Raw genomic sequence first — 60,948 nt, 5'->3', positions numbered from 1 at the left:
GTCCTTCAATACACTTATATATATATATACACACAGTATATATATATATATATATATATATATATATATATATATATGCTATTATTCATTAGCTACTACTACTGTTTACATGCGTTCACACACTTCAGTTCTCACATTTAAGAACTTAATATGAGAGATACAATCTTTGTACAACAGCATGCATATCTAGGCAGAGTAAGCTACACTACATCTTCACAATGTAGGCTACTCGGATTATAGTCCAATGATATTATTTCACTATCAGATGGGGAACCTCCCATTTATCACATAAGTCAAATAATAATACAAATCTAATTAACGTACACAGCTATTAATAATCATTCGCATTCCCCTCTATAATAATATGTGTGTTTTTCAACTGGACTGGAACACCCATCCCCCACGTCGGTCTCTGCATTCCTCTCTGCAACGCAGCCATCATCACTGGGCATGCGGAAACAGAGACCGACAGGGGGGGCGCTAGAGACTGCAGCCGAGGAACAAGAGGGGGGAGGCGGACACAAAAAACCAGGGCAGGTCGCTCTTTGTTTCTGGGCAGAAGGAGGAAAACCGAGATACATTGCACCCGGCGAGGCATCATTTATTCACCCAGAAACTCGGTGCTCGAGTAAGTCCAGCGATATTTGTTTTGTATTTGTTTGAAACGGCCAGCGTCTTACAGTGTTATTATGTAACTACGTGGTTTTATTGGGCTGGTTTTGATGGCGGAACAATGAGAGAGACAGACAGACAGTACAGTACACAGTGGCGCGGCAGTAGAGTGAGCGATGAATGAGCCTGAGATGTGTTTGTTGGAAATGTTTTTATTGTAGAGCGGAGGTACGGGAGGCGCGTGGGATCAATCAGCCACGGTGAATGAATGAATGACCGATGCGCTCACCTTTTAGGTTTAATCGACCGCATTTGGACCCAAGCGGCCGCTGAACAGCGCAGTTTGCGCACACATTAATTGGTCGCGAGAGCATGGCTGGCCGGCTAGGCTAGCACAACTAGACCCGTTAGCAGGCTAGCAGCGTTAGCATTCCCATCATAGCCAGTCAATGTTGTGGCTGCGTATAGTAGCTCTGGTCCTCAACGCTATGTCACCGATGAGCCCTTGCACCGCAGGAAAGGCTGCGCATCCTCCTGTAGTAAAACATAAACAAAGAATACAGTTTCACTACTCACAACAAAGTCGGCGTTAGGAAGTTGAACGACTACTTTACTTGGTGGGATCACTCTGAGCCCCCCACCTCACGTCTAAAATACACTTTAGACCGAAAAGAAAATATTTTACCAGAAGACAAAATCTGGCCAGTGGACATTTCTATTGACAAGATCTGTAGAGGGCGCTGTGGAGTAGCTAAAACCTCCGGCGAAATGTTTTCTTTTCTGTCTAAAAAGTGTATTTTTGACCTAAGATGGGGGGGCTCCGAATGTTCCCACCAAGGAAAGTAGGCGTTCAACATCTTAGAACAGTCTTTGTTTTGGTGATTAGCGAAAGTGTATTTTTTATTTTGTACTAAAAACGAGAGGCTGAGCAGCGGCTGTGAGCGCAAGGGCTCATCTGTGACATAGAACAGAGCTAGCTAGGTCGTTAGCAACCGGCTTCCCCGAGCCCAACAATGATAAGCAAGGTTTTCTTTGTGTATCGTCGTATTGTAACGGTTTTTTAGGGACTGGCCACGGTGTCCGACGAGTGATTTTCAAGTTGTGGGGCCTTTTAAAGTGGGGTTTAAATGAAGTACAACAAGAAAAGTAATACGTTGACAACAAACAAAAGCTGTGTACAGTGTGTAGGCCTGGCTAGTCATAGCTTAGCCAGTTGTCTGTTTTAAAGTAAACAAACCACTGTGTTGTTGGTAATCACTAATCATAAACGTTCGGTGAACTGAGCAGCAAACGGCAAGTCTAGTTGAAAATGTTTGTTTTCACATGAATGTTCGCAACTATCGCAAGGTATTATTATTAGAAGCAACCAGCCCGGTGTCCAGCTCTGACTGTGGTGTTTTGTTCAGCGCTGTCTTCTAAGGCAGTGTTTCTCAAACCTTTAAATTTCAACTTCAAGGTCTCCTGTTAACTCTGACCGTATAGAATGGCACCAAATGGACCCTAACAGTTGGTTCCATTTCCATCCATCAGAGTTACATACGTGTAAGGGTCAATTTAGAATCCTTAGGGTCTAAATTGAGACCTAAAGGGTCTAAATTGACCAGAGGGGTCCCTGGGATCCACTTTGAGAACCACTGTTCTGAGGCGAGCCATTCATTCTTTATTTGTTTTCCTAAAGGGAGATGCAAATTGTTATGAAATGAATCAATTATAAACAATAAATGTATGTAAAAGTAATGTTACATGATTGATTATATAAATACTTATAGAAAATGTGCATAAAACTGGACAATAGTGAATAGTAATTCTATATTTCTATATTATCTAAAAAGAAACGAAAGTCTTTTAGTATCTTTTAGGGACCTATTACATTTTGATGTCCCTAGTCAGTGTAGCCTCTCTGTTCCATTAACGTGTATTGGCTACTTATTTTACTTTTTGTATTCATTATAATTATAATCACTGCAATCTTTAGGAGCCTTTCACTTACACTTCTAAAAGTGTTATATAAATACATAGTTAAATTATTACATGTATTGTTTATTATTGATGATGATGGCTGATGGGAAGAAACTTGATCCCTCAGCTTCCTCTGTCAGTGTTTGAAGCTGCAATTAGATATAATGGACTTTTTAAATGTATGGTTGTCATTCTTCATGTGCCTCGCATTAATCAAGAGGTGGAAGAGCTACAAATAATTGTTTTAATCGTGTAAATGTAACTTGTGTCTACCAATGTTGTTTGACTGAAAATGAAGTCAATATGACCTGGTTTGGAAGAATCTTCAATGCTGTCTGTCTAGCATAGTTCTTGAGTGATGATAAACTTCTCGCCTTTTACAGAGGAGTACTTGCTGCTGTCACACATTCCCGTTCCCAATCTCCGCTGAGAGATGTCCACCCCGGACCCACCGATGGGAGGGACACCTCGGCCAGGGCCTTCCCCGGGCCCTGGGCCCTCTCCGGGAGGCATGATGGGCCCGAGCCCTGGTCCTTCTCCAGGCTCTGCCCACAGCATGATGGGCCCCAGCCCAGGGCCCCCTGGGTCCGGACACCCTCACCCTCCACAGGGACCCGCGGGATACCCTCAGGACAACATGCATCAAATGCACAAAGTATGAAATCAGTTTACACTAGTGGTTCTCAAACATTTTCACGTCCAGGGGTGTCGCAATAAATTCTGGGCCCTGGGTACAAGGATTCACTGCGGCCCCCCCATGAATGTTCTTCATAGGGGAGGAGGGGGTTTAACCCGTTTAGACTGGGAACGTATTATTACGCATTATTTTGTACGTTAACTATTGAAAAATAGCAGATATACAGGCTCACAGTGCGGCACCGAGTGCAATTGAAAAATTGTGAAAAGTCTGAATATATCAAATCCTTCTAAGGTTTTTTGAAAAACCTATGTTTCTATGTCAGTGGTGCTCAAACCTTTTCATATCAAGGACCTGCAAAATTATATGTATTTGGCCACGGACAAAATATTAAGTTCCAGGGACCCCCCAGAAGCAAAATTTGAGTTACAAATGTTCGCTTAAATACATATATTCAAAGATTTGCACAAATCTTCTCAACTTTAAAAAAATGGCAGATCTACAAGCTCGCAGCGTGGCACTCGGTGCCATGCTGTGAGCTTGTATATCTGCTATTTTCAATTGTTAAAGCATGAAATAATTAAGGCACCTCCACCTTGGGCCCTAGTAACTCAGTCCCACTTTTCCCCCATGTGACGCCCCTGTTCACGTCAAATACCCCAATTGTACAGATTTTGTGCCAGGAACCCCGGCAATCCTCACAAGAGACGATTTGTCAACAATGTTTGTTTGGAAATGAGTAGATTTCTTATGAAATTTGGAGAATTATGATGAACTTAATTTATAATTAACTTCAACAACATATAAAGTTGCTCCTCCTGAAAGCTTGTTTTGAAGAAAAGATATTAACATTATCCTTATGGATGGATAATATTTTAGCAGAAAGTATTGGGACAAATCTCCCTACCCCTTTGGATTGCACAGCCACAGGCTATAGAGATTTCAGGGGACACTTTGCCCCTTAACATTTGTTTTTGTGGCTACAGTTGCATATTTTAGCCTGAGTTATACATGAGTGCCTGTGTTGCACATCGAAAATTGTAGATCTGGTCTACAAGCTTGTATATCGGCTGTTTTCGGTGCACAACATGCAGAAGTAACTAACTTTAACAGGCTTAACAGATCTTGAGAGTCTAGATGATTGACTCTGTACCACTTGCTTGCCGTTGCTCGCTTCTGCCACAAAACAAACAATAATGACAACCAATGATTGTTTGATATCAACAAATGAGGGGCGGCAGCGGCTCAGGATCCCGTCTGATCGGTCGTCTGGCGATCCCGGTTCGATCCCAGCTCCTTCTGGCATCGCGTTGAGGTGTCCTTGAGCAAGACACTGAACCCCTAACTGCTCCTGACAAACAGGTTGGCGCCTTGCATGGCTGCTCACCGTTGTCAGTGAATTAGGGATGGCCAACTCTTAACTGTTACCATTTAACCGTTAAGAAATTGGTTACCGGTAGAGATGTTACCGATGAATCGGCAATGGATCGGATCGGGCCGATCAAAGCGTGATCGGCGATAATCGGTGGTTTAGATCAAAAGGTAAATTCACCGATCCGATCCGATTGGTGCATTCGATCAACCAGCCGTTCAGTATGCCCACTTGAGGCCATTTTGGGGTATTGATTTCCACAGTGCTGAAGGAATAATTAATTACTGCTATGATAATAAATACATAGTAATGCTGGTAAATGGTAAATAACTATAAGGCAAATATATAAATGAATTCATGAGTGAATTAATTAATTAAAGTTAAAACATTAACATTTAGAAAATATAAATAATAACTTGATCGGTGAATGATCGGTATCGGGTGATCAAACCTTTGTGATCGGTGCTCGGTGATCGGTTCCAAAAAACCTGATCGGACCATCCCTAGTTACCGGTAAACACTAACGGTTAATGGTGACCGATAAAAATTAAAATATTGAAAATCAACCCGCGTGTCACACCAAACGCCAAAGCCCTGGACACCGATGTCTGTGTAACATCACCCATGCAACACTGGTCACACATTTCTGTGGCGCTGCTGCCAACGACACCAATGTGTGTGTAACATCCATGCATGCTGACAGAGACAAGCTTGTTCATCAGCAAACAACAGCGAAACACAGTTTTAAAGCGAAAAGAAAAGCTTAAAACAACTCTCTACTTTGACACTGTTGATCGCGTAGGTTTATTGCCGATCTGCAAGCTTGAAATCTGTCGCGTCCGGGACGAGTTGTTTGACTCAATTGACTGTGAGCTTACTGTTGCAAAAAACACATTTCTTATAGAAAGCATTCGTATTATTCTTCATCCTCCTCGTATTGTTGTTTTTAATGTGTAAATAGGGAACTTTATTATGGGGAAAAACGGCGACCGGTTAAGAAAATGTCTCCATTTGGCCATCCTACGGTGAATGAATGTGAGGCATACGTTGTAAAGCACTGTGTGTTGCTGGAAAGCTAAGAAAACTGCAGTATAATGCCATGATTATTATTTTAATTCTTTAATATAAGCTTTGTGGAACATAAAATGTTCTGCTTTCACCTCAGTAATTGGTTCATCTGCTATTATTTTGGCTACATTGTCATATGCATTTTGTCTTTACTCTGTAGCCCATGGAAGGCATGCATGAGAAGGGAATGCCTGATGATTCCCGATACGGCCAGATGAAGGGGATTGGTATGAGACCTGGTGGTCTCAGTGGCATGGGACCCCCGCCTAGCCCCATGGACCAGCATTCCCAAGGTATTAGACAGACTCCTGTATTGTATTGTATATATTGTCCCCTGCATTGGTTGTGCAATCAAATATAAAACACATTAATGTCTTCTTGATCACATCCCTGATGTTAAATATTTGCAAAGAAGTTGCCAGGGAAGCTTTTAGTTGAAGATATCATCCTAATTATGCGACATTGCTTCAGATTCAGTACCAATAATAGAACCTTTGTGTTTATCCTTCATACTCATGCCACATTAGACAAGGGGGCTATGATGAAGTGAGATATTATTACCACATTTCAGATTGGTTAAACCTCAAAAATAGAATGTTGTACTGTGTGTATTATGTTATAAAAACATGGTGATTTTTGTAGAGTAGATACAAGAATCAATAGACTGTAAGCCATCACAACACAAAGTGAAATATAACACGAGATGTATTCGAGTGATCCTCTTGGTTCTATGGTTGCCCCCTCTGTCATCAAAGGAGGTGTAAATAACATTGTTTTAATTAAATTAAGTGTTAAATAGTTATTCCCATAATCAGGGGTTGACACTAAGGTCTCAGAGGCACTTGCCCGTCGGGCAAGTACAGGTCATGTTCTACTTGCCCAAAGGTCATGCCCGCTTGCCCGAAAAGTAAACTGTCTATTATAAAATGATAGGTAAGATTTTAATTAACGCTCAATTTAACACTTATTTCTGGGGCTGTGCCGTTGAAAAATGTCATACCTCAATATCTGCAAATACCAAATACCTACATACCGGTAACTATGATTGAATATGGCTATGGTTTCACACTTGTTATTTTATATTTTTAAGTATAGCAAAAGTAAAAACAGCACATTATAGGTAAACAGTGCTATTATTTTACATTTAACAGACCAGAAAAAAAGAGCGCTCTGGCCATGTTCAGGTGTTTAGACAGATATCTGGCGACCGGAGCACTTGTCCGGTCGGGCAACCAGAAAGCAAACTTACCTGCCCGAAAGCTTTATTTACCTGCTGGGGGCAGGTGGGCAAGCCTTAGTGTCAATGCCTGCATAATCATTGCTATATTGTTTGTTTAGTAACTTATCTTCAGCTTTTTAGTAAACAGGAAATAGATTTTCATGTTGGCATAACGATTTCATCCAATCATGAGTGCAGGATAACCAAATGAAACTGGAAGTGATGAAACACTAAATTGAGCAGACAAAATCTGGAATCGATTGAATTGGCTGTAACTGGAAAAGGAGCAGGTGCATGAAATCCTCACGCATTATGTTGACAGGTTTTCCAAAATATAATTTTGTTAAATGCTTGCCAGTATTTATGTTTTGAATTACAATAATTATAACAACCCCTGTTATTTCCTTACCGCTAACATAAGAGCAACAATGTGTGCATGTGTTGTGAACCCATCCAGCCAGTTTGTCCTCTTTTGTTTGCCATAGGTTTTCTCAGTTAACAGGTTCAGCAGACAGCCGAGGGGGTGGGCGGGGCCTGAGGGGGCATCCCCTTTCACACAACAGTCACATATGGTACCATAATACCCACTCTGTCACCTAGGAAGGGAAAAGAAAACCCAGAGGGAGGGGGATAATAGAGAAATAGATGAGGAGGGAACCACCACCTGTTATTATGGGCATCCAGTCTGGTGCTGTTTGTATGTGTCTGCTTATAGGTATTGGAATGGTTTGTTGAGGCTTCTGAGGGTACTCTTGCTGGAGGTTTGACAAAATGGATAATTTTGAATTGTCCACTTGGCATACTGTAGTCTGTTCCTTCATCAGATCAAAATCACTTAATAAAAAATGTGAGGTGCATGTGAAACTGTCTGGAAGCCTTTGACAAGTTACTGAGTGTTACATTGAACACAATTGACAAAGTCCATACAGGGTAGGACTTTCACATTGAAGCAACATTACATTGTGGAATATATATATTCCACAATGTAATGTGTGTACCGTCTATATATTTAGACGGTACACTACTTTTTTTTTTTGTCATATATATATATATATATATATATATATATATATATATATATATATATATATATATATATATATATATATTGTACAGTGTACTCATACACTGACCATATTTCCGCTCTTGTTCTTCCCAGGTTATCCCTCTCCGTTGGGGGGCTCGGAGCATGCCCCAAGCCCTGTCCCAGCCAATGGTCCTCCCTCTGGCCCCATGATGCCCGTAGGCCCCCCTGGCCCCGGAAGTGGCCCGATGGAGGGCAGCGGGGACCCTGGCCAGGGCATGGGCCAGCCGAACCGCAGTGGTCCCCAGGGCCCAGGTGGGCCTGGTGGTGCTGGAGGGGGACCAGGTGGTTCAGGTGGACCCACTCCTTTCAACCAGAACCAGCTGCACCAACTCAGGGCCCAGATCATGGCCTACAAGATGTTGGCACGCAGTCAGCCTCTACCAGAGCACCTGCAGATGGCTGTGCAAGGCAAGAGGCCCATGCCAGGCATGCAGCAGCAACCCATGCCCAACATGCCACCTTCCACTGGGCCTGGAGCTGTACCAGGAGCTGGTCCAGGTCCAGCTCAAGCCAACTTTAACCAAGCTAACTATAGCAGACAACATGGTGAGTTCTTCTTTTACATAATATGTATTTCTACTGATTTAAAGTCAAAAGAAAACACAATTGTTTCAAACAAACAAGTTATAAAACTATGAAGGCTGAACAGAGACCCCTGGTGGCAAGATGTGATTATGTTGGGTGTGCTGCCTCCCCATTTTCAAACCATTCTGTTCTCATGTATAACATTTTATGTCTGCAGGCATGGTAGGTCCAAATATGCCTCCTCCTGGACCTGCAGGTGTTCCTCCAGGCATGCCAGGTCAGCCTACTAACGGACCGCCCAAATCATGGCCTGAAGGTAAGGACTAGTCTTGACCAATTGACAAGCGTAAACAATGTTTTCACGGTGTCGTCCAAGGCCAAGTCTTCTAGAAGTGGGTTTATCTGTATGTCCCAACAAAAGTAAACCAATCACAGTTCATAGCATGACGTATATGATGTCAGTTAAGCCATGTGTCCACAGACAGTGCTTTTTTGACCATGCATTTGTATGGTAAAGAGTAAGACCCACTGCAGCACTCCTTCTGAACATTATATTTTAGCACTATTGGCATCCAGCTTGAGGCGGAGTGCCTCAAGCTGAACATACGGTAATACAACTTTTGGAGTCCAATGTCAGGTTTAATCCTCGTGGCTGTGTCTGACAACCTGGTCATTTACAACCTGACTTTGAATGGTTACAACAGCCGTGAGAAGTCCATATTTACAGTTGTTTCAGCTATTTGTACTAATAACGCAGATGTTCTAGCACAGCACCGGTTGATGTGCCGATAAGCGATCTGTGTGATCGTTCTGTACATGCTACCTCTCGTAAACCGCTTTCTGTGGACGCAGACCCTAATGGCACCAATGCTGCCATCAGCAGAGAACAGGCATGCTCACCACAAACGGCACTAGAGCTAAACATTCTTCCACAAACTGCATGCGCAGAAACTAGAAACAGCACTGAAGCTAACAAGTCATCCACAAACTGCATACGTTGAAACTTGCTTTCGATGGCAACATTTTCAGAGATGCCATGCTTTTGTACTCTTTTCTCGTTTAAAAACACAGTTACACACACAGTAACGCTGATGTCCCATTGTGAATCATGTGCTTTAGGGCCCATGGTGAATGCTGCTGCACCTTCCAGTGCCCCCCAGAAGCTGATTCCACCCCAGCCCACCGGGAGACCCTCTCCGGCTCCCCCCTCTGTGCCCCCTGCTGCCTCCCCAGTCATGCCTCCACAGACGCAGTCTCCAGGGCAGCCTGCCCAGCCTCCACCCATGATGCTTCACCAGAAACAGAACCGTATCACCCCCATCCAGAAGCCCCGCGGGCTGGACCCAGTAGAGATCCTCCAGGAGAGAGAGTACAGGTCAGCTCCATTAACCACTTAAATCCTACTCTAAGTTGACCGGAGTCCCCCAGGGATTTCACTCAATATCTTAGCCGAAACTAGACGATCTACAAGATGACACGTAGTTATGAGTTTTGAGCTTGTAGATTGGCTATTTTTGCAGACAGACTGAGAGTTACATTTTAAAGGACCATACCGCTGGTCTGGCATCTCATGCCATTCTTGACATTATTGCGTCAACCATGTTCTAAAGCAGGGGTTTTCAAAGTGGGTGAAGAAAGTGGTAAATTGGACCCTGGGGTGCTTTGATGGCAGTCCAGGGGTGCCGCGAGATAATTTGATAATATTTGGAATTTATTTGGAAACTTGAAAAAATATTATTTAGTATCATTTTAAACTTGAAGTACAAAGTTATTTTCATTCAGTTCTAACCAAAATGGCAATTATCTAAATGTTTTCCTAAACATAATCACTAAAATATCGTCACTGTCGGGCAGAAACCTCGTATCTCCAAGTTTCAAATGTGTACTTGTTTTGCCTTGCTTCATCATACAAGACTGTTGTTCTGGGAAACGGCAACTGGACAGCATGTTGACATAGAAGACTGGCTGGCTGAATCCACCCAGTTGACCTATCGTGTTTGATCGCCTTATGTGAATTTGGAATGTTTTTTTTAATATAAAATTTGTACTGTTGTGCATCAGGCTTCAGGCTCGTATTGCGCACCGCATCCAAGATCTGGAGCATCTTCCAGGCTCCCTGGCCGGAGACCTGCGCACCAAGGCCAACATCGAGCTCAAGGCCCTGCGGTTACTTAACTTCCAGAGACAGGTAGGCAGGAATGCGCTTCAAATATTATAAAATCTATATATGGATAACTTATAGTTTTTTGTGGGGTTTGTTTTCATTGAAGACTGAACTTTGTTTCTTTTCGTACCCACAGCTGCGTCAGGAGGTGGTGGTATGCATGCGTCGTGACACAGCTCTGGAGACGGCTCTCAACGCTAAGGCCTACAAGCGCAGCAAGCGCCAGTCACTACGAGAAGCCCGCATCACAGAGAAACTGGAGAAACAGCAGAAGATTGAACAGGAGCGCAAACGTCGCCAGAAACACCAGGTACACGGAGAGCGGGGTCTGTTGCAGATACATTGGGCCTCATTCACTAAGCTCGGGTCCACACATATTTGTACTTATGAGCATTTCCAACGTTCCTTTTTTGGTCTGAAAACTCATGTCTGCTCGGGAGCAGACTGCCCCAAACCTTGCGTATATGTTAATTAAAGGCAACTATCCAATATCCAATGTTTGTAACGGGTGGTCTTGTGTGTCCCTCCTGTGTGTCACTAGGAATACCTCAATAGCATCTTGCAGCACGCCAAGGACTTCAAGGAGTACCACCGCTCCATCACAGGAAAGATCCAGAAGGCCACCAAAGCCGTGGCCACATACCACGCTAACACTGAGCGTGAGCAGAAGAAAGAGAATGAGCGGATTGAGAAGGAGAGAATGCGGAGGCTTATGGTGAGAGCTACATGCCGTCAAAATTGATTCATATTGCACAGTTAATGTGAAAAGCCTGTGCAATGCATTTAACCACACTATTGCTGTCAAAAGAAAAGAGAAGTATTTAGGAAAGTTCACATCCTGACAAAACAGACATTACATTTAAAAATGCACAGTTTAACTCACTCTGCCACCCGTCCTCAAAATCGTCTTTTTAACTATGGCGATCCCTGCCGATTGTCTTTTGAATCATCTTTTTTATAAAAAGTAATTTTTTAGATTTTTTGCGGAATAAACGTCATTCCTACCATATTCCAGCCTGGCAGACGAGTGTGCAGAGAAGAACAGGATGATGACTTATACCGGAAATGCAGGATCTCTTACTTGTTAGCAAGGCCTAGTTAGCCATAGCCTACAAGAGAAAACCAAAACCATTTCTCCGCTTCAGTAGGTCGGATTTTGATTCGGGAAAAATAGCTGTGGCGTGGCGTGTGCATCCGTTCTGTGCGCAGTCGATAGGTTAGTTGCATGATCCGACGCACGTGGGCCGCGCACGCACCCTCGTTTATTTTGCCGCTTCCATCTGCTTCCATTACAAGCCTAAGAGGCTGGCAGAGGCTCCACGTTATCATAGCAGACATATCAGAGCTATGATAGACTAATAGATGGCGCTCTCTAGTGGTGGTCTAGTCGTGGTGTATAATCAGTGCAGTGAATTCTCTGTACATATGATATAATAATATATTTCTGGCGTTATGAGCGCACATCCATTTTTTGGCTTAGCAGGGAACGTGTTAAAATGTTTGCATAAGCAGCGATAGAAAACAAAGTTTCACTGAAAAATCAAGATAAAAAAGGCTAATCTTCATTCGTCATTTAAGAACAGACATAGCATGCGTTAAAATGTAACTCTCATTCACTAAACGGTAATGTTCATTACCTGCATACAACACACACATAATAGAGATGTCTTGTGTGTTGTAATCCAGGCAGAGGATGAAGAAGGCTACCGTAAACTCATTGACCAGAAGAAAGACAAGCGTCTGGCCTATCTACTGCAACAGACAGACGAGTACGTGGCCAACCTCACCGACCTGGTGCGGGCGCACAAGGCTGAACAGGCTCTCAAAGAGAAGAAGAAGAAGAAAAAGAAGAAGGTGAAACCGAGTTTAAATTGAAGTGCAACGATTTAAACGTCTCTCTATACATTCTTTTAATGCATGTCTTTTCGATCTTTCTGAACTTCTCCTCAGAAGCCAGAGAATGTTGAAGGTGGGTCTTCTGCAATGGGCCCCGACGGAGAGGTGAGTTTGGAGGAAGATTTGTGTAAAGTTACCTTCCTGTTAAACATTAACCCTTTCCAAGCCACGGGGACCCCCTTAATATTAAAACCGGAATATACCGGACATCTGAGCAAGGGTGAGGCAGCCACGCCGTCTTTTACCGTACTGTGTCATTAAAACCGAAATAAATGATTTTTATCCAAAAATCGGCGATCGTCTAACCTTCCCTAGTCACCACTCGTCCATCGATAGCACATGGCTGCTCTCACATGAAGCAGAGGTGACGTCATTGCCTTTCCTTCTTCATGCTTCCTTGCTGCCGTCCCTTTACTGTTTGGAGGATAACATTAGCATAGCTGGAGTGCTAAGGGCTAAGCCAGCCAAAATGGTCAAACGACTTTTCAGTCAACAACGGCGCGGTTCAAGAAGGAGTGGTGGTGGGCTCATGTTTATAAACATAATATTATGTCTCAGATCACAATACAATAATAGAAATTTCACGGCTAATCTATCAACAGCCATTCTATTTTGGCTAGGAAAGTGTTAACATTAACACAACGCCTGCCACCATAGCCTGTCGTTTTATTTTGACGAGCCCCGGAAGCCATGTGTGTGTGATCTGGCGAATACAGGAAGGAGATCAGTTTGTTTACAAACGGTCGTGAAAATAAAATCCTAACCGGGGCCGACCATCACGATTAACTGTAGCCGTGAAAAAGAGCGGGTCTTGGCTCCCTTTTCGGTGTTATTTGCACCTTATTCAGAGATACAGACGGTTTTATGTTAAAGAATAGAATAGGCTTTAATGGAGCATAATGAGAAAGAAGTAGTCGCCAGCACTCAAGGAATATCCTTTGTACATGATTTTATTTACCTCAATGGACAATGTACGGACGCGTTTCAGCCCTTAGGCCTTCCTCAGCGTTGCAATTGCGTTGTCAATGGAGCATAGACACTCCGCTTTGCTTCTGGGCGCGTTGCGTCATGACGTATGCACCAGCGTCTTTCACAAGCACCCGCAGCAAGCGTCTGTTTACCTGAGTACCATGGCAACGTTAACCCGACTCCAGCCGGGTTATGCGGCGGAAGTGTTAAACAAATTGTCTATTTTCACAATTTGTCGTGATGAAATATATGGGGCATAAGTGGTTGACATTGTTTATATACTTGTATATAAACAATGAGTATACTTGTACTCATTGTTTTATCACCATGTTCCTTCACACTGTTCACCCTCTCCCCCCGCTCCCTTGCCTCCCAGCCTTTGGACGAGACCAGTCAGATGAGTGACCTTCCGGTCAAGGTCATCCACACTGACACCGGGAACATCCTGACCGGGGTGGAGGCGCCCAGGGCAGGTCAGCTGGAGGCCTGGCTGGAAATGAACCCTGGGTATGTCAGCCGTCTGCGTCATCCAGAACACTGGTGCTCACCCGCCACCCCCAAAATAATCATTAGAACAGTGGTTCTCACCCGCCACCCCCAAAATAATCGTTAGAACAGTGGTTCTCACCCGCCACCCCCAAAATAATCATTAGAACAGTGGTTCTCACCCGCCACCCCCAAAATAATCAAACTGGGGACAATGTTTAATTTGCCATTTTAGAGTTATTAAAAAGTCCTCAAATTGTCACTTGTGCAAATGTGCAGATACCCTCTATACACTTCAACTTTATGTTCGTTTGTTTACTGTTGAGAGAGAGAGAACAATGTTGCACATTAAGATAATCATCTAGGGACCCCCCAAAAACATTTGGGGACCCCCCTGGGGGTCCTGATCCACAGGTTGAGATCCAGAAGGAGACTATTGGTCTTTATTCTATTTTTGTAATTGAATGATTTTGGTCAGTTTGTTTTTTATTTGGACTACAGTGTATTTTATTCCGGCCAGTGTTAATTTTGTCAGACTAGACTAAGACTAAAAGACTACAATATTTTGATATTTTGTCGATAGACTAAAACTAGACTAAAACCGTTCCAAAATACTAAGACTAAGACTATTATTTGTGTTTTTCAAAAGACTAAGACTAAATCTAAGTCTAAGACTAGTGGCTACACAAATTAACACTGTATGTAACTGCAATGAAATTAAAGCCAAATACATGTTTTATGTATGGTTAATTTTGACCAAGTAACAGGCAGAAGAAGACAATGACTTGTTCATAATTGTGTGGTTATATTAGGCTAAAAAAACCTATCCTAAAAGACAAAGACTAAAAGTCTAAGACTAATCCCAAAAGACTAAGACTAAAATGTTTTGATATTTAGTCGACTAAGACTAGACTAGACAAGACAAAAACAATTTCAGAAGACTAAGACAGGACTAAGACTAAATGGTGTGTTATTCAAAAGACTAAGACTAAGACTAAATCAAAATTTGCTGAAAAAATTAACACTGTTCCGGCACACCCCTCCTCACTTGAATGTTTAGAACCTGACACACCAAACTGTTAAAACGTATTCAGTCAATCAAACCAAGTTGACATTGCCTGAAAAGCCAATGGTTTTGACGGTGTGTCTCTGGCTCTGCCATACTCTGCCATTAGCGGTGGCCATTCACCCGACTGAGCATGTCGAACAGTTGGCGAACGCTATGTTTGGCTGTTTTAGCCTCAGCAAATCGGGGCTCAAGAAGAGAAACGGAAGTCGGCACAAAGCCAACAAAGAGGCCACACAGACGTGAAATTGACCTAAATTAAATGGCGTTTCCCTGTAAAATCCTAACCGCCTTTTCTTTCCCTGTAAAATCCTAACCGCCTTTTCTGTCCTGCAGGTACGAAGTGGCTCCACGTTCAGACAGTGAAGAAAGTGGTTCAGAAGAGGACGAAGAAGAGGTTTGTCACTACTGAAGATACTGAATGGATTGTTAACACATAACGTTTACACATTTCTAACGCCTCTGCTGTTTTGTCCCTGTCAGGAGGAGGAGGAGGCCCAGAGCCAGCCGTCCACCACAGCCACAGCCGTAGAAGAGGACAAAAAGATCAAGATCCCTGACCCTGACAGCGAGGAAGTGTCTGAAGTGGATGTTAAGCACATCATTGAGTAAGACCCCGTTTGATACAATTTAGTATCTCTGTGACCACAATCTACATTCAGAGTTTATAATCTACACTGTAAACTCCTGAGTGTTTATTTAATACTTGAGTGTGCACACTTTCAGAGCTTCAGGCGCATAAGGGTCCATTTGGACCCTCTGTAATTTCAAAACCCTTGTGGTCACATCTCTTAAGACAGCGGTTATTAGACCGCTAGCACTATAGTTAGCTAAATCTAAGGCTGCAACACAATTATTTTCATACTCCATTTATTTACTGTATCTATTGGTATTTTTTTAAATGTTATTTTTACATTTGATAATTTCAATAATTTCATATGGCTCCACTTATTACTCAGTTAGCTAGACTGAATAGTGATATGGAGTTAAATACTTAAAGACAGGGTAGCAGAATAACATCTACTTTGTCCCAATTTAATTGTTAGGTAGTTGTGAAAATATTTGCCAATGCAACCATATAGTTGTCTTGCCTGTTTTCAGAGTTGTATTCAGACGGAGATTCCAATGTCCTACTTTTTCAAAACTCCTCCACAAGCTCGGGAATGGTCCGAGAAAAATCATGACGTATGGGCTCAGAGCAACATCACGTGATCCCATTGAAAAGAATGGGAAACATGCCTTGGGAATTACAGTATTTTACACTCTTTCTAATAAAGTGAACTCATAACTTTCTTAATTGACATGAACAACAACGTGAATGCTATACACTTGCAATCTTTTATAAAGAATCAATAGGCATTTTTTTCCGTATCCATTATATAGTGAAGCATGCACCTATTTACTAGCCTGGGGGCGTGTCTCTTCGCGCCCACAGCAAGCCCACATGGGCGCTCGTTTCGGCCAAATGCTGGAGTTGCCTCGGTGCTTGACTGTGGATGTTTTTTTTTTCCCTTTTCTCTCTCCTCCCGTTTTCCCCCTGCCTCTCCATTCATGTGTGGTCTACATCTGGACCAAACAACTCACCCAAAAGAAGGTAGACAAATGTATTCCACTGGAATTAGTTATTATAAGGTCCTTCACAAACGCGAGTGACGGGGCCGTGGGCCGTGCGAGCGATGAGCTCGCAATGGACTGGGAAAGATACTCATATTTTACTTAAGTAAAAGTACTCTCATATCATTCTCGCACGCATGGACAGTTGCCTAGGACGCGACGCGCAGTGGCCAAGCTACAAGCTCACAATTGTGGGCTTGCAGATCGGCTAGTTTCAAACAGCCAAGGTATAAAATAGGGCTAAAGTAGTTATTATAAGGTCCTTCACAAACGCGAGTGACGGGGCAGTGGGCTGTGCGAGCTCGCAATGGTGGAAAAGATACTAATTTTTACTTGAGTAAAAGTACTCTCATATCATTCTCGCATGGACAGTCGCCTAGGACGTGACGCGCAGTGGCCAATCTACAAGCTCACTGTGAGCTTGTAGATCGGCTAGTTTAATTAAAACAGCCAAGGTATAAAATAGGTAGTTAATGTATGTTTTATAATATTATAATGTATTTCTGTAGTAACTAAAGCTTTCAAATAATTTTAATGGTGTAACTACAGTATTTGCCTCAGAGATAGATGTAGTGTAGTAGAAGTGAAAGTATTGGAAATTGGAAATATCCAAGTACAAATACCTCAACATTGTACTTGAGTACAGTACTTGAGTAAATATACTTATAGTTACCAGGCGTCGACATTAGAACCAGCCCGCTGGCCCTGATGTACTTTTTAGAGTGACAGGGCCACCAGAACTCACCAGGGACTTGCCCGTTTGGGCCAGTGAATTTAATGCCTTGAAAATAAAACAAGTAATAACGTTTATATCTAATTTCACATGTATTCCCTGTGGTACTGTTTTGTAATAATTTCGGTGAAATCGTCTCGTAATTACCGCTAAAATATAGCGTTGCGTGATCCCGATCAAAGACGGAGCAAGTTCAAGTTGCCTTCTTGCGCACAGCAGCTGCAGTCACAGTTCCTCGCTCCACGAAAGATCATGCTAGAGATGGGATTTATGGCTCTTTGAAGTGAGCCGGATCTCTAAGATCCGTTCGTTTCAAAGAGCCGTTCATTTACAAAAGGAATGGCTCCCTATACTGCGAACCGGATCCCATCGTTCATTTCAAAGAGCTGTTCAAAAGACTCGATTCGTTCGCGAACGCCCCATCTCTACGCTCCACGCATTTACATCCATGCGTTCGGCAGAGCAGCCGTTGATGCTGCTAACGGCTAAACAGCGTTAGCTTCTATAGATTGTTGACAACAGAGCGCTGTTGCCCTGCCTTTCAGTATGTCCACCGCGGGTCAGAATCAGAAAGTACAATAGACAAGTTATGTTCTTGAAGTTGGGGAAAGGTCCGTGAAAGAAGACGCTGTCGCCTGTCGCTGTGTGTCTAGTGAACGAGAGAGAGGGGCGGTCCTCTGTGTGTGTGTGTGTGTGCGTGTGCGTGCACGCGCGCATTCGGCAAATTAGTTTATTTAAACTGTTGTACATATTTAGAATCAACGTGTACTATTGAGAATAATATATCAAATGAGAAGATGAGAATGGAGTGTGTCAGAGATGGATGGATGAGGGACAGCTAGCATGTAACACAACAGTGGGCACTAAGGAAGAGTGGGCACTTTGATGTAAAATTTGGCAATTATTGTTCTACATATTAAAAAGTCAAATATATAGGCATATATGATTAGAACATGATTGAAAATTCCACAATTAAGGTCTAATATTTCTATAATTGCTGTCCTATCTTCTGTATAACTGACTAGCTGGAGCAGGAATGTATACACAGTTTATAAATATGATGCAATTATGCCAGCATAAAACCTTAGCCTTGGATCAAGAATATCATAGATGTATTTTATTTACATTTTTATATCATCTATAAAATACAGCTTCGATAGCCTTGATCCTAGGCTAATTAACCCCAAATTAGGAGATCCTGGGAAGGCAGACAGACAGCTGTCAATCTGGGCTGGGGCCCTCACCAGTTAAACAGGCTACAGCTGGTGTTAGGAGTAGGCCTATTTTTATGTGGGATGATATTTTGAATGGCAAAAGGGACAGGACAGTACAGTTCACTGATCCAAATTCAGCTGAAAGGATTTAAACCACAGAAAGCTCAATGGCTTGTTTGGCATTTGGGTCCTATGTACTCAATTCATAACAAAAAAAAAGACGCTGGTATCGAGGATGAACGAGGACACAAGTTTTGCGTGCACATGCGTGTCAGGGCCAGTGATCATCAAAATCTACTGGCCCTGAGGGCCAGTAGTAAATTTCCCTTAATGTCTACCCCTGGTTACTTTACACATCATGCGGACATGTCCGGGCGTGCGGCGAGCCGCGAACACAGTCACGCAATCAAACAGTCTGCAATATGTCTCTGCTACTACTGAAATAGGCTAAAGTACACACAATCAGAACATTAAACAATTATTTCACTAATCGTTCACTCTCTCAGTGCAGACTGGAGAGAGTCCTGCAGAAACAGGCGGAGGGGAGGGGGGTGACTGTCTGTCTGCCTGTCACTGACTGAAACGAGCCGAGGCACAGTCGCCGCTGTGACGGAACTGAACGTCACGGAAGAGGCGTGGTCCCGAAGTAGACGGGTGTAGAGGGAGAAACTGATTAGAACTTCAAATGTGCCTATGTCTTTTGTGTATTTATTTATTTTAAATGTATTTGGACATCCTTAGGGGATCTTTGAGAGATATGCGTCATTATTTAGATAAAGAAAGATTCCTGCTCCCCCTCCTTTAACTAGAATTAGGAAAATAAAGTTATTACTTACTTTTTTATATTCATGCTGTAGGTTCCTGAGCAGTAGTGGGGTTCATACTTCATAGCATAATCCAACTCCAGGCTGGCTGTTGACAATAAAATAAGTTCTAGGCTCTAAAGTTTCCTCACTCTCCCTGTGTTTTCTCTGTGCTGCCAGACATGCCAAACAGGACGTGGATGACGAGTATGGCAATGCAGCCTTCGCCAGGGGCCTGCAGTCCTACTACGCTGTGGCTCATGCTGTCACGGAGACGGTGGACAAACAGTCAGCACTGCTGATCAACGGGCAGCTCAAACAGTACCAGGTACGCTGCCGTAGGCCTGTCAGTTATTACCTAATCGTCTAATCGCAATTATTTGAGGTGATCACATTTATTTTGCATAATCGTCAATCGTTTCCATGTTGAAAAATGTTCATATAGTTTCAAATATTTTTTTAAAAAAAAGAGTGGAAATAGCAGATCTACAAGCTCACAACGCATCGCACCGCGATGCGTTGTGAGCCTGTACATCGGCTATCTTTTTTTTAATGCTTCATTTCATATATCTGCCATGTGCAACTTCAAAGTCTGTAAGCCTAGCAGAAATGTAATTGTCAACTACAAGAACACAATTAAATCGTTAATTGCAATTATTTGAGTGACAATAATCGTCATGTAAAATGTCATAATCGTGATAGCCCTACGCTGCCGATCACCTTGGAGATGGGTTATAAAAACAATTACTACTGGCTGTAAAAAAGGACTCGACAGTGCTTACATGTAAGCTTGAGCAAAGGGTACAAGAAAAGAAGTTCACAAATACTGAAAATGTATGTGTGACAATCTTATAGATATACTACTATTACACCTCATGTGTCACAAATAATTCCTGGTTAAACGCAGAGCAGCCGGGTTGCTAACTGTGGCCGCTTCTCTTCAGATCAAAGGTCTGGAGTGGCTGGTCTCTCTGTACAACAACAACCTCAATGGCATCCTGGCCGACGAGATGGGCCTGGGGAAAACCATCCAAACCATCGCCCTCATCACGTACCTCATGGAGATGAAACGCATCAACGGACCCTTCCTCATCATTGTGCCGCTCTCGTGAGTCCAGGCATCATCTCCCCTTTAGATTAAGATTACAAAGGCCAGGCAGTTGTATTCAGATCATTATTCATGTTGCGACACAAGTATAAAACATTCATTATTCATGTTGCGACACAAGTATAAAACATTCAAAGATAATCCTATAAAAAGTAAACACCAGAGCAATTAACACTTGAACAAACATCTACTTTTCTTTAAACAAATATCTCGGCTCCACTTCCATCTACTACAGTAGCCTACATTCTCTTCGCCCTTCCAAGGGTTGTTGTCAACCTGGGGGCCGAGACCCCCAGAGAGGTCCCCAAATGATTTCGGGAGGGTCCCCAGATGAACATAAACATAATTTAAGGTCTCATTAAGACCTTTTCAATACCTCAAGAAAGAAAAGAAAAAAGACCATTGCCTCATTAAAAGTAATCAACAAACTATACTATAAAAACAAACATTAGCCAAATAATATAAGAAACATAAGGGGCAAGATTTTGTGGGTCTCTGGACCCATTACATTGAAAACCTAGCAACATCACTGCAAGTAGAAGGTAACAAATAATTTCAAATGAACGGTAATTAAAATATGAGGCAAGTGGCCATGACTTGAGGGAAAGTAGAACATGACCTGTACTTGCCCGACAGGCAAGTGCCTTTGAGACCTTAGTGTCAACCCCTGAGATCCCTGCATAAAGGATTAGTTCACCCCCAAAATAACATTTTTTCTATTGATTACTCACACCATGGAGACTTGAGTTCAATAATATTTTTAGTTTTTTGTCACATTCAATACAATAGACAATAATTTGATTATAGTAAATTTACCCCCAGTATTTGGGCCCCCACCCGGAATAAATGGGGGTAAATTTATTATAATATATATATATTTTTGTGTTAGGAATGCGACAAATACAAAAAAATATTGTTGAACTCAAGTCTCCATGGCGTGGAAATAAAGTCATTTTGGGGGTGAACTACTCCAAGAGTTCGCTCAACTGCACAGCATGTAACCATTTCTTATGTCCACCAGAGAGCAGCATGTAGTAAGTATTCTGAGAGGATCTTTTTTGTGTTGTTTTCAGAACTCTTTCCAACTGGGTGTACGAGTTTGATAAGTGGTCACCGTCTGTGGTGAAACTCTCCTACAAGGTTAGTAGCTCGTTGGGACCCTTCAACCGTAATTTATTTGTTTAAGAATGAGAAATGTCATAGTCAGGTACTCTGGTCAACCAGAAAATTATTTAATCCTGTTTATTTTCATGGCTATCCTTTTTTATGTTTTGATCTGGATCGTCAGACTACAGCCAAAATGATGATTAAAAAATAAAGATATAATTTGCATCCAGAGTGTGCGATTTAATATTAATATTCCGCTGCCAACACCTAAATATATGATGTGCGTTTTCTCCCGTCATTTAAAACCATTTCCAGGGCTCGCCACAGGCTCGACGAGCATTTCTCCCCATCCTCCGCAGTGGCAAGTTCAACGTGCTGCTAACCACATACGAGTACATCATCAAGGACAAGCAAGTGCTGGCCAAGGTAAAATGATCCTTTGGACCTGTTTGTCCAATACAATAATTACATGAGCAATAGCATCCATCTATAACCACTTAAGCCTCAACAGTGTTGTATTGAGACACATTGTGAGCTTGTAGATCAGCAATGTTTTTTTTACATTTTGATTTTTTTTTTTTTGTGCAAATGTTTTGAATTCATTTCTTTGAATGTCCATAAAGGCAAAATAACGACATGCTCAAAATGGGTACACCAGGTTGAAAGTAATCTTTTTGAGCGGTGGTTACACCGTCTCCTATACGTGGCCGTGTGTGTGTGTGTGCGTGTCTGTATGTAGCCTGAAGTACCTTTTCTGACCACACATGTTAAGGGAGGGGCGCTGTTGTTCAGGCCAGGCCAGACACACACACACACACACACACACACACACACACACACACACACACACCCCACACACACACACCCCCCCCCCCTCGACCACCGCTCAGTTCACACGGGTGTGATTTTTTTTAATAAGTGAAGCTCACTAGACTACTCAATCCCACAGCTCCGTTGGAAGTACATGATCGTGGACGAGGGCCATCGAATGAAGAACCACCACTGCAAGCTCACCCAGGTGTTGAACACACACTACCTGGCCCCACGGCGTGTCCTGCTGACTGGCACGCCGCTGCAGAACAAGCTGCCTGAGCTGTGGGCGCTACTCAACTTCCTCTTGCCCACCATCTTCAAGAGCTGCAACACCTTTGAGCAGTGGTTCAACGCACCCTTCGCTATGACCGGAGAGAAGGTGAGCTTTTGTGTGTGTTTTTGCTGGCTCTTGTACTTCCTTTCTTGTGTGAAACAGATGACATATTTTTTAATTAAATTCTGGGCAAGGCAAGGTTGTGAGCATGCTAACATGCGAGGCGTTGTGAGTATGTAGATAGGCTATTTTCACAATAGAACAGTGTTAAACAGCCTCAACTCTTAGTGCTCGTCAGGGTGGGGGGGTACCCGCCTAAAATATGATTTTGGGGGTCGCGGCCTGAAAAGGTTGAGAACCACTGGCTTAACACTGTGTTGTACCCAGGGACTGCTCCATAGGTCGAACTCCCGTTGGGTCGAACAGCGTCGGCAGGTTAGATAATCACCTGCGAGTGTCGGCAGGTTAGATAATCACCCGCGTCACGGTTACTGAGGTTAGGTTTAGGGTTAGAGTTAGGCAGTTAGGAAGGATTAGGGTTTGGGTTAGAGTTTGGTGGTCGATCCAAAGGGTGTTCGACCTAATGACATGTTACCGGTGTACCCACCCCTCTAACGCTCTGTGCCCTGGTCTGTTTGCATGCCTGCTTTCTCCTCCAGGTGGACCTGAATGAAGAAGAGACCATCCTGATCATCCGTCGTTTACACAAGGTGCTCCGCCCCTTCCTGCTGCGCCGACTCAAGAAGGAGGTTGAGGCCCAGCTGCCAGAGAAGGTCAGATGCTTTTACATTTGACTGAATATTCACACGGCTTCATCACCTTATTGTTTAGTTCAGCTCTGGACCTAAAACTGCCATATGTGGAGTTAAATGCTGAAACTTAATTGTCTAGAAATTTAATAAGAAATATAGTTGGCTTTGGTGCAATGAACCACCATGCACCAACGTAATAATAATACATTTTATTTCGGGGGCGCCCGCTGGCCTACTGGTCCTGGTGCATACCACATAGGCTTTTTGTAGCCTGCAACCGGTCGCTGGTTTGATTCCCAAGCCCGACCCGTGTCACTCCCCATCTCTCTCCCCGTTTCCTGTCAGTCTACTGTCCTGTCAATAAAGGCATAAAAAAGCCTTAAAAAATTAAAAAATATATATATTTTTTTATTTGTAACCCACTTTACATTTGAAGCAAATCTCAGTACTGCATTAAAAGGAGAAAAAGGACTAAAATAATAACTATGAGACGTATTCGGTAGCAGAGCTTTAATCGTGCCTAAACCGGCCCAACCCAGCCCGACAGAACATCAGCCCGAGACGACCCAAAGCCTGATACATAATTGACAATTGGAGGAGCCCAACCAAGCCCGAAGCCAGACATTTTTCTAAACAAGCTTACTTGCTGCATGGAGCCTTTTTTTCTACCCTTTTTCAACCGTCTTACAGTCATCGTGCTTAAAAAAAAAAAAAGAAATCTGAAATCTTAAGCTCTATTTGTTAGTACTAAAATGCAATTTGTGTTATTGTTTTACAAAATGTTTCTCTAACTGTTGGTTTCCAGGTGGAGTATGTGATCAAATGCGACATGTCAGCCTTACAGAGGGTGTTGTACAGACACATGCAGGCCAAGGGTGTGCTGCTCACAGACGGCTCAGAGAAAGACAAGAAGGTAAGAGCATGAAGGGAATTGTCATAAGAGCTCTTTCATATGTGGCTGCTTTAACCGCTTAAAGTTAAATCTAACCACAGGAACCATGGCAGCCCTATTATGGAGCGAATATTTTGCGAAAATGACAGATATAAGCTCACTATGTGCTGCATTTCCAGTGTGTTGTGAGCTTACAGTATGTAGATTGCAACATATTTATTAATTGAGTAAACAAAGCCTATGACTAGCAGTCGTCTAAGAATGTCTTTGAGGACGGCCCAAAATGATGTACGGTACTTTTTGTCTTGCAGGGTAAAGGCGGTACGAAGACACTGATGAACACTATAATGCAACTGAGGAAGATCTGCAACCACCCGTACATGTTCCAACACATTGAGGTATGAAAACAACCTGCTGGCACAACATTGGTGTCCAACATGCCAACGCTAACATGCTCCTGTAAACATAATAGGACAATTAATTGTTAAACCAGTCTCCTCATTTTAATTCAGATATGTTTGATGTCATTGATTTTCTAGGAGTCTTTCTCAGAACACCTTGGTTACACTGGTGGAATAGTATCAGGGTAAGTATACTTTTGTGTGCTTGTTTACAGGCGTGTATAAGCACGTGCTATTTTCGCCTTATTTGTATATATATATTTTAACTGACATTATTTGCCCATAATGACATGAATGGTTACGGAGTCCGCCTAGGACTCTCCTCCGCGTCCATACCCTAGATGGGGTTGGCGAGAGGGCCTTTCTGTGTGGAGTTGTTCTCCCTGTGTCCCCTAGAGTAGGTACCCTCACAAAAAACATGTAGTAATCCTAGTCTCTATACTGCATCCCCCTGTTTTGCTTAATGGAGGGGAAAGGTACTGATTGGAATAACATTCCACACGCTACGTCCGGGGCTCTCCCCAGGTTGGCAGAGGGAGAGTAGCTCCCAGGATTACAGCTTAGTTAATTGGCACTAGGTGAAAATGGGTTATAATATCTTTGAACTGAAAAGAATAACTGTACTAACCCAGCTTCCCTCCTGTCTGCAGCCCTGAACTGTACCGCGCCTCTGGGAAGTTTGAGGTGCTGGATCGTATTCTGCCCAAACTGAGAGCCACCAACCACAAGGTGCTTCTCTTCTGTCAGATGACATCGCTCATGACCATCATGGAGGACTACTTTGCCTACCGCAACTTCAAGTACCTGCGTCTGGACGGTAGGGCATTCACCAATACAGATCTTTTTGAATTCGACTTCGAATACCTAAAAATATTCAAATAGCCTATTATTTGCAGGTAAAAATTAAACATCCAGCGAGTAGGATTAACTACTAATATAGGCGGTTGGGTTGGCTTTGAGAGGCCTTTTACAAGTCAGCTTTTTGTTCTGTCCAAGAAGAACTACAAATTCACAATGCTTCACGAATGGACATGTGAGCAGCTTGTAGATCAGATATCTTTGATGCGCAACACCCTCCTATGGCAGAGCATACTGTCGGCACAAGCATGACTGCTACCATTGGCTAAAGTGAAACGTAGGGTACTCATTCATTCAATTTATTTAACTTGGAATAACTCTAGAAAATGACTGTTCAAGCCTATCCTATCTTTATTGAACAGCAACCATAGTTGTATGTTCATCCTTCTGTTGTTACAAGGCCAAGATGCATTATGATTACATGCTCTAACTGCAGGCTATGAAATAGAAGATCAACTTCACTCCATCACAGTTCGTGACCTGTTTATTAGTAGTAATGCTGTACGCTTGCTCGTTTCTTTGTCGGATAAGCATATGATAAAGTTGAATAATAAACGGGACATCACTGCGAGAGCTACTGTAATGAGTGTCCAACACTGGACATCACGATATGTCCCATGTCTAACGTGTTAAACAAACTACATTAATAAACTAAAGTATTTACACACTGTTGTTAGAATTATAGATTTGGTGTGTGTATTGGTGACACCCGAAGTAAGTGCAGTGTGAAAGAAATTAAATAATCATGATTTGGAATTACGTTGATGCGCTACTTGTAATGATAAGATACATGACAGATTTAACACATGCTCTACATTCACAATAAATAAGAAAAATATAAACACTATATTTTGGCCCAATTGCAAAACATGTTGAAGGGGACACAATCATGCTGTATTTGAACAAGGATCTTATTTTTTTTTTATTCTGCGTTTGACCATAGGAACTACCAAGGCAGAGGACCGTGGCACGCTGTTGAAGACCTTCAACGACCCGGCCTCTGATTTCTTTGTATTCCTGCTCAGCACCAGGGCTGGCGGCCTGGGCCTCAATCTGCAGTCTGCTGACACCGTCGTCATCTTCGACAGCGACTGGAACCCTCACCAGGTACAACACACAAACCAGAGTGTCCCTTGAGCAGTGTTGATTCCGTTAACTAAAACTATGACGAAAAATGTTTGTCGACTTTGTTTCATCACTCATCCGTGAGAGGAACAACAAACATCTCACCTAAGATTGATTTAAAAATTATTTTACTTGTTTATAAAGCTCTAAATGATCTAGCACCTTCGTACCTCTATGACTGCCTGCCTAGATATGTTCCAAACCGCCCCCTCAGGTCTTCTAGTGCAGACCTGCTCGGTGTGCCTGAAATGACATAAAAAAGCTTTCTGCTTCTATGGACCGACAGCTTGGAAGAAACTCCCTCTACACCTAAGACGTGCAGCCCCTGTGGATAGCTTTAAAGCGCAGCTCAAGACCTATTTCTATACTCTTGCTTTTAGCTGAATGTTTAAATCCCTGTGCTGCTATTGAAGTCTGCACTGTTCTGAATATGTTAATTTTTACTTTTATGGTAGGCCTTACTGATGTTTTAAATGTTTTTTTTTTCTCCTGCTTGTAATCTTGTAATCATGTGTATTCTTTCTGTTAAGCACTTGTGCTTCATTTTCTGCTCTGTAAAGCGCTTTAAGCTGCATTTCATGTCATGAAAGGTGCTATACAAATAAAGTTTTATTATTATTTTACCTGACTAAACAAACCACTCACCCATCTCTTTGTGTCCCCCCCTCTCCTCCACCTACAGGACCTACAGGCCCAGGACCGAGCCCATCGTATCGGTCAGCAGAACGAGGTGCGCGTGCTGCGCCTCTGCACGGTCAACAGCGTAGAAGAGAAGATCCTGGCTGCGGCCAAATACAAGTTAAATGTAGACCAAAAGGTCATCCAGGCTGGCATGTTTGACCAGAAGTCGTCAGGCTGTGAGCGCCGGGCATTCCTTCAGGCCATCCTGGAACACGAGGAGCAGGACGAGGTCGGTGTCGGATCAGAAGGGCTGGTACCACCGGTCTGTTTTGATTTCTTATTACGGCAGTTTTATCCTTTTTTTTGGTTTGTTGGTCAATGGTTAATGGTCTTATTCAACAGTGGTTCTCAACCTGTGGGTCCCAGATAATTAACTTGATGTGCAATGTAGTTTTCTCACTCAACGGTAAACAAACCAACATAAGGTTTAAGGCCCATTCCCACTGATTATTTTGGGGGTCGTGTTATGAAAAAGGTTGAGAAGCACAGTCAGTTATACAAGAGTAGTACTGCTAAAGATAATTGTTGTTAACACTGGTTTATGGTCTTATACAAGAGTCAAGTGCTGCTGAAGTAAGGTTTAGCAAAACAAATAGAACTACACCATTTATATATATTTTAAAGTGGTTCATGATATTTTTATTTTATTTATTTTATAATATTAAAATTGCTGTGTGGGTGGAATTGAGGGTGGGCAGCAGTGGCTCGGGGGTATATAGATGCCGGATGGGAACCGCAAAGGTTCCCAGTTCGATCCCGGGCTCCCCGCTCCCCCAGAGTTAGTGTTGAAGTGTCCTTGAGCAAGATGCTGAACTCCTAATGCTCCCAATGTGCAGGTTGGTGCCTTCCATGGTTTGCTACACCAGCGGTGTATGAATGTGTGTGGGGGAATGGGTGAATGTAATGCACTTTGGATAAAAAGCACTATATAAATGCACCATTAGGGGTGGCTCTTTATAAATGCACCATTAGGTGGGTGTTACAAACATAACATGACCATAAATAGAGACCATTTTAAATTAGAAAATCGGGTAGATGAGCACAAGTTGTTAGACCTACAATGGAGCCTAAAGATGGATGGAAGAAGTTCAGTTGTCATAGCACTGCTGTAAGGATGAAACCAACATACAGGTAAGGTTAGAAATCAAGCCAAGAATAAGGGGTAGGAGAACACAAAGTTAACACATCTTTTCTCTCCACCTGGTTTGCGTAAAGGAGGAGGATGAGGTGCCTGACGACGAGACTGTAAACCAGATGATCGCCAGGAGCGAAGAAGAGTTTGAGCTGTTCATGGTGAGTCCTGCAGTGCTCTGTGCTTCATTATACAATCAGAGTTAAGGTGTGTTAGTCCGTTGACGCAACCATCCCTTTCACCGGGCCCCCTCTCTTCCCTACCAGCGCATGGATCTGGACCGACGCCGCGAGGAAGCCCGCAATCCCAAGAGGAAGCCTCGTCTGATGGAGGAGGACGACATGCCCGCCTGGATCCTGAAGGATGACGCCGAGGTGGAGAGGCTGACATGCGAGGAGGAAGAGGAGAAGCTGTTCGGCCGAGGCTCCCGGCAGCGCAAGGAGGTGGACTACAGCGACTCGCTCACCGAGAAACAGTGGCTCAAGGTAAGGCGCTCCAAGGATTCACCACAGACTGTTTGCCATGTCGCTAAAAGTTGCCGTGGAATTATAGCGTTCCATCTCTGTCTTGTCCACATTTGGTTATTCCCATTTAGGCCTAACCTATAGATAGGGCTAAATCAGAAATTGGCCTACAAAAACAAATATTTTGCTACATACTGTACATACTGTAAGCCCCTCCCAAACAGCAAAATGTGTTCCCGGCCTGAATGGGTTAACATCTACTTGGCTGTTGGATGTATATCTACAAGCATGCAGGCCAGGGTAATTTTATTTTTGGGTCCAAAAATGCGGGTCATTTTCTTTTGGGGTCCAAAAATGTATGAACTTTGATGCCTGTCATCATCTCTGAATTAAACTGAAAGAGATGGAAACCTATATTTCTATAGTGGAGTTAATTTTGTCAACTATTCAATTTAAGCTTTGCTTTAAATCACCAACTCGTGGCTCACTAAAACCTCTCCACCCCAACAGGCCATAGAGGACGGCAACCTGGAGGACATCGAGGAGGAAGTGCGTCACAAAAAGACGACCAGGAAGCGCAAGAGGGACCGTGATCACGATGGCGGCACCTCCACACCCAGCTCGAGCCGCGGCCGGGAGAAGGACGAGGAGGTGAAGAAGGCGAAGAAGCGCGGGCGTCCACCAGCGGAGAAACTCTCGCCCAACCCCGCCTCCCTCACCAAGAAGATGAAGAAGATTGTCGACGCCGTCATAAAGTACAAGGACGGGTAGGACGTGAACGCCTCGTCTTCGCAGGCGGAGGGCAGATTTTAGGAGTCCAGAATTTACCATTCTGGACTGGTTTCAACAGTAAAACAAAGTAATAGAGTACACCCTGGTGGCTGGATGTTGAGCACAGTCATCACTGTTCAAACACAAGTTCTGAAATGCCAGATATGATCTGGTGTATTTTAAAAGTGTTTGGTTGTTCAAAAACTTGACAATTACAACCTTAGGAAATGTTTTAATTTGTTTATCCCAGTTGCTGTTGAAATTGTATTGAACAATGAAATACTCATCATTTTAACATGTGGTTCAGCCAGACTGCATGTTATGTTCCAAGATGCTTAAAGAGGTGGTGCCATGATTTCCCCCCCTCTAAAACATGATTATCAGGTATTATGATTATACTAGGAGGAAGATCTTTTTCAAAAAAGTATACAGAAAGAGTTAAAATTGGGTTTTTATGTGGCCACACCCCCAGTTCATTAAGTATGCATGGATGGCATGGTGGGTGGTGACCCAGCTAATATAGCCACACCCCACAGTGTTGGGTGAATGGCAATTGGGGAGGAGTTGATACTGTGACACACTTAGTATCTGTGTTTTTAACTGACACTTTTGACCACAAGGTGGCAGCCTCCAAGAGAAAACAAACAAATACTAAGAGAATACATCATTTCTCAAAAAAAAACACATCAGGGGGTCTAATGAAGTACTTTCAACCTCCTAGACACATGAAAAACAGAAAAAGTACAAAACTATGGCACCACCTCTTTAAAGACTCATTTATTTTGTACTGTACTGTAGATATGAAACACTGACCCACCACTACAGTGTCTTGGGTTCAATTCCCTTGTCCTACATCTGCCATATAGATGGATTTCCTGAGCGACACCCTGGAGAGGACGCCATTAGCTGCAGTGTAAACACTTGTGTAAAGTAACTTGGAGCCTACATTTACAATTCTTAAGTACAATTTTGAGTATTTGTACTTTACTTCACATTTTCAATAATTGTACTTCTACTCCACCACTGGCTGCTGTTTGCACCACAGTTTGCATCTACGGGGAAGCACTCAGGAAATCGGTCTATACCAGCAGTAGGGAGTGTCTGCAGCAACGGGGTCCATAGTAGTCATGGGGCAATGTCTAAAAACTAAAGAATTACACTTAGGATGTTATCTTGTGTTGTACTAATACTCCATATTCCCTTTCTCCCTGGTTTACAGCAGTAATGGGCGACAGCTGAGCGAGGTCTTCATTCAGTTGCCGTCACGCAAGGAGCTGCCAGAATACTACGAACTCATCCGCAAACCCGTGGACTTCAGGAAGATCAAGGTCTGAACTTGAAACCCCTCATCCTTCTTCTTTTAGTCTTCCATTAAACAAGTGATTTCAACAACTACATTTAATTTCAGCAAGCGAATACATTGTACTGTAATAAAAAAAAAATGCTTGTTATTTTGGAGAATCCTAAAGTTGAGATGGTTTTGTAATTCCCCCGATATAGGAGAGGATCCGCAGCCATAAGTACCGCAGTCTGAATGACCTGGAGAAAGACGTCATGCTGCTCTGTCAGAACGCCCAGACGTTCAACTTGGAGGGTTCTCTGGTGAGTGTCTGTGTGAGGCATCATGTCATAGACATTAGATCACATGGATTTAAGTTCTCCGTCGCCCACAATTGATTTCTTTTAGATGTAGAACCTTTTTAGAACTTGTTATTTAGATTTTTAAATCCCTGCTTTGACTTAAGGTATTGTGTGACCCTAGCTCGGTGGTCGTCAGGGAATCTGCACATTTCCCCCACATTTGATCCCGGTGTTGGGAGCAAGAATCTGATTCTGAACACCTATTAGAGAAGTGATTTACAGCATCTCCCTTTGACTCCTCCCCTTAGATCTACGAGGACTCCATCGTACTTCAGTCGGTCTTCACCAGCGTGAGGCAGAAGATCGAGAAGGAGGAAGACAGCGAGGGAGAGGAGAGTGAGGAAGAGGAGGAGGAGGCTGACGAAGGCTCCGAGTCTGAATGTGAGTCCTTGAAACACATGCCAGTCACAATGTCCATCATCTCTGTCGACCTTCCTGTTCAAGAGGGATGTGAGTGACATGAATGTGCTCCTCATGCCATCCCCTCTCTCCTTGTCTCAGCTCGTTCAGTGAAGGTGAAGATCAAGTTGAGCCGGAAAGAGAAGGGTGAACGCAGTGGAAAAGGCCAGCGTCGGCGGGGCCGTGGTGCCCGGGCCAAACCTGTGGTGAGCGACGACGACAGCGAAGAGGAACAGGAAGAGGTGAGAGACCAAGCATATATACACATAACCGCCATTGATGAATAGATTGATTTGATTTTTGACACACTACAACTTATACCCAAGAAGTGTATTTAGCAGGGCTCAGACAAATGCCTTTTCTGTGATGTTTTATTTTGTTAAAAGCAATTCTGGGGTCCTTCAGAGTTAGGATATGTCCAGTCGGGGATATGCCGCCGTCTGTTATGGTAATGTGTGAATAAAGCATGGATCAATGTGAGCTTACATTTTTTACAGCTTACTCTAAACATGCTATTTGGCCGGGTACTTCTAAGTGACCATCTTACAGTATGTGTGTCTAATCAAGATCGCAAAGTTTCCGCTGCTTACAAAATGCTACATTAAAAACATGATGAACTTAGGAGCTCTGAACCATCAGCCTTAGTGTTTACCCACCTGCGTCTCAAGGACCCACAATTTATGTTGACCATTATTAGGTCAGTAGCCATTGAATTGGCTCCTATAATAAAGGTGTGTGTGTGTGTCCATCATGAGAATATTACAGCCCACTTGTTGTTAACAAAAACTAATCTCAACAGGAGTGTTATACTGAAAGGTATAATACTAATGCATGCTCATTGCATCGCTGTCTGCACAGTGTCTGTTATTTTGCAGTATACGCGTCGTACGTTGTAAAGCACTTTGAATGGTTGAACTTGAAAAGTGCTCAGGAGTTTGAAGTTGCAGTCCATTAACCATCTTATCTTCTGTACTCCAGGAACGCTCGGCCAGCGGCAGCGAGGAGGACTGAAGACAAGCCTCTAGACACAACCAACGGTCCACTGAAGACCCTCTACTGGACCCCATATATTTTACTTTAGATAACACAGCGGGCAGACAGCCAGGGGAGGAGCACTAGTTTTACCTAGATGAGCTGATTTCTAGTGGGACAAAGGTATTCTCATTAAAGTTAAAATGATGAACTAAAAAAAAAGAAGAAAAGAAAAAAAAACAGTTCAACAACGAAGGCTTTACAAACCTTCCACTTCAATATTTAAGCAGGCTGGTATGAATAGTAGAACTGTGTATGTCTTTTTGCCTTCTTTTGTTTTCTCCTATATTATGATAATTATTGGCAGGGCTATTAGACTGATCGTGGACCACAAGGAGAGCTAAACTGACTTTTTTTTAAGTGGTATTATTTGTTTGTCTTATTCTGTTTCTGCTGAGACAAGAACGTGAACCAGAGTCACTGTTGTTTCCTGAACTGAGTCCTTTTTGATTTTGTTTTGTTTCCTTTTTTTGAATGCATGTCGTGCGTGTCAATGGAAATGCACCTGGATGTGTCGTTCTTTATTATCTGTGTTTAATTTAAGACTACAAGCAGGATCGCGGTTAATGTCCCATCCTGGGGACCCTCCCTCTGTGCGTGTGGAAGGAGGGATGGATGGATGGATGGGACCATTTCTCGTGTAGGTGTCACTGGATTCCAAAAAGTACAATAAAGGCATCTCATAATTAACTTGTGATTTAATTGCATTCATTTCCTTCTATTATATATTTTTTAATTTCTTTGATGGGGAGATCGGTACAGTAGTTGTTTGACTGGTATGAAACTACAATAATAAAAGATTTGCACAAATTAGTGCTAGTGCATGTGCGGCTGCACATGCACGTGCTGCACATGTGCGGTGAGGCTGCGGCCCAGCCTCAGCCAGACTCTGCCTCCAGCGGCCCCAAGGGGTTACATTCATTGTACTTCTCAACTCCGATCCTTTGGACACAAGATTGACTGATTAGACTTAGACTTCAGATGAATGATGTGGACTACCTGGTGAAATGGAAAGCCAGGAGCACCTGGGGTGCTGCCTGGAAAACAGTTGAGCCATAACTGTGGTTATCACTATGCACACTAGATGGCTCCACTCACCAAGACAAACTACATAATGTACTTAAAGGGCTGCAACTGCTAGTGGGGGTGTTATGGGTTGTTTTTGTCTCTTAGTGACTTTGACCATAACCTCTTGAACCCTAGTGCCAGTGTCTCTGTTTTTGGACAAACATGGGGCGAAAATAGATCTACAAGCTCACAACATGTTACGTTTTGAGGCTGTAGATCAGCCATTTTCATCTAAGGTGTTTGGTGTAGAGAACCGGAGGTGGCCTAGTATAGAGCAAATAAGTATAGGGTTTACGTGGCTAGACTGAAGTCTGCATACACAACACCACACAGACCTGTGGAAATAGATCCCCAGTCATTTTTCAACTTTGGATGTGTTTGTTTTGTCTTCATTTGCTGTTTTTAGCACTTGCCCATTCGTTCCTATTCTTCCCATGAACACTACTTTCAAAGAATGAAATGCATAACTGTATAATATATTAGATTATAGTTTGATATTGCTGTTTTATAGTTTGTCAGTTGATGGTGATCATTTTAATAATAAACCCAGTTCTGGGCAATATGCAGTAGCTCAAAAGAAAAACAATGGTGGTACAGTACTATGAGGGCGATTGTGACCTTTTCCTACATAAAACTATTTTATCTGTTATCTGCAGTCGTGATTGACATTAACATGTCATATATTTTTCCTTAATCAGTAACATTAGTTTTATCGTGATGTTTTATGAAGATGATTTTCTTGACAAAATCTGTATGGTTCCTGAAGCTGAATTCCCTCCCAGGATGTGATGTTGGACCTTCAGGCTGATTTTTAAAAACACATTTTTGGACACTGCTCCTACAGATTTTGCCCTAAAATCACGAAAATCACTACACAGCATGTCTACACTCATGTCATCAACATGGATCAGGAAGATTTGGGAAAAACACATTTTTGCCCTATTTGTGGAGATAAGCGACCTATGGTCGCTTATCTCCCGATTAGGGAGTCTTACTGGTGTTGTCATTGGACCTCCATGCCTCTGATCTCCGTGCTCTCCCTCGGAGGGCAGCCGTTGACCCCGACACCCCTATATCCTCCTTCCCCTTCACAGGGATTTAGCGGCAGCTAGGGGCCACATACCATGACACCTGTCCAAACACTGCTGCTCATATCTGAACTGATCTGTGCATGTATGCCATTCACTCCAACCTCGTGTGAGTTCAGAACTCCCTTGAACGTTTGGAGGAGACACTGTCCAAGCATGAATACGCTATTCTCTGAGCATGCCATTTCCTGTCAGTGTGTCCTTGCAGAAAGGACGTTTTGTTTGGAGTTGTATATTTATTTAACGTACAGTATGTTTGTATGGTTTTACTATTTAGATGTTCTTGGCAAGTTTGTTGCCCACACATATTTTGTTATATCTAACACTGGCCAGTACTCAGGAGGACAAGTTACACATTCTTTTGACCTATTTAGTGTGTGTCTTATCCTCAGTTCCGAGGCCAGGGTGATAAGGCCAAACGTGAGTTCTCACAAGTCATTTCAAAGTAGAAACAATTGCTAACAGTATCAGACACTATTACAGACAGGAGATGCAGAAATGTTTCCTTCTGGTGCCAAGTGCTATTTTCAGTGGATGATGGATAACTGTGTGCACAGTCTGCACACGCATCAATTGATGTCCAAGGTGAATGTCCCTGCATTAGAAAAAATCAAGCACAGGCATGGAGCCAGGATGTGTTCTCTGTCCTTAAATTCACTCTGCACTGCAATAGGTTTGATGCAAAAAAGCAGCCCATACTATGATGGAATATTTTTCCCAATCTCTCTTGCCAACTTTGTCAGGGTTATTGGAGTAGTGGCCAAATAAAGACTTGAGTACGACTGGGAGAACCTGATTTGAAGTTCTGAGGAAGAGAGATTAGATAAGATGGTGTGTGGTAGTGGTGTTTGCATTGCATTGGCTCATGGTGAAGTGCAACAGTGAATGCATAAAGAAATGCAAAGCCGAGGGAAGGGAAGTCTGTCACGTTAGGGGAGGATCGTGGGGTTGGGGGTGCGGTTGGGATTTCGGCCAGGATTCCTTCTCTGTCCTTATGTAGCCTCTGCACTGAAATACATCTGCTGCGAAACAGCAGCCCATACCATGGAATATGATTCCCTGGACAAGTTTTGGAGTAGCTGTTGCCAAATAAAGACTGGGAGAACCTGATTTGACCTTCTGAGGAAGAGGGGTGGGTGGGGGGTATGAAGCTCCAGCACACCAGTTTGTTTTGAGTGCGTGTCAGGCTGTCTGCAGCAGAAAAGAAGGCAGTCGCTTCCAGCATACTGGAAGAACCAGAAGGTGTGTGCTGGGCGTTGTTGACACTGGCCCGTGGTGAAGCATGACTAATTGTGCATCATGAATAATGTAATGCTGAGTGAAGGGAGGTCTGTCAGGTTAGGGGTGGATTGTGGAGCTGGGGGTGCGGTTGATACTTTGCGGTTGCTATCCTCTTTATATGAATAAGGCACAAAGAGAAAGCCACTCTCACCTTTCCTGTACGCCCCAAAACCTGCTATTTGGCTTCTGCCTCTGGCTATAGTTTATACATAGTAAAATCATCAGTGTTTGTACACTCTGACAGTGTTAAAAACAATGGCCCTTAGGGGTCTATTTCTTCACTCAGAGGTAAATTAACTCTTGACGTCTACTGACTACTAGATTTGTAAGGGAATTCATCTCTCTCTCTCTCTCTCTCTCTCTCTCTCTCTTTCTCTCTCTATGAATATGACCTATCTGTTCATGGAATTCCATGTCAGGGGGCCCACGAGAAGGAAGAGTAATTAGGGTTCGTCTCATTAGGCGATCCGAGGTCCATTCTGGGCTCTGGCACAGTTTCAGAAAAACACTTTCCAAAGCCTTGCGGGCTTCTCTGGGGTGGGTCATCAAGAGGACCCAGTTTTTCCAGAGGCCCACAAATGTAAGCCTGTCAACTTATATTAAATGCACACCGGGTTGGGTTGTTCCTCTCAGAGTGGGGCCTACAGTAAGAACACAATCTCTCCTTCACATCAGTCCAGGGTACAGTACAAGCTGTCATAGATTTTTATCTGAATAGAATTTTGATATATTTTAAACGAGGGGTTTATTTTGAGGTTCACTTGTTTCATTGTAATCTTTTGTGATAATATAAACCTCTGTCCATGGATCTAGTCAGTTTAATGTATGTCTTGTGTTCACCGTTTCCCCACACAGCCACATGGTTCCGCACAGTGGCTTGATAACATTCCTCAGAGCAAAATACACTGAATGGGTTGACCAGTGTTTTGTTGTGACCTACAATGTATCTATCTTTTTCATACAGTATAATCACCATTCATTGTTCATAGACTACTGATAGACTGTATATGTTCATACACATACAGTAATCACTGTTGATATACTGCACAGTATATTACCCAGATACTGTTAAAGGCTGTTTGTTGGTCAGTACCATCTGAGTGTATAATGCCCTATGCCATGGCAAAATATCTCTATAGTTAGAAAATATGATAGCATTGCTCTAGTGGTAGCTTTATGTGTGTGATGTCGCACATTATAATGCTACCCAAAATATGTTTTACTTATCCATGTATGTGAGCCGTTATTACATTATGAGTTGCTATATGACATTATGTCTTTGTTATTTACAGAGGAAACCTTTGTGTAACATATTTCATTCGGTTCTATGTATAATTTTGAAAAGCGTGTTTTGGCATGGGGTTATGAATGGAGTGATAACATACAGAAAGCTACCATCACTGCAATGCTATCACATTGTATTGCTGTCACTAGGGGTAGGGGTGTATATAGGCCTACTTGTATACTATGTTGATAGCCTGTACATAATACTGTATCCAAATCTGTTTAAGTATTCAGTCAATCAGTCAAGGGTCAATAATAAAAGAGAACTATTAACTATCAGTTTGAAGTAGAATGTTTCATTCGCTTCTACTGTATGTATAACATACAAAAAGCTACTGTATTTTCTAGCACTATAGGGTGTATCTGTATACTATGTTGATGTTCTCTACAAGTGTACATACATTTACATTTCACTCACTTATATATATTCTTTGTCAGCACCTCAGTCAGAACCTATTTTATTATTCTTTCACTTTTTTTTTGTATTGCCTCGACTAAAATTACCTCTTCCATGTGTCTCAGTCTTGTGCGGTTGCTGTTACAGTATCACCCATAGTTTTATCTTATCTTAGGCTATATACCTTTATTACCTCTATCTATTATCATCTATTATAATGGCCACTTTAGTCGCTTTAGTGTAATTCACTGTTGGCAGCAATATCAAAAAGTCCACCTCTTTCCTTTCATATGGATTTGAACTCTTTTGGAGCTACTGTGATGCAGCCCCGCTCTGATATGAAGCCAGAGGCTACCAGTGGGACGGTTAGCCTATTGGTTGACAGCGGAACACACACCCACAGACCATGAGAACTGGAGCAGCTCTGCGTATTGTTTTTGCTGTTGGGGTTCTCCTCACGTGGTCAGCTTAACTAAGGATGTTTTCTTTTAGGTCTGTATGTGTGTTTCAAATAGTTGTTTGAATTCTTAGCTATTTTAACTATTTTACCTATTGAAATTATACTGAAATATAGAACTATACCAAACAACTATTGCTTGACTGTGTGGTGAAACATTCTCCTAAATCATCAATGTATTTAGCTTACTTAGCCCTGGTTTTACATTTCGTCATACAACACAAAAATAGCCGATCTACATGCTCTCCGACACGTTGTGACCTTGTAGATCTGCTATTTGTGTTTTTTACATTTAGCCTACATGCCCAAAGGGACACCAATTTCAGCCACTTTCGAATGTTCCAGAAACAATGATTAAAAAAGAAAAGAAAAATACAAACAAATCATTGTTTCTGGAGCATTCATGCTGTGAAGGTCATATCAGATTTGTCATGAGGATTGTGAAATATAGTTTTGTGTAATGAAGCATCTTTGGATAAGTGGGTGTGTGTATTTGTATATGACGCTCATTCTGCCTGGTTCAAGGCTGTTTGTAACCATTATCTCTTTAGGTGCGCTTTATCTCTGTGTTGTGTGTAATGGTATCTTATGTTATAGTGAACTGGTTATGGCTCTGCCAGTAACTTTGAGACTTTGCACTTGAGATCATGTGCAGGCCATAAATCTTACAGTAGAGGTGTCAAACTGTTTCAGGTGAGGGCATTAATCTGACAACAATGTCAGGTTAATGGCCTTGTTAATGATTTTACAGCCTGTTTGTTGGTGTTTTATTTCTGAGCGGTGCTCCTGGAACAGGAGCTAAGCTCCAACATCTGGCTTTGTCCGGTTCCCAAACTGAAGCGTGGCCTACGTCTGGCCTAGATATGGCCTACATCTTGGCACAAACAGCTCAAAGTGTGTTGTACGCTTCGCAGGACGCGCAATGATTGGCCAGCAGGACGCTTCATGAAATTAACTCATAAATAGCACCGCTCACCTCACACTAGGTGTGATTTTTATGATTTGCTTATGACTTCCCAGCCTGTAGGCTATACAGTAGGCCAATTGTTTGTAAAATAAAATTCCACCAAGTGTGACGCAACATATTAGGCTAGGCCTAATCTCTTGAGAATATTTTTGGCAGTCGGAGCCAAAAGTTGGAAATGTGAAATGAATAAGTTATAAACATCTGCCAGTCACAGGCTGTATGCATTCTGTGTGTGTGTGTGTGTGTGTGTGTGTGTGTGTGTGTGTGCGTGCGTGCGTGCGTGCGTGTGTGTGTGTGTGTTTCTCAGAAGGAGTAGACTACACGTGTACACATGCACAACTCTCTCTTTCTCTCCTCCCTTCCTCTCCCTCTAGGAATACCTCCTTCACAGAATGCAGTGAGGGGGGTTAAACCAATACATCCATGGGCGTCACAAGGGGGGGGGAAGTGGGACTGAGTTACTAGGGCCTATGGGGCCTTTATTATTGTATACTTTAGCTATTGAAAAATAGCAGATACAAGCTCTCAGCCGCTCTGCAAGCTAACCCTATTTTTGAAAAGTCAAATCTTTGAATATAGGCTATATTTTTAAGCGAACATTTGTAACTCACATTTTGCGTCTGGGGGTCTTTGGAACTAAATATTTTGAGATGGGGGGTCCGTGGCCAAATACATATCACTGACATGGAAACATAGAAACATTAGAAGGATTTGAAATATTCAAAGACTTGCAGAAATGTTCACGATTTAAAAAAATAGCAGATCTACAAGCTCGCAGCGCGGCACTCTGTGCACGAGTGCCGCGCTGTGAGCTTGTATATCTGCTATTTTTCAATAGTTAAAGCACAAAATGAGTGAATCCTTGTACCCAGGGCCCAGAATTGTTGTGCGACAACCCTGGGGTTAAACCAATACACCCATGATGAGTGTTAAAGGGTTAAACTCGTAGTAAAAAATGCCTCCCCGGAACTTAAGCCCCTCCCCTCATTGTAAAGCCATGTGTCTCTGGGATCACACCACTCCAAATCCCGCCTTCCCCTAGCCGGGGCCCCTCCTGGCCCCTCGCGGCCCCTCCCACCCTGGACCACATTGAAATGGGTCTGATGTTGTTGCCAAAACATTACAGTGTGACTGCAGCGTGAGCCCTGCATCCCCATCCATCCATCCATCCATCCATCCATCAGTCCATCCTCAGCCAAGCCGAGGAGGAGCATCCAACAGGCGGACCACCTCAGATCAGCAATTCGGGACGCGGGACCCTCCTGATCTGAACTGCCCAAACAACACAGTTTGTAGAGAAAGCAAACAGAGCAGGCACATCATCATCATCATCATCATCATCATCATCATCATCATCATCATCCTTATATTTACACTCTTATTCATTTGGCCATAGAAGGCATCAGGGATCTGCAGGGACTGCAGAGCAGATGATGTTGATATTATCAGCTCGGTTGAAAGCCATGGAACGACTGCTCTACGTGTCACTGGCTTTTCTCATCTGTCACCTTGCCCAGACAAGTAAGTTGGGGCGGAAATAAGCTATAGTCCTATTTGATGTTTTAATTGTAGCTTGCAGACGTGGTTCCCAAACTTTTTAAGTCGAGAGACCCAGAGAGAAATTAGACCTTACTCGGGCTCGAGCGCTCGACCCAAAGAAAAAGCAGAAAACATTTCTAATTCATGGAATTTCTTAGATTTCCATCCTCCAATGGGGGAAAAAAATCATTGAATTTAATTTTTCATGAATGTTTATTGAAAATGTTTCGAAATGATGACAATAATATTAGCCTAAAACAAAATTGTAGGAAACAAAATAGAAGGGAATCAGCAGGCTACCACTACAAATTGCGCATATCTGTTGTTAAACAGCGTGGGTGTTGAATTATTTATTTATTTAACTAATAATATTTTATAGACTAATAAAACATCCACGTCAATTTCCTTTATAGCCTACATTTAGTTAATAGCCAGTTTTTGTCTGTTTACGGGTTTAAATTGCCCACTCCTCTGACGGCATGTTGGGGGAGGGGTAATATTTTTCAAAATGTAGGTCAATTTTTTTCCCTGTCGTGTCCTGAAAAGACTCGAGGGGGGCTGGATTATTGTATGAATCATATTTTGTCAGAATTTAAAAAAGGAGACTTTATCTACCAGCATGCATGCAGCTTTTATCTCTCAATTCATTGACGTTTTAAAAGTATGTAGCCTATTTAAACCTATTTATTCTTTTAGCTTTTTGTTTTATTTTACCGGCGTTGGTAAAGAATCGAGCACCCTCATTGGTTGGTATAGAGGTCCGTCTAACTGTAGCCAATGAAGTTTGAAGAATGTGACCGCTGTACAATTAATTTATATTCCATGTGTAGCAGCAGCTTTGCCTACAGTGAGATTCTTGTTGAGGTGGAAATGATACAGCCCTACTACGGAGTATTGGCTTAATATGAAGGCATCAAGCTGTCAAACGGGGGTTTCGGTTTCGATGTTTACATTGATTGTTATTTATGACGTGAGAAAGGATGCTATTTATTTACAAATGCACCTTTGTATGAAATAACTAAACAACTGAAAGTTTAAATGTTTTTAATACCGGTAATTTGATCATTTATAAGTAGCCTATAACATTAGCTCTTGCAGGTGCACACAAATAGCCTATTACCCCCCTCCATTATGATTATAATTGTCCTAGTGTGGAGCTGACACATGATGCAATATCCAGCCTGTTTGCAGAAGCAAGGCTCAGCCTGTAGTCTCAACCATTTTAATTTCAAGGATCCATCAGTGTGATGTGCATCACTGAGCCCCATTTTATTCTATTCCTGGGACCCCCGATGACTGTTCATTTAACTCTAGGGAGTGTACATATGTAACTGCATGGACCCCTGTACAGTTGGTTCCTATCAATCATTTGGCTGGTGACCGTGCCTCACGTTTTTGTGATGCCCCAAAAACATGCTGACCCCCAAATCACTGAAATGGACAGAATCCCGGTCACACCCACCTTGACATAGAGTACTTTCCATGGTATTTGTCTTGAGGCAACATGCCAGAGTAGTGGTTTTCAACCAGTGGTCCGGGGACCTTGAGGGTTCCAGGTGGTCCCCAGCTAAATTATGGAGAGTTGGTAACCAAATGGACCTGTATAGACCATTTGAAAGTGTCCATTTTACGCTCTCTAGAGTTAAATTATTGTCAATTTACGCAAGTCTACACAATTAGAGAATGTTGAAGAATTGTTAATTGTTAATCTTATCCAGATCTCAGGGCCTGAGAGGCTAAATGTCATCAAATCGTCACTGTCGGGAAGAAACCTTGTATCTCCAAGTTTCAAAAATAGTATGTTCTTTCGTATTAAAGCCCTACTTTATCATACAAGAGTGTTGCACAAAAGTAGTGAAAATAGCAGATCTACAAGCACACAACGCCTCACGGTGCGAGGCGTTGTGTGCTTGTAGATAGGCTATTTTCACTATGTTTAAATCATTTTAAAATGATAAATACAAAACGAACGGTTTTGGACATACAAGGTTTCCACCCGATAGAGACGAAATGGTGGCCTGCAGCTCAAATGCAGAAAAAAATAATGGACCTTGATGTGAAAAAGGTTGAAACCCTCTGCACCAGAGTATTGGTTCAAGCACCTTTCCTAGAATCACGTTTAGGGATCGACCAGTGTGTTGAGAGAGAGGGCACATGGTAGAACGTGTTGGAACTGGTTCTCACCCAGCTTCACAACAGAACCCTGTGTTGTTGTGGTTTGGAGGACAGCAGCACCAGTCAGTGTTGGCTCAGTTCTATTGCCCCACATTGTCTATTGTTTTATCAGGACACCCGCACATATTGAGCCTTTCTCCAGAGTCCAGACTGAAGGCTTTTCATTATTTATGGCGTGTATGGGCCGAGGAGTGGAAAAAGATGAGTCTGTTCAAATGAAACCATAGATTAAAACCTCTATACTTATTGTAAACATGTCTGGGTCGGCACTTTACTTGGTCTGCTCCTTTAGTTTACACCGCCATATCTCTTAAAAGTGTTACAGTGTCTACAAGTGTTTGGAGCTTGTAGATTTGCCATTTTTGACAATTGTTCCCCCCAGAATAGGGATCCTAGGGTTCAAGTGTCCGCGATGACACGGTTTATACTCAGGCAGAAAGTGACTCTAAAGCGGCCTCTTAATCTGCTAATCTCCATCTGGTTAAACATGTAAGTCCCATATGTCCGTGCAGTTCAAGCAAGGAGACCTAATTAAAGTTGTGAAGCCAAATGGCTTATCAGAGTGTACAGGATTATAGTTTCCTCTCGGGGTATTTACCTGATAGCAGATCGATTGGGTACACCAGACATCAGAGACAGCATGCACTGCAAGCATGTCACAGCTCTGTGTTGTGTCCCTCCCCCCACAACAAAACTGATCAATCAATAACCCTGTCATCTTGTGGGTCAAGCCTGTTTTGAACCGTTGGACTTTAATCCCAAAAAATAAAGAAATCATTTAATTTACTTTTGGAATGATGAAGTCAAGACAGGCCCAGGGAGATAAGGGACAGGAACCACATGGACCGCCATAAAGCCATGGTGTTTACAATATAACCTGATTTATAGCAATAAAGATTGTTAGAAATTACAGTCATATCAGTATGTATCAGGCCAAGAACCATTTTCCCAAATATAAAATGGACTACATCCATTGAAATGGTACAGCCCCTCTTGCATGGAGTTGCCATGATTTAAACCTCATGCTTCAGTGTGACTGCACTGGGATTTACGATGTATAATAGATGCAGTTTTCATTTGCTTCTGGAATATTTTGCCTGGTGAGGATTGTAGCTTGACATGAATTGTTAATTACAACCGTGTGGTAAAAAAGGTAAAGAAAAGCAAAAAGCACCCTCGCTACTGCCTACTGGTCACCAGGTAGCGAAGCATTAGCGTGCCGAGCAATTTGCTAGAACCCTGCTGGTGGTGTGATTCTTTGACTCCTCCCTGCTGACCTCTGAACAGGAACAGGTGTCCATCCAGGGTTTCAAGGCCTGAGGGGGTAGGAGGAGAAGTCCCAAGGGCCCAGGCTACCTCTTGTTAGAGTGCTCTCTCTGGCCAGGGGCTCTGATGTACAGTATCTTAATTGGGTCTTTCTTGCAGTTCAGTGGGTTCAGGGGATCCATTAGAGCCGGCTGGGCCGGGGGCTGGAGAGTGGAGAGACTTACAAATCCTCTGAGAGGCGTAGAATGTCTTTGTTCAATGAATCTGAATGAACTCAATTCAGACTTGGTATGCGTTTGCTGACATGGAACCACAAACAGTGTCAAACGAGATATGCATTGTTGCACTTGTAAACCTGTCGAGTCTTGAAGACAGTCGGCAGTCATTACTAATCTCTCTTTACAAAGCTGTAGTTACCAAATCATCTGCCCTGGATAAACCGTCGTGAATTTGCCAGTAGGATGTACTGTACAGTATACAGTATGTCTGTGTACATAAGGGGCTTGTCAGAAGGTCATACAGCAACAGCACTTACAGTACCTCCTGAACCAACCCCCTGCTCCCCTGGTAGCATGTTAGCATCATGTATACCACGGCCCACTGCACAGGCCCTCCCCCCACTCACTGCCGCTGTGAAATATGGTTCAAAACACAACCGTGGCCAATTGTAACCTCTCACTTGAAGCAGTACCTTTTCTCTTTTTTTACAACATGGGACATTCCAGGTCACCGAGGAAAGATATTTGAGAACAGACCGCCAGCTCGACAGTTGTTCTCAAATACATCAACTGCCAGATGTTGCATGATAGAACAAGAGCCAGCATTTTCTATTTCAGCACTCGCTTCTATAAACAATTTATTCCTCGAGGGTTGCTCTCGCTTTCCAAGCTAATTTCTCTTCACGTGCAGTCGTCACTTTGCTTATGTGGACTGACCCTGATAGATGATGGACTGAAACAGCTGCATGTTTTGGCTCAACCTGTGCCCTTTTTGTCACAGACGGACTGACAACGTGTGGGAGCGGCCAGTTCCAGTGCGGCAATGGGAAATGCATCACAGGCCGATGGTTGTGTGATGGAGCAGACGACTGCGGAGACGGCACTGATGAGGTTCCTCAGACCTGCTGTGAGTGTCACGTTGCACAGTGCTTCATGGCTATCATATTGTCAGATCCCACAGTGCTTAATTCACCTGTTTAATAAGCAGTAACAGTAAGGGGGCAGAGATTCTCAACCTTTTGAATTTGAAAGACCCCCCAGTGTGATGTGCATTAGGCCATGGACCCCCATTTGATATACCCTTATTTATCTCTGTTTATCTCAGTTTACATTTCACTCTGAAAGTGTACAAACGGAACCAAATACATTTGGGTCCATTTGCACGCTCATAGTTACAGACCCGTAAGACAGTGGTTCTCAACCTCTGGGTCTGGATCCCCAGTGGGGTCCCCAAATTATTTTGGGGGTCCTTAGATGATTAACTTAATGTGCAATGTTGTTTTCTCACTCAACAGTAAGCAAACCAGCATAACGTTTAAGTATAAAGGCTATCTACACATTTCTAAAGTGACAATTTGAGGTATTTTAATACCTCTAAAATGACAAATTAAACATTGGCCAAATTGTCAAATATTAGAAGAAATTGTGAAAATAGCCGATCTACGTGCTCACAACGCCTGTAGATCAGCTATTTTCACAATATAACCGTGTTATACAAAATGTAATGCCTCAACTCTTAGTGCTTACTGCTTAGTCAGGGTGGGGGGGGTCCCCAGTTCAAATGTGATTATTTTGGGGTTCGCGGCCTGAAAAGGTTGGGAATCACTGCCGTAAGAGAGACACTCATGAATATGATGAGGAACTCTCTGTTATGGTTCTGATGTCCTTTTCTTGTTTGCTTTGTCTCCAGTGGACAAGACATGCAGACCAACAGAGTTCAGCTGCGGCGGGAGTCTAAACCAGTGTGTGCCGAGCACCTGGCACTGTGATGGAAAGGCAGACTGTGAGAATGGATCTGATGAGGAGGGCTGTGGTGAGTTGGACCGCTGTTGGAGTCTCACTGTGGCCATCTGTCTTCACTTGTTACTTCATTATTATGGTTTTACATCATTCCTCAGGACACTCTCAGTCCTAACCTACCCTAACATAACCTAACCCAGTGGTTCTCAATCTCAACCTTTTTGAGCGGTGGTCACAACGCTCCTATACGTGGCCGTGTGTGTGGGTCTCCGTCCGTCCTTCCGTGTCTGTATGTAGCCTAAACTTCGGCGCGTAACTAGTGCCGCACCATTTACGCCACTCGCGCAATATATACATCAAAATGTGCGGCTCGGCCGGGAATTGTGTGCTATTACCTTTCGTTCCGAAACTTCCGATCCGCCTTACCATGCCGACGTAATCGGCAAAAAACAACGCTTAATTGTCCCCATTGACTTATAATGGGACAATGCAAGAAATCACTTTCAAGTATTTTTCTCTCGTAAACCATAGGAGCTACAGTTTCAAACCTCGGAGAGGAGATTCATAATGATTTTAAGAATGAATCCAAAAATAATTACATCACTCGGCCTCATGGTGGCGCTATAACGGCCCACTTTGCGTTTTGCCCCGTAACTCTTGAACCGTAGATCGGAAAATTAAATTAAATTATTAAATTCTTTTTTCCCTGGATTCCTTGGGTCAAGACGCATCTCCCCATATAGGCCACGCCCATTTGCGCCAGGATAGATTTTCCGCCATCTTGAATTTTCTCCAAAACACACTTTTTGCTCCTTTTCCTACATATTTTCTTCAAATGTCACAAAAATCGGTACACATGATCTATGAGGTGGGTAAACCACCGCTCAGTTCACACGGGTGTGATTTTTACACCAAGTACCACCTCAGAAAATATCTGTCTCTCCAAGTACCACCATAATAACTGAAGTTAAAATACAGGTGTGAGACCTCCCCCATCCTATTCAGCTATGTACACAAAAGGCAAATCTGTGAACTTCCTGTGCAAACGGCGCTAGCATAGTCGCTTAGCCTAGTGCAGTTGCAACAGCCCTGCTGGAGAGACTCTGTCAGTGTCTAATCAGCTGAAGCAACTGACGATATTTCTAATGTGATTCATTTTTTGGGAGACCCATACCACTCAAGTACCACCAGTGGTACATGTACCACAGGTTGAGAACCACTGACCTAACCTAATCTACCTTACCCTACCACTACCCTAATCGAATCTAATCTAATCTAACATAACATAAACTACTGTATGCTAAACTAACCTACCCTAAACTGAAATAATATAATCTACCCTAATCTAACCTAACCGACCGTACCAGACTATAATATAAAGTAATATATGACCTGCCTTAATCTAACTGTAATCTGATTGTACTTAATATTTATAGAATACATAATCTAATTTAGATTAGATTATGTATTCTAATCTAATTTAGATTAGATTATGTATTCGATACATTTTATATTGTATTGCATGATTTTATTGTTGAAATCTTTGTGTGAAGCACAGGAAGACTAGCGACCACTTTGTGAAAGCGAATTAGAATAAAACATAAAGAATAATAAATAATCTAAACTAACTAACCTTTTCCTTCCTCCATTCCCTTACTTATCTCCACGCTGTTGAGTCATGATCGCTCCACCTTGCCCTGACGATCCGCTCCTTGTGTTTTCCCCCCTGCCGTTACAGCCCCTAAACAGTGCACGAGCACAGAGTTCCGCTGCGGGAGCGGCCAGTGCGTGTCCACAACGTTTGTGTGTGATGACGAGGCGGATTGTGACGACGGCAGCGACGAAGCGAGCTGCCCGCCCACCACCTGTAGCTCCGCCGCCTTCCAGTGCAACAACACGGTGTGTGTTCCCCGCCTCTGGGCCTGCGACGGAGATGCTGACTGCTCTGACGGCTCGGATGAATGGCCACAGAACTGCGGCGCCAAGAAGCCCAGCAGTGCCGCCACTCATCACTGCTCCCCGCTGGAGTTCCACTGCCGGAGCGGGGAGTGTATTCATAGCAGCTGGAGGTGCGACGGAGGGGCCGACTGCCTGGACCGATCGGACGAGGCAGACTGTAGTAAGTGGCCACCCCATTACAAGCTTATTATGACCTTATTATTATTCATATTCTTTTTCATGTTTGGTCTTAACATTTGATGCTGTGTTCTCTACAAATAACAGTATAATATCAAATATTTTATGTTGACCTTGAGTTCTGTCCATTATTGTAAACCACATCCCTGTCTGTCTGTCTTTCTCTCTCTCTCTCTCTCTCTCTCTCTCTCTCTCTCTCTCTCTCTCTCTCTCTCTCTCTCTCTCTCTCTCTCTTGCTCTCTCTCTCTCTAGCTCGCCCCACCTGTCGCCCAGATGAGTTTGAGTGTGACGACGGCACCTGCATTCCCGGCAGCCGGCAGTGCAACCATCAGTATGACTGTAGGGACATGAGTGACGAGACAGGCTGTGTTAACGGTATGAGGCTAGCCTTCTTCTACCCGCCCTCTACCTCTACCTCATCTGTATTTGGAATACATCAAATCTGTGTTCGTATTTTAGTGTCATAAATCCATTGTTGCCCTGTCTTCTCCGCAGCGACACATTGCGAGGGTCCAACCAGGTTCAAGTGCCGCAGTGGGGAGTGTATCACCATGGAGAGAGTCTGTGACAGAAAGCGCGACTGCAGGGATTGGTCAGACGAGCCCCTCAGAGAATGCGGTGAGAGGCGAGACCTTCATGACTAGCTAATTGCTAGCTTCACACGTTTAATGAGGGTGTTTGAAAGTGTAGAATGCCAGTTGCGCCTAAGGGAAAGGGACTGACAAAAAAAAAAAAAACTGACCTGAGATCCTTTTCGTTCTTTGTATGCTGCAGGTTCCAACGAGTGCTTGTACAACAATGGCGGCTGCTCCCACGTCTGCAACGACCTGAAGATTGGCTTTGAGTGCCGCTGTCCTGAGGGATACCACCTAGTTGATAACAAGCGCTGTGAAGGTACAAATACAAGAATTAGCCCTTTCAACCTGCTGTCCCTATTTTGGTTCATTATCGGCAAACATCTTCCAAAACTTTACAGAGTTTTTGATACAAAAATAAATAGATAGATACGGTATCTATTTTCAAAAGGATATACTGTATATACAGTATTTGTCATCACGTGACACCATATCATACGACGCAGTACAAAATATCACTTCATTGGTTTATTTATTTGTGTCAGCCAAAGGTACATGAAGTCACTTGTTAAGTAAGCAATACTTCATGTCCGTGCCAGCGTAACGACCATGCCAATGTGAACTTCAGACATTTACTGCAATCAATGTATTCAGTGGCGCAAACCCCTGTGCTGGCAACCGCACTAGTGTAGGGATGGTGAAAGGGATTATGTCTACTGCTGATGAAATGTAAATGTTGATGACTCAACACTGTTCCAACTTCCAACTCTCAATGATGGTTGATGCCGGTGTTTTCAGCCTGTCAAAAAAACGACTATATATTTCTACTGTCCATTCTTTGCAGATATTGATGAGTGTGAAAACCCGGACATCTGCACCCAGATCTGTGTCAACCAGATAGGTGGCTACAAGTGCGAGTGTCAGGAGGGTTACCAAGTTGACCCGGCAACCAAAGCATGCAAAGCCATTGGTAAATTAAATCTTTTGGAGTTTGTTGTAGTAGTTTGTTTGCTAGATCAAGTTAAAAAAATATTATAAAGTATGCCAATGTATTTGATTATTTAACATTATTTCAGTTTATAAAGAATTATATTTCCATAATCTTCCCCAACCATTAGATAACTCTGAATAAGTATTTGCCTTAACTTAAAGACAAACACTCATGCTCTTGTTTGATTGGGTAGGAACCATAGCCTACCTGTTCTTCACCAATCGTCACGAGGTCAGAAAGATGACTTTGGACAGGAGTGAGTACACGCGTGTCATCCCCCGTCTGAAGAACGTGGTGGCTCTGGACATGAACATGGCGGGCAAGGAGATCTACTGGTCGGACATCTCCCAAAAGAAGATCTACAAGTGAGCGGGAACCCCTCGTCTTTACCTCCAGTGCTGAATGGGCCCACTTAATTTGATCACCAAACACCAAAATTAAAAAAATATCTTTCTCAGTTCTCATTCCTAACCTTTCTCAATGCCAGTAGTGTAAAGTAACTAAGTACATTTACTTAAGTAATTTTGAAGTATTTGTACTTTACTTGAGTATTTCAAATTTCCAATACTTTTACTTCTACTCCACTACATCTCAGATCTAAATATTGTACTTTTACTCCACTACAATGTTTGGAAACTTTAGTTACTAGTTATTTTGCAGGTACAAATTATGATATTATAAAACATACATAAACCATTTTAGCTCTATTTTATTCCTTGGCTATTTGGAAATAGCCGACAACTCGTCACGATGCAACGCGGTGTGAGCTTGTAGATCTGCTATTTTCAAACATATTGTACTTTTACTTTTAGTACTTTATGTACTTTTACTCAAGTACATTTTGAATTCCAGACTATTACTTGTAAGGGTGCCCTCACACCAAAATACCTTTGAGAGTGGAATCTGCGTTCCGCCAATGCATTTCAATGAGAATGGAGCGGTTTCATGCCAGTAGAGTAAAACCACTCCATTCTCATTGAAATGCATTGGCGGAAGGTGGATTCCACTCTCATACAATAGGTATTTTGGTGTGTGTGCACCCTAACAGAATATTTCCACATTGCAGTATTGATACTTTTACTTAAGTAAAGAATGTAAGTACTTTCTCCACCACTGCTCAATGCCCATCTTTTTTTCCATTCTTCCTGGTGAATCCAGAGCTCCCATGGACACGGCAGCAGACTCCAGCCAGCACAACGTGGTGATTGACAGTGACATTGATGCTCCCGAGGGCATCGCCTACGACTGGATCCATGGAAACCTGTACTGGACGGACAGCATCCGCAGCACCATCTCAGTGGCCACCGCCGACGGGAGCCGCCGCAAAACCCTCTTCCACCAAGACTTAGCCAAGCCCCGCGCAATAGTGGTCGACCCCCACAGCAAGTAATAACAATAGCCTACTGTTTCTACCGATACAGTGACAAAATCAAACATTATACCATGTCAATCATACTCCCAGTTATACCAGTAAGACTCCCTAATCCGGAGATAAGCGACCGCCAGGTCGCAGCGTGATTTTAGGCCAAAATGTGTAGGAGCAGTGTCCAAAAATGTGTTTGAAAAAATCGACCTGATAGTGCCGCTATATGGGACAGATCCATGTTGATGACATGAGTGTAGACATACTGTGTACCGCTTTGTGCGATTTTAGGCCAAAATCAGTTGGATCAGTTTCCAAAAATGTATTTTGCAAAAATGATATGATATGATATGATATGATATGATATGATATGATATGATATGATATGATATGATATGATAGATAATATAATATATTTTCTTCTGTGTTCATAGCTTCATGTACTGGACAGACTGGGGAACTCCAGCCAAGATTGAGAAGTCAGGGCTCAACGGAGGAGCCCGCTATCCATTGGTCACCGACAACATTGTGTGGCCTAATGGAATTACACTTGGTAAGCTCTAACAGTTGACTTCTCATTGTTGGTGTGCAGGTTGGAATTCAAGGTTCAGTGTTCTCACAGCACATTTAGTTTTTTTTGCTTGTCTGCCTGTTTGTGAGTGACCGTAGTCTAACCTGTTGTTATCCCCTCCCCCGCCTCCTCAGACCTGCTTAACCACCGGCTTTACTGGGTGGACTCCAAGCTCCACACCCTCTCCAGTATCGATGTGCATAACGGAGGGCGTCGTACGCTCATCATAGATGAGAACAAGCTGGCCCATCCTTTGGGCATCACTGTTTTTGAGGTAAGCTCCTTCAGCCCACTCAGAATTGGCTGTGTGCAGAACTAGAGTACTTGTTTCTCGAAGGTGGCATAACCCATTTCCGGTTCAGTTTCCCTTAGCTTCGCTTGTTTGCCACCGCCAACCTGCATGACAGTCATGCAGGTTTCCAGTTAAAATCTGCTGGCGTGCCAGTCAAGCAAAGCTCTGGAAATCTGAACCGGAGATGGGTTACAGTATGCCACCTTCAGGAAACAGAGACTACAGTTATACACAAAGGAGTGTAGTAAACTACCTATGTTCCTTCCTGCATCCCTATGTTCCTTCAAAAGTAACACTATCCTCAACCCTAATATTATCCCTAGTGAAAGAGAGACAGAGAGAGTGAGAGAGTGAGAAAGTAGAGTGACTATGGAAAAGGAAGGAGGGGGGCAGAAGGTGACAAAGAGAACTTGGTCAGAGGCGGTAGAGGAGCAGACCGTGACTAATACAGCCGTACCATAAACTGTTTACTGCAGCTGTGTAAACTGTAATGGTGATGCAAAACTTGACAGGTTTCAACATTGCTTTCCTAGCTTGGGCATGTCATTGCGACCGTAGGTCGCAGTTTACTATCAGAACCGTCACAGCTTGTCCGTATACGTCCGCCCATATCTGTGTGGCTGGTTCTACAGACATCTTCATGTGCATAAAAGGGATTGTATGTATGATGTCAGATGTCATAGACGTCATAGGACTTTCGCATAACAAATAACTGAGTAAGCAATGCTGTGAGAGCCCAAACATGCTTAGCATGTTTGGGCTCTCACAGCATTATCTCCATATACTTTATGGGTACCAGCCAGGGGTCTCCATATACAGTATGGGTAACTGGTCCTATATATATCACTGGCCAGATGGCCAAGAAATGGCGCGACCTCACCCTTTAGGGCGAGGTCGCTTGTCGCCCTGAGGCGTCTTACTAGTTATAGTAGGTTCAAAAAAATATTTTCTTTTCTCCAAAAGAGTGAAAATAGCAGATCTACAAGCTCACATGTTTTGATGCCATCTGTTTCTCTATCTTCCAAAAATATGCTTAAGGCTTAAGTGGTAAAAGAAATTTCAAAGCTATTCTATTCCACTTCATGCATTGAGACCAGCAGACCACCTTTTATTAATTCTTAACAAGCTGTGCTTCATGCATCTAGGAAAGAGTGTTCTGGACAGACGTCAGCAACAATGCCATCCTGAGTGCCAACAGGATAACAGGGGGTGACATCAGAGCCTTGGTGGAGCACCTGTCATCTCCAGAGGACATTGTTCTGTACCACAACCTCAAGCAGCCTGCTGGTAAGCATACTCTTCTGGGCTTCAAACTTCTCAAAATGTCCGGTGGGCTTCAAGGCCAGGGGTGTAGATTATGTTTTTGCCCCTGTATGTCTGTCTGTGTTCTGTCTGTTCTGCGGCTAATCTTGCCACAAACACACACTACTGGACCAATCAGCATCAAAGTTCTTTGCTCATGCTGCCGGTAGGTCAACACCAGGTCACAATGGCCAAGGGTCACATTGACCGAGGGTCACATTGGCCAAGCTTTGCATCCCGCTAAGCTTAGTTTGGCCAATGTGACCCTGGTTGTACAACAAACTTTGCACAAACGGACAGGAACTTGTCTGTAAACGATGCGTAACCTACCTCTGCATATTGCAAAGGTCATTATAATGTTCTCCAGTACAGGTCTATTTGTAACTATGCTGTATAGTTTACATCCTATGCTCTATCCATCCAGCCTCTCTGCAAAAGCGCAGAAATGTGTTTGTAAAATATTCTCCTGTCTATTGCAGGAAGGGATGTGTGCAGGGCGGCCAACGGAGGCTGTGAGTTCCTGTGTCTACCAGCTCCTCAAGTAGGAAGACATTCCCCAAGATACACTTGTGCGTGTCCTGATAACATGATGCTAGCCAGAGATATGAGACAGTGTGTACCAGGTATGTCAATTGACTTAATTTGTGAATGAACTAGATAAAGTAATTAAGGCTAATTTTTATTCTTTGTCATTCAAGATAAACACATCGTCTTGGACGAACGACACTTGTCGAAAGGGTTGTATGACAAAGCATATATAGTTGCTGTCGGGTGGAAACCTTGTATGTCCAAAACAGTTGGTTTTGTATTTATAATTTTTTTAATGATTTAAAATAGTGATAATAGCAGATATACAAGCACTTGTAGATCTGCTATTTTCACTAGTTTGTAGTCTTGTATGATGAAGCAGGGTTTTACTTTACAAAAAACATACAAATTTGATATGAGGTTTCTGCCCGACAGTGACGATATATTATCTTTAGCCTCTATAAAAAAAAATCTCTTTTACTGAATGCCTTATTAGCACCCAGCACACACATTTGTCTTGACTCTTGCTCTTCCTCATGTTCCAGCCGTGCCAACGCCCCAGGTTCCTGTGACCACCCCGGTGCAGCCACCAACAGAGCCAGATAGGACTACACCCAAGCTCCTGGTCCCCACCACCACCAGGGCACCTGTCATAGTCCCCGTCACCACAGCCAAGCCAGCGCCACGCACCACCCCCAGGGCCGTGGTGAAGACCACCACTGCATCACCGGTAGCCAGGACAACAACCCAGCAACCGGCGAAGCCCAGGGTCCCTCAGACCACTAAAGCAGCCCAGACAACTACAAAAGCTCCCGTCACCTCTCATGGTAAAACCTTTGGTTACGTCTGTGTCATGGAATGTATTGTATTACTTTTGCGTTACTTTTGTGTTATCCTCACAACCACCTCCAAAGCACAGTAGGATGGGGCATAATATTAAATGGAAGAGACTAGAGGGTAGGCCAGATGCAATAGAATAGGGACAATAATGCTATTGCTATTAAAATGCTAATTTAGTAACCTAAATTTCACTGTAAACAACTCAGAAGTGGCCGGCCCCTTTAAATAGATAATAGTCATTGGTGTACATGAATTCGTTATTTGCTTTAAAATGTTTCGGCTGCTACTTTAAATTACCCAAAAACTGATTCTTGAGTAGTTTGTTGGACATTTCATAATTCATCATTTGTGTGCCTGTATTGCAAGCGTAACGCATATTCTTGTATTTTTCTCTCCTCACCAGGTGTACTTCATGAGGCCGTACTCGAGACTGCTCCTACCACCCCACCAGCCCTGTATATTGTCTTACCTTTGGGTTAGTAGCTTAGCATCTCATACGCTTCTCATCTCTGCACACATTAAATACTGATAAAAATAAATACACAATAAAAAATATATATTCAGAACTTTTCTGAACCAATTCAGTCCTGAGGCCGATTCTACAATAATCTTCTAAATCAGTTTTCTGGGAAAAAAAACGTTGCCATATCAGTGATGTCAAGATATATATATTTGGCCGCCGACCCCATCTCAATATATTTTGTTCCAGGGACCCCCGGTAGCAAAGATTTGAGTTAAAAAAGTTTGCTTTAAAAATTCAATTGCACAAATTTGCCACGAAGTGACGCGCTATGAGCTTGTATATCTATCATTTTTGAATAACCAACCAGTAGGTTTAAGTTTGATGTCTCTATTTTCTTCCCCGGCGTTCAGTGATCCTATGCATGGTGGCCTTCAGTGCTGTGCTGGTATGGAGGAACTACAGGCTGAAGAACACTAACACCATCCACTTTGACAACCCTGTGTACCAGAAGACCACCGAGGACCAGGTGCACATCTGCAGGAGCCACAGCCCCGACGGTTACTCCTACCCAGCGGTACGTCTGTTGGGTCAAACTGGTCCAGGGGGCTAGGCAAGGGGACTAAAATAATATCCATATACGATGTTATTGCAATTCTTTTAGTCCAAATGTTACCTTATTTGGTTTACTAGATGCTCGGCTACCCTTGCCGAATCTGAAGCCGGTGGGGCGAACGGTTCTCGAGATACGCGGTTTACAGACAGACAGACAGACAGACAGACAGACAGACAGACTCACAGAGACTTCTCGCATTTATTGTAAGATTAGTGAGTGGGATCACTCACATCCATGTGCATTCCTGTGTATGTGCCAGCTATAACCACGCCATTGATTTTCAGCACTTAAAGGACGACTTCACCCATTTTCAAACTATCGTCATATAATTTGGCCTCAATATAATAATAATATTATTATAATGAGCATTAGACTCATTATAATAATATTATAATGAGCATTAGTGAAGACCAATTATATTGGTACCATTTAGTAGAAGAAAAAAATGTTTTGTGCATTTTATCATGCATTAGTGAGGACAAATTACAGTATATGAAGATAGGTTGAAAATGGCTGAAGTTGTACATTAACCTTGAAACTTGAAAAGATGTTTGGGTTCTAGTGCACAGCATGATGAGATTCTATCCTCTTTCTCTGTCTCTTTTTCTGAATTCTCCTCAGATATCAGACGATCAGCAAAAACCTCTTCGCTGATGAACATTTCCTCTCCTCTAGTGTGTCCCTTATGTTTCTCTCTGACTCATCTCTAATCTGCTCTCTCTAATCTAACACCTTCCCATTCTAACCTAATCTAATCTACCTGCTATAAATGTTCATACTGTTTAGCCACACATGATAATACGTAGCCACGCCTGACTCAAAAATAACTCGCAGATAACTTTGTTGAATAGGATGGCCTTTCACCCACCCAGTGTTGATTTCGTCGACTAAAAGTATGACGAAAAATGTGTGTCGATGTCGACTGCGTTTTTTTCACTGACGAAAACTAAATAATAACTAAATAAAAACTAAGCTGTGATGACTAAAACTAAGACTAAAGATATTGACAATTTCGTCAACAAAATAAAACTAGACTAAAACGTTAGGGAGGGACTAGTGGAGGAGAAAGTAATTTTATGTTTGGTTGCTCTCAGGTGTTGCATGCTGAAAATAGCAGATCTACAAGCTCACAACGCGTCGCAACGCGACGCGTTGTGAGCTTGTAGATCTGCTATTTTCAGCATGTAACCAAGTGTAAAATCAGTCATTATGATGCCATCAAGGCCTGCTAAAATACATTTTAGTTGACTAAATCAACTGTAGATTTAGTTAACTAAAATCTCATGATATTTAGTCAACTAAAATTTGACTAAAACTAAAACTTTTCAGAAGACTAAATTATGACTAAAACTAAATGAGATTTTATTCAAAAGACTATGACTAAAACTAAATCAAAATTTGCTGTCAAAAACAACACTGCACCCACCGCCATGTTACTTTCACCCATCTTGTGTATTAACACATTTGTGTATTGTATTAGATTACTGATCTAATTCTCACCTTTATTTGTGTCCTATCAGAAACAAATTGTGAGCCTGGATGAGGAGGCCGACAACCCAGCCTTTGAGAACTGAGGACCACAGGAGTAACAGAGCCTTGATAATAAGCTATGTTGGAAGTTGTTTTATTTGAATATTTGAAGGTTAAATATTTTCAACCTCACAGCCACAACAAAATTGAAGAAGAAACCAGCTCTGGTTATAATGAAAGCTCGAACCACGATATATCCTCAAGCCAAACACCACGGTGAAGGGAAGACGGTTTTGCCTATCCGTCGCACACAGCATTCCTCCACATCCACAGTGGACCAGCGTGAAAGTTTGTGTGTTATCATTCCCGGCCAAACGCCACAGTAACTCTTTATCCAAACAATGATGCCTTATAACAGAAGACTGTCCTTCTGTCAAAGCCACAACATGAAAGAACAGCATTGACTTGGAACAGAAGTGACCTCTGTTGCTACTAATGGAAGTTCTCTGTCAGCTCTTGGCGCGTGGAGCTCAACAACGCTGTGTTGTAAATCACTAGCATCGATGTTTATTTTGATAGAAAGCGAGTTATACATTGCTCAAGGAACGTGATCATGCCTTGCACTATTTCCAGATAGATTCTATTTTTATTCTTCACAAAACTAAACAAAAACATTAACATGAGAGATTTGTCCCACAGCAAACACTACCACTGAATATAAATGAATGGTAATGGGAATTATCGATTAGAATTCAAATGAACAGACAGGGATATTATCCAGTGTGACCTATAATGCCAGTATAGGTCCCACACAAACACACACACAGACACACAGTAACACACCTATCCATTGTTTATTTGCCGTGGTTATGGTTAAATGAATGAACTGTAAACTTGACCTATCACCAAATGTCTTATGAGTTCAGTCACTGGGGCTGTAGCCAACTGGCCAAGCAGCCATTTGATAAATCTGGGGGCTCTTGTGGTCCATTTCTGTCTAACTGGAGGTCTAGATGCTAGAGGTTAGTGTTGAAAAATCATCCTGTTCTTCTTCCTCCATTTTCCCCTCATTGCCCAATAGTTTCCCCACTTTATGGATCACTTGGTTGAAATGTGAAACATTCCTCGATGGCAGGCTAAAGCATAAGTCTTCACACGGCCGTGTCGCTCAACAGAAATACGCCATTTTCACCTGAAACTTTCCGCTGAGCAACATGAGCATAAAAAGAAACCTCAGGTGAGGCGAAGCCGTATGATCCTATGATCAATGGAGCCACGATGTGCAGGCTCGTGTGTATTCACAATACTCCCATAGGACCTGCAAATCCATTCGCTTTTGTTCTCGCTTGCATTCCTGAATGCCTGAAAGGCTTCTCCTATATACAGTAGTTCTCACAAGCTATCCAGGGTTATTTTGTATCTGTGACAAATGTGTGCCTTTTTAACCACTTAATGTTTATCACCTTAATGTTGGTGCTATTGAAATCCAAGGATTTGTATAAAATCAACATGCCTGTTTGTTTACAATATATAAGGGAAGTGACAGTGTTATTGTAAGTCGGGTTAAACCTGACAGTTGTAATACTGAGTGTTGCACACTGTAGCAGGGTGTAGCAGATCAAATGCTAGTGAAGCCATGTAGAGAAATTCGCAAATAATCGTCCTTTTACATTTGTCAACTAACAGCGCAGATAGAGAATGTGTAAATACATTGTTCATAAATGTAAATATGTGCTCTGTCTTTTTGGTTCATAATGTTATTGTGTAGTTTGTTGTATACTTTGAAATGTTTGCTGTACATAAATAAATGCTTCTATTTATTCTAGACTTTCTCAGCATTCAGTTTTGTGAAAACCTTCCCTCCATGGAAGCCAGCAAAAAGTTGGCTTCCATGCCAGGTTCATAGCTGAATTAGAGGCCACCTGGGAAAAAGAAGGTCCCAGGTTCAAGCCCTGGCTTGGTGTCAGGGGTGTCGCACCAAATTCTAGGCCCTGGGTACTTTAACTATTGAAAAATAGCAGATATACAAGCTCACAGCGCGTCTGCGAGCTTGTAGATCTGCTATTTTTTTTTTATTGTGAAAACTTGTGCAAGTCTTTGAATATTTCAAATCCTTCTAAGGTTTTTGTGAAAAAACTATGTTTCTATGTCAGTCGTGCTCAAACTTTTTCACGTGAAGGACCCCCAAAATAATATGTATTTGGCCACAGACCCCCATCTAAAAATATTTAGTTCCAGGGACCTCCCAGAAGCAAAACTTGAGTTACAAATGTTTGCTTAAAAAATACAATTATTTATTCAAAGATTTGCACAGATTTTCACGACTTTTCAAAAATGCAGATCTACAAGCTCGCAGCGCGGCACTCTGTGTCCTTGAGCAAGACTGCATTCAGTCTGACCACTTGAGCAGCAATCAGCTGAGTGAGGCTGAAAACCAAACTTTCCCTGTGGGACCAATGATTTGAACAGCCATGTAATAAAGTTAATTTGCATTAGAGATAAATCTAATGTTTCTGTACAAGTGTGAAGTAAGTAAAGTCATGTAAAATACATGCCCTATAGTTTTGTATTTCCAGAATGATTTGATTTGTAAATAAAATGTTCTAAGACACCTTTGAGTTTGAGTTGTCCATCCCACCTTCTCCGATAATCCCTTTTATTTTAAACCAAAATAACATAGCATTTCATATTGTACATAAAAACACATACACCATGATATATTACATAAAATGTTATCTTGATTTATTTTTCAGCTTTCCATTATATATGTTTGTAAAGTCAAGTCACTAGTATCCTGTTTAATTTATTTCAGCTTCTGTAGGCTACATTTACATAACATACAAACAAGTGTTACTGGGTCAGTTCGTTCTGCCCTGTGGAAATGTCTTATCATGTGCCACGTGAGAGTGTAATGAAAATTTACAACCATTGCCCACCATGTTATTTTTTGGAATGCACACACATACTGTAGTCGTTATCACCGGTGGGAGTAGTCAATTTCTGATAAACACATGTTTGTTTGTTTGTTTTTTTGGGGGGTACAAATGTCAAAAGCTAGTTTGAAACATTTCAAAAATTGATCTAAAAATTGTCAGCTATATAAGGTGAGGTAGATAGCATGGCCTCGTTCAGTATGAGATATACCATAATGTTTTGATGTTTCCAAGCCTTGTGAGATCACAACAACCATCACTGATGTGGTACAAACTGGTACACTGTGACGTCTTGGTTGACATACCATGAATAAACAAGGCCAGGTTTTTACAGAGGTTATTGAACTCATTGCTATCTTTACAAGCAGAAATAAAAACAGAAGCTCAGAAGACCCATGATGACAGGCATGATCATGTCCTGTACAATTAAATGTGAACCTGTATGATTAAACAGACACCTGTATGATTTGATTAAACACACCAAAAACTAAAATCTGAGATGGGAAATTAGATAAAT

The 60,948-nt window shown here is 42.6% G+C and overlaps 2 protein-coding genes across 4 annotated transcripts; both read left to right on the top strand.

The window, feature by feature from the left end:
- The first annotated feature begins 490 nt into the window (after positions 1-490).
- On the top strand, positions 491-33,560 carry smarca4a (SWI/SNF related BAF chromatin remodeling complex subunit ATPase 4a). Of its 3 annotated transcripts, none has more exons than XM_080724682.1 (34): positions 491-628; positions 2,955-3,226; positions 5,809-5,941; positions 8,027-8,500; positions 8,697-8,795; positions 9,599-9,854; positions 10,541-10,667; positions 10,780-10,953; positions 11,185-11,358; positions 12,330-12,497; positions 12,597-12,644; positions 13,885-14,015; positions 15,397-15,457; positions 15,544-15,668; positions 19,605-19,752; positions 20,369-20,532; positions 21,606-21,672; positions 21,955-22,065; positions 22,589-22,831; positions 23,386-23,499; positions 24,284-24,391; positions 24,682-24,768; positions 24,910-24,956; positions 25,422-25,588; positions 26,573-26,736; positions 27,437-27,697; positions 28,651-28,728; positions 28,834-29,052; positions 29,542-29,798; positions 31,022-31,130; positions 31,303-31,404; positions 31,692-31,824; positions 31,945-32,084; positions 32,821-33,560. In XM_080724682.1, exons 2-34 carry the CDS (start codon positions 3,005-3,007, stop codon positions 32,851-32,853), a joined length of 4,944 nt encoding a protein of 1,647 aa, XP_080580808.1. In that variant the 5' UTR covers positions 491-628; positions 2,955-3,004; the 3' UTR covers positions 32,854-33,560. The 3 variants fall into 3 exon arrangements, with proteins under 3 accessions (XP_080580808.1, XP_080580809.1, XP_080580807.1); XM_080724683.1 differs by having other exon boundaries at positions 12,594-12,644; positions 29,542-29,786; XM_080724681.1 differs by having other exon boundaries at positions 12,594-12,644.
- Positions 33,561-40,553: 6,993 nt separating this feature from the next.
- On the top strand, positions 40,554-59,323 carry ldlra (low density lipoprotein receptor a). The gene is made up of 18 exons (XM_080724509.1): positions 40,554-40,937; positions 45,396-45,521; positions 46,305-46,427; positions 48,093-48,473; positions 48,743-48,865; positions 48,986-49,108; positions 49,265-49,384; positions 49,910-50,035; positions 50,250-50,421; positions 51,215-51,442; positions 51,854-51,972; positions 52,125-52,264; positions 53,428-53,569; positions 54,064-54,207; positions 54,658-54,939; positions 55,356-55,427; positions 55,826-55,989; positions 57,549-59,323. Exons 1-18 carry the CDS (start codon positions 40,847-40,849, stop codon positions 57,600-57,602), a joined length of 2,730 nt encoding a protein of 909 aa, XP_080580635.1. The 5' UTR covers positions 40,554-40,846; the 3' UTR covers positions 57,603-59,323.
- The last annotated feature ends 1,625 nt before the right edge of the window (positions 59,324-60,948 follow it).

This window comes from Nannobrachium achirus, assembly GCF_963921795.1.
Source record: "Nannobrachium achirus genome assembly, chromosome: 4".
Classification (NCBI taxonomy): domain Eukaryota; kingdom Metazoa; phylum Chordata; class Actinopteri; order Myctophiformes; family Myctophidae; genus Nannobrachium; species Nannobrachium achirus.
This window is presented reverse-complemented; position numbering and strand designations above follow the sequence as displayed.

What these genes read in the sequence shown, in the direction of transcription:
- smarca4a (XM_080724681.1), top strand. Translation starts at nt 3,005, where the DNA reads ATGTCCACCCCGGACCCACCGATGGGAGGGACACCTCGGCCAGGGCCT. An exon ending in GGCAGCTCAAACAGTACCAG is followed by an intron (nt 19,753 to 20,368) that starts GTACGCTGCCGT and finishes GCTTCTCTTCAG; the next exon opens with ATCAAAGGTCTGGAGTGGCT. An exon ending in ACATGTTCCAACACATTGAG is followed by an intron (nt 24,769 to 24,909) that starts GTATGAAAACAA and finishes TTGATTTTCTAG; the next exon opens with GAGTCTTTCTCAGAACACCT.
- ldlra (XM_080724509.1), top strand. Translation starts at nt 40,847, where the DNA reads ATGATGTTGATATTATCAGCTCGGTTGAAAGCCATGGAACGACTGCTC. An exon ending in TCCCAAAAGAAGATCTACAA is followed by an intron (nt 50,422 to 51,214) that starts GTGAGCGGGAAC and finishes TGGTGAATCCAG; the next exon opens with AGCTCCCATGGACACGGCAG. An exon ending in AGCTCCCGTCACCTCTCATG is followed by an intron (nt 54,940 to 55,355) that starts GTAAAACCTTTG and finishes TCTCCTCACCAG; the next exon opens with GTGTACTTCATGAGGCCGTA.